This window comes from Corvus moneduloides, chromosome 2, assembly GCF_009650955.1.
Source record: "Corvus moneduloides isolate bCorMon1 chromosome 2, bCorMon1.pri, whole genome shotgun sequence".
Classification (NCBI taxonomy): domain Eukaryota; kingdom Metazoa; phylum Chordata; class Aves; order Passeriformes; family Corvidae; genus Corvus; species Corvus moneduloides.
In genome coordinates this window covers 31287168-31359256 of record NC_045477.1, presented here as the reverse complement: position 1 = coordinate 31359256, position 72089 = coordinate 31287168, and the positions used below count along the sequence as shown (strand labels likewise).

General features: G+C 39.9%; 1 protein-coding gene across 1 annotated transcript; it reads right to left on the bottom strand.

The window, feature by feature from the left end:
- Positions 1 to 12496: 12496 nt before the first annotated feature.
- Positions 12497 to 69412, bottom strand: ACER3 (alkaline ceramidase 3). The gene is made up of 11 exons (XM_032098963.1): positions 69210 to 69412; positions 49540 to 49650; positions 42365 to 42417; positions 38149 to 38201; positions 35890 to 35971; positions 34718 to 34753; positions 26693 to 26751; positions 23338 to 23439; positions 20826 to 20930; positions 19247 to 19292; positions 12497 to 18741 (listed from the first exon to the last, which is right to left on the bottom strand). The coding sequence occupies exons 1-11, from the start codon at positions 69310 to 69312 to the stop codon at positions 18688 to 18690; spliced, it is 804 nt and encodes a 267-aa protein (XP_031954854.1). The 5' UTR covers positions 69313 to 69412; the 3' UTR covers positions 12497 to 18687.
- Positions 69413 to 72089: the final 2677 nt, after the last annotated feature.

The window sequence follows — 72089 nt, the reverse complement described above, 5'->3', positions numbered from 1 at the left end:
AGGCCGTGCCCAGAGCAGCATTGGCCTGGCACAGGCTCCTGTTCCCATCGAGGTGTCACCTGCAGCTGTACGTGGTCACCAACTCCTCTAGCACCAGCCATTTCCTCCAGTTTCTCATTATCTGAAGCCCTCCTGGACTTTCCATATTAAAGTATTTTCCTGTTAGTTTTTAAATTTCATTGCTTATTCAATTCTTCCAATATTTGCGTTAGAATTATGTTAATTCATTTATTAGTTAAATGAATGGGAAAGCCAAAAATCTGTAGTTCCACGAAGGCTTTATTTGGCAGCAAAAGCTGTTTTCTAACATTTTCCTTCTCTTTGCTTGTTTTTCCTCTCTCCCCCACAGATGTCAGGGCTGCCCAAAACCAGGTGTTTCATACATCTCTGTTCTCTCCCCTCATCAAAATCACCCAAGAAAATAACCCTAACCCCTGCTATATTTAGGTCTCAGGCTTGTCCATGTGCGGTGCTGAACCACCACCCCCTCCAGGGAAAACTCCAGCAGCAAAAGGCAAAGACCAAAATAAAAGACAAACCCTCAATCTCTGAAGATTTTTAAGGGGGAAGAGTAGACCCTAAACAGGTCTCCAACCCCAAAATCCTCTTAATAGCCTTAGAACCAGCTGCCAGGCAGACTAGGACAGGGATGGATGGTGCTGCTGCTGCCCCCTGGAAGGGCGAGGAGAGCACAGAGCCTCTTTTGATCTGTGATGTGTTTTAATTGAGAGACACTCCATCAGTGTAAATTAATTAATATGATCATCCATCCTTCCTCTCACCAGTAGAGGTACCTCCTGCCCAGTTAGCCGCTGTGGGTTTGCTTTAATAGTAAGTAATTTCCTACTGAGCTGTTTCACCAGTTTGACCCCAAAGCTGATGAGGGGGAGGATCACACTGCTGGGGACATGGGGACAGAGGGGCACAGGGCAGAGTTTGTCACCCAGAGGGGTGATGGGTGATGCTGTGCAGAGCTGGATGAAAGGATTAAAAAGAGGAAAAATGAAAAACGAGAGAAAATGGACTCACCCTTGAGACAGCTCAACAGCAGGAGCCTGGCTTTTATTTTGTCAGCAGGCTGGAAAGCATTAGGGAGAAGCTGGAAAACATTCGGGAAAAGCTCTTCCACTGTATTTAAGCAGCAAGTGGGTCCCCAGACATTCCTCTTGCCCCACAGGGATGTGGAGCCCCAGCCTGCACTTACGCCAGGCCCAGATCTTCCTGATTAACTTAGTTGCATTTTTGATTTCAGCCTCAGCGGGGGAAGGAAAATTATGTAAATACAATTTATAACGACTCTTCAGTCTCCTCAGTGTGATGCAAATGAGGCCACGGTGACAGGGCTGACTTGAAGGCTGTGCAGGGGAAAGGCAGAAATAGCCATGCTTTAAAACCAGACCCCAAAAATAAGTAGGAATAAGGGAAAAGGCAAAGTGGACGAGGAAAGTTGCAGCCGGTGATCCCTCCAACAAATAGAATATCATTGTTTGTTCTGGGATTTCAAAGCAGATGACTTAGTGAGGTTTTCCTTCCTCCCAGGAATATTTGTTGTTCCTACTCATGCAGGGGGCCCCCAAGGTGAGGTTTAACCCCGGCATGGTTCAAAGCGAGTGTCTGCCTGCCCAAAGCAGTGGGAGTTGAAGAACTGCTCACTCCTGCCATTCCTGCTCCTACAAGGCCAGCTTTCCTCTCCTGAGGGCATGTTTGGGGGAGAAAAGTGGGACAATGACTGCAGGTGGGCAGGTGGTGCCCGTACCCTCACTTTCATGCCGTGGAGCAACCTCCAACAGCCCCATCCCCAAGGCAGGAGCTGCCTGGTGAGAGTTCTAAGCACTGGAGATCCCATCAGGTTGCAATCTTCTGCTCCTCTTTGAAGACATTACAAAATGAGCCTCTGGTTGTCCATCTGCACTTGAATTAAACCTCATTGTTCTGAATTCTGCAAAGTTTTTCACCCCTGAGTTGCAGCCCCTGGAATACCAGTAATGTATTCTCTCCTTTCCCTCTCCACATGATTGCAGCATAATCTCCTACTCCCTTGATTTATTTAAGCAGGCCTTCAGATGCTCCAGTAATGGGAGTCATTTAGGTCCCTCTGCAGATATGTATTTATTTATTGCTGTTCATTTAAACTGCAGAGCCAGTTGGCAGGAGAGACGCAAGACTGGGGTCACAAGGATGTTAAATTATTTGCTGTCAAAAATAGCTGGTCGAGAAAGTTAAATTAAGCAAGGTCACTCAAGGTCATAGTCAATCACCAGTGGGAGGAGATGGGCATTAATTAGCTCTTTTATTTATGGGGATCACTATGACCAAAGGACCAGCAGTTGTAACAAAAAGGCAAACTGTAGCAACGCCTCCTATTTTTGGCAGAAGCAGCTCTTGGATGAGAAGCCAGATTGCTGTCCTTGACCACGATGGAGAAGTTAAGGCTATTGAAAGGCAATGTTGTGATGTTCAGCAAGACCCTGTGGCTCCCCACAAAGCATGGACCAGGGACTTTCACCTTTCAATGTCTGTCTCAGGGCTGAACTCAGAAATGCGCCTTCCACAAAAAACATTTGCCAGAAGCTGGGGAGGTGCTCAGCGGGGGGAGGTCTCAGAGGGAACCTGAGATACTTCGAGATACTTTGGTCACTCATGCAGACAGGCTCTTGCCCGAGATTTTGCCACCTCTCTTGGCAGACAGTTCAGAAGCTGCATTTCCCTTCTGTTAATACTTGTATTTCATTTCCCATTTGAGCATCATCAGCATCTTCTTGTGACTATGAGACCTTGTAATATCCTTTCCCTCCTCGTTTAAGACTCCCTAGAGTCAGGCTTCTCCTCCCTTTCCATTCTCCTCTACTGTGAACCACCGGGGATGTGATTTCATGGTGGACTGGCAGTGCTGGGTTAATGGCTGGGCTCAATGACTTTAGGGGACTTCCCCAACTTAAGTGAGTCTATGATCAGCTTAAGTAGGAAATTCAGTTCATAAACTGGGTAGGAATAACCCAGGGTCACTGGCAGCCAGAAGATCCTCGCTTTGTGGCTTGTTGCACAACCATCCCCAGGAGAGCAGTGTGAACACGGCAGCCAAACATTTAATGGCAGCAATGACATCTCTTCCCAAAAATCCGTATTGTAACCGTTCATCATGAGAAGACCCCTTTTTTCCTAGTTTTTGCATACAATGCAAGGTGGAAACCCTAAGGCCTGATGAAACCCACCCTCTGCCTCACTGAATGCATCAGCCACGGTTCGGGATGCACCCGCTCTGTGATCTGCACCGCGGCTGGCTGGCAAACAGCTCACGCTAATTGAGAGCTCTGCTGGGAAATCCATACCATTAATTAATTGTCTTTATCAGCACTTACTTCTGCACCATCACAAATCAAGCAGCTCTCTAATGGGCTGTCTGTTATTAAGCAACAGGGAAGTCAAGGAGCAAGAAGCTCCTTGATTAGAGGAATGAAATCATGGCATTGGGGTTCTCAGTGAAGGAGAGGGTTCCTGAGATCAGAGTGGGAGCTATGGCCCTGAGAGATGCTGGGACTGGCTTTTCCCTGAAAATCTAGTGAGGTAAATCAGCAGAGGAAAGGTTATCTGTGATTGTATCTATAGAAGGTAACTCAGGTATCACACATCAAGCTCTGGCAGCACGTGGTTGCTTAAGCATTTACTCTTCTCCTGTATCCTGAATCTTCCTTGAATCCTTCTCCTTAGGGGTGACACCAGATGGCACAAGCATGGGAAATGGGGCTGAGGTCTCCAGTCCCATGGCCATGTGAGCAGCCTTTTGCTCAGCACTGCATAATCAGAAGAGAGCTGGACTTACTCAAAAAACCTTTCCTAGCCTGCGTCAATCTGGTTTCCACGCAAATGCTTCATAGAACCATGGAATGGTTGGGTTGGAAGGGACCTTAAAGACCAACTTATAACAAACCCCCTGCCATGGACAGGGACCTCTTTCAATAGACCTGGTTGCTCCAAGCCCCATCCAACCTGGCCTTGAACACACCCAGGGGTGGGTAGCACTTCTGTTACAGAGACAGGCTGAGAGAGTTGGGCTTGTTCAGTCTGGAGAAGAGAGGGCTCCAGGGAGACCTTAGAGCACCTTCCAGTGCCTACAGGGGGTACAAGAGAGCTGTAGAGGGACTTTTGACAAGGACATGGAGTGATAGGACAAGGGGGGATGGCTTCAAACTGACAGGGAAGGTTTAGATTGGGTATTAGCAAGAAATTATTTCCTGTGAGCATGGTGAGGCACTGGCACAGGCTGCCCAGAGAAGCTGTGGCTGCCCCATCCCTGGAAGTGTTCAAGGCCAGGCTGGATGAGGGCCTGGATCAGCCTGGTCTAGTGAAAAGTGTTCCTGTCCATGGCAGGGGGTTTGGAACTAAATGGCCATTAAGGTCCCTGCCAACACAAACCATTCTACAGTTCCTGGCCACAAACCCTACAGGACTTTGGTTGTCATTCAGCCATGACCACCCTCCTGGAGGGGGCCAGGGCTCAGCTGCTTTGGCAGGAGTGCACCTCTGCCTGACAGCAGTGTTATAGAGGTTCAGTCAGTGACCTTGATTTTTACACAGGATTTTCCACAGTGAGAAGCAAGACTGTTTGGAAAACAAGCAGGTTGCCAGTGATCCTATATCCCTAGAGTGGAGAGGAATGAAAGGAGCAAATGGCACTGCTGGCCTCTCAACTGCTCTTCGTTTATGACAGGTCAGAAGCCATCCTAACAAATGGTGACTCCAAACAGTCCTGACAAGCATTTTTAAGGCAATTTGTCTGCTGATCCTATTCTTCACAAAAAAAAAAAAGAAGTTTTTTTCCCTTCTGTCACCATTCCTGCCTTCAACTCCCAGAAGAGAGACATGGAAACTCCTGATTCCAGCAGCTCCTGGGCTGAGCAAGGCAAAGCTGCACATCAAGGCTCTTCCCCAAAATTCTTCTTGCAGATAAGTAGCTTGTTGTGACATCAAAATTTGATCTTGGCTTCTCAAGCCTAAATCAACCTGGGATTGCTTGAATTACTTTGGATTTACATTGGTGTAATGGAGACCTAGTTTGGCTTGATTAAAGCTTCCCTCTCCTACCAGACATGCTCTCTTGTGCAAAAGTGGTGACTTGTTCCTGAGGGACTCACAGAAAGGCAGGCTTTGCTTTTCCTAAGGAAATTTTGAAAAACTCTGCTGTGTTTTGAGTTTCTCCTTGTTTCCCAGTTGCCTAGCAATATTGCTCATTTATAAGGTGTAGATACATCAAAGCACTGCCTGCTTCTTTTGGAAGAAGACTTTGTCCTTCCAAACAGTGATCCTCAGATGTTACTTTTGGACTGCCCATACCTGGGGAAGAGGAGCAGGAAAATGTCAGACCTCACAGGAACACCTTGTCCGAGTCCTTGCAACCACAAATGTAGAGCAAAGCTCCCAGAAGAAGACAAATGTGACTCAGATGATTCCCTGCAAGACAAGACAGTAAGACGAGTAGCCAGTGGATCTGACAGAACAAATTTCCCCAGGGATTTATTAATTTTGTGAAATATATTTCTTACTGAGCTACCTCCAACACACTCCAGGACCCATGGACTGGCCACTCACATCAATTGCACTTAAAGGAAATGGAGGTTTTGGAGGGGCAGAGGATAATTTGCCACAGTGGCCATGTGTTCCAACAGTCCCTTTGTTCCCCTGCACCAGGAGCCATGCACTCATCTTTTCATCACTATCACCCCATGGGAACTGACACCTGTGAATTTCCCCACCACTTCCAAGGCAGATACTTTCATTCTACAACCTTCTCTTCTTCAGCAAGGAACATCTCTAGGACATGTCCTGGAGGCTTGTAGGGTACTTCCTTCTGTGTATTGTTTATCAGCCTAACCTTGACCTAACATGCGTGTGCAACCAACTCTAGCACTTGTGCTGACTCCTGCAGTTGGTGAGGAAACCAACTCCAAAATCTGCTCCCAGGTGTCTCCGATTACAGGGCTCAGGGGAAATTGCTTGGGTGTTAATTGGAGAGGTCACCTCCACACCTCAGCTTCATCCAGGCTGAGCTTCAAACACAAGGCAAGCATAAAACCATCAGCGCAATCAAGATTTATTTGCTGCAGTACAGACAGGCTGGAAAGGTAGAGCCAAGGCTGTGGGGGAAAAACAAGAGTGATGTAATTCTTTGTGAAAACCCCAGTAGCAAGGCACTTTTTAACATCCTCATCTAAGCCCTGAACTGTAACTGTGATGCTGTGTTTGGGAGTTCACAAGAGCCTTGACTTGGGTACTCAACGTTTGCTCAGAAATCATCCTCGCTTCTTGCAGTGTCTGGTGATTGACTTCTGCCACTTCCTCTTCTCCAAGCTTTATGTTTTAGGGGAAAAGTACTGTACTGAAGCCAAAAAGTATGTAGGAGAAGGAGATGTTCCCAAATGTACTTTTTTCAGAGGTCTTTGTCACCAGTAGTTTTTCATTGCTGCCAGTTTGAGAAACGAACTCAAGCGTAATTTTAAAAGCTCTGGATACACTTTTTTAAAATGCACTGGGAAAAGCAGCAATTATCCAGCACTGCTGATGGGATTCGTGGTTACCAGCAGACAGTCCCCTCACACACCAGTAATCTGGATAATTAAACCAATGGCATCTCAAATACCTCTATTCCCCTCTTTTATAAAGTTTTAGAGAACAGGAATGTTTCAGTCTTGAGGAGAACATGACAATAGTATTTGCCCTGAGAAGCTGTGGCTGCCCCATTCCTGGAAGTGTTCAAGGCCTTGTTGGATGGGGCTCTGAGCATCCTGCTCTAGTGGAAGGTGTCCCTGCCCATGGCAGCAGGGCTGGAACTAGATGATCTTGAAGGTCCCTTATGCCCAAACCATTCCATGATTCTAATTTTAGATGCTCTGTATCACCAGTGCAGCCTCAGGCATTGCAGACATGGTGACAAGGCCCCCTAAGTCTTCAGAGGGTTCCTGGAAATGCTTCTACACAACTGCCAAAACTATGACATGTCCAAGGCCTGCCTAAGCGTCAAGGAAACTCTGCTGAATTATCTATGGGGTTTTGTCCCAAACCTTATTTCCTTGGCCCTCCAAATACCTTTCTCCCATATTTTTGCACAACACAACTGCATTAGTCAAGTAAACGAATAATGATACTGTTTCTGAGGAGACCTGTGGTGCTGCCAAGAAGCTGTTGCCTCATTAAATCTGTGTCATATCTACTTTCACTCGCACAAGGAGGCATGTCTTGGCTGCTGGACAGCGGTCAGGAGCTGAGAATTCGGGCTTTTTTTGTGTTTTGGATTCTCAGTGGTTTTTTTAAAAGGAATCGGTGTTGCACCGTCTGCGTGAAGAGCAATGGCAAAGAAACCAGGAACCCTCTGATCTTGCAAAAAAGTAAATATCAATCCATCTTCTGGAGAAAATGATATCCAGTTCACAGTTAGCATTTTCTGCTTTGCAAGGTGGAAGAAAGCAGAGTTACTCCAGTTCTCTCCTGACTCTGCAACTGTATGGCTTATGCAGCAATTACTGATCTCATTAACAAAGCACTGCCAGACCTGGCTGGGGTTTGGAGAGGAGATCTAGGGAAATGATAGGTGTTGCAAGAAGAGGTAGGGCTGATTCACAGCTTGGCTATCTTCCCTCTGAATCAGCAGGAAAATAATTAATATACAGGCTAGCAATCGGGGACAGCAGCCAGCAGTCCTCCTTACAATCTGAAGTCCTCCTTATTTTGCAGTAACTCAAGTCATCTCACTTACTTGCCAGTTGCAAAGAAGAGCCTGTATTAATTGGCAAACAATCATGTGAAGCATTTGGTAAAGAAGAGCAAAGACAAAATTATTAGCTTTACCTTTAATTCTGGTTTCACCTGGGCAAGTGTTTGCAACCTAAATCCCCAGGACTTGCCACAGTGCTTCTAGTGGACCTCAGGTAGTCTGGGCTGTGGAAGGAGATGATTTCTCCTGCATGGGGCTGGTGGGAGGGGTTCGGGATGCCTGACCTGGGTGTTGCATCCTTTGAGAGCCCCTGATCTTGCTCAGTGGTTTCCCTGGGGGATGGCATTGTCTCCCGTGCATATCTCTGTGTTTTAAAAGGGAAAAAGAGAGAAGAAAAAGACCCAGCAGTAGTGATATAGCACAAAAAGACCAATCACCATGTATGAGGCTGGGAAGTCTTACTGCCCAAGGATATAAATCCATCCCAAAGCATGCAGATTACTTCATCCTTTGCATATGGTGTTTTAATGGGTGATGTTACACACAGCCAGTGAAATGTCTTTTCATTGTTAGATGTCTTTGCCAAAAAGAAGGCATTGAAGCCAAAAAGAGATAGAGGAAGGAGTGCTTCAGAAGTTTCTATTTCAACTCTGAAGATTGGAAAAAAATTTTAAAAAGAAAAAAGTCCAATTTAGTGACATCAATAATTTAGAGAAAAAATGAAGATGAAAATCCCCTTCACATTCAGCTTCCTACAAGGTAAAAAGCCCAAAGGAGGGACAAGGCTTGTATCTAACTGAGCTGTTGGGGAATACTTTCCAAGTCTAGCTTTGGAGTGGGCAGGCAGGGGACACTATAGGATCCCTGTGGCCAGAAGTTTCAAAGAGGCTGCGCTGTGCTAGGGCATGGCAGCTGTAGGGATGGAGCATCGTGCCAGCCCTCACTGGCTCATCTTGTCCCCCAAGGGGACACAGGGTAAGTCCCAGGCACAAACACCCCTGAGCTTTTGGTACAGCTCCCACGCCACAGTGTGGCTGTGTGCCAGTTTGTATCTGGGGGTGAGTTAACCAGTGAGGCACTTCAGCCAGGGACACAGAGCTTGTCTCTTCCTCTGGGCACCTCAACTGAAGAGGCATTGCTCCAGTCGTACCCACAGATTAATGTTGTCAGCCTGAGGTCTCTGTCAAGAGAGGTCCCACAGCCTCGTATCTGGGTGAGTGCAAGTGATTGCAGGAATCACATCAGTCACTGCTCACTAGCCAAGCCAAGGAAAAAAAAAACTCCTTTAATGCAAGAGCAGTAGAGTTTTAGTCTTCACACTGACATGAACCGTACCTTCACAGCTCATATAGATGTATGTTCCTTTCCAGGACCCATGTGTGAGACTTAAAACTACTGTCACACCTTAATGAATAAAACGAGACTCCTTCTGCCCTCTCTAATTTGCTGACTTCCAACTTCAAGCTTCAGGAGCTTGAAGCTTCAAGCTACCATCTCTGATATTATCAGACAGTATATATATATATATATATATATATATATATATATATATATATATAACTAAACTATGGCTCTCTAAGCAGAGACAGCTAAGCTGGGCATGGATTCAGGAAGAATAACACCAGGGTTTCATTTGGAATTGGAGGTTGCAACTAGATGTTTACCTCCAGCCTTCCCACATGAGGATGTTTCCATGCCAGATGTAAATCACAACCCTTGCTGGAGGTAATTGCCTCCAGCACTGTGTTTACCACTGTTGACTCTAATTAAGGCAAGGATGGCCAGGTTCTTATTTTGATTTAAACACTGATTTCCCCTAAAGCCTGATCACCATGAGTTTGGCCTGGCGTTTTTGTTCTCATGGTTATACAAACCTGACTGATGTGCCCTGCGATGATTACTGGAGAGGAAGGGAGCTGCTGGGAGGTAACACAGCTCATGGCATGGGAAAGAGGCTTTTTACTCCATCCTGAACATGAACACCACATGATGTGAGCATATGGACAAAGCCACTTAGTATGAGATGTCCTGGGCGTTACTGAAGAGCCACAACCACTCCGGAGGGATGTGCATGAGCGCCTCGGTTGCAAAGCAAATTGATAGTGAACTGTCAAATCCAGGGGGATGCGGCAGAGAGATTTTCAGCAGAAACAAGTCCACAGCGTTAATCAGCCCTCCTGCTTCAATTAATGTCAGCAGCAAGAAAACATCTGGAGTTTGTTTGCTTGTCAGATAACCTGTATAAAAATATCCCTTCTGTAGCAGCTCTGTTCTCATGCTGCGGTTTGTAGGTTCATTGTTGTTTTTCATTTTGTAAGTAGCACTTAATCTTGCTTTCATTCCAGCCGAGGTGGGATGTTAAAAATGAGATGATTAAAGAAAAAATCCCAAACAAATAGAAGAAAAAAATCCTAAAATAAATCAACCCTCAGAGGACTCTAAATGAACAAAACCCTGTTAAACAATAAAACCCTGTGAAGCAATGACTCACAAGTGCCTGGACAGGCTTGCCTGGCTGCCGAGTGGATCTGGTTGTTCTGTTCATCACTTCTCTTACCTGAGAAGTTGGATTTGTCCCCAGGCTTCTACAATACTGCAATATTTTAACAAATGGACTTCATTCTGCTGTTTGGCATTGAGTCAACACACCAGCTATGAGGAAAAAACAGTGCTAAGGCTAGACATCCACATAAATCACTGCAGCTCTGATACTCGGCCAGCCTATAAATATTAGAGGTTTGACATCAGGTTACATCAGCAGAGTAACTTGCTTAATTCCATTTCTGTGGGATCATGCGAGCTGCTGTTCATTAGCATTCACCTATCTGATCTCTATGATGAGGTATCAGAGTCAGCACCCTTGATGTCCCAAGGTGTTTCTGGGTGCTGTGCCATGGGCACAAGGTCCACAGGAGCTGCACACCCCATGCTCCACCTGGTCCCTGTGTTGGCTCTACATCTGTGTCAGGGCCACTAATTACTGCTAATTTCATTAAAGTGGTGTGTGCATCTTGCATGCTAATTATAAAGTCACTCTGAGCGAAGGTGATTAATGAGGTTGGATGTTTTTAGTGGCTATTTGTATTACTATAGCAGCTGGAAAGTGTCATGCACTGAGAGCCTTGGGTGTTGCATGTGAGCAAGGTGAGATACCCAGCTTGGGAGTGACCCACCTTGGAAAGGAGTTTAGGATGCTAAATTAACCATAGCAATTGCAAAACAGGTTTAAAGTAAGTCTGCAAAGTTTCTGCTTGTAGGTTGGGATGTTTGTTCCATCACATGCAGTGCTTCACACAACATTAGTTCTGTCTTGGCAAATGCAGAGTCCCTCACATACAAAAGGTGAATGAGGACATCATCCCCAGCTCTGTTCCTGCTGAGGGTGCAAGGGACCTCTTGAGCTCATCACATTATCCGCTCTTGGGTAACTGAGTTTGAATCCAGATATTTGTCCTTGATCTGTTGATCCTCTCCCATGCCAGCACAACCATGGTCCATGTCCCCATGGGGACCCATCTGAAGAGCCCTCAAAAATGACCCACAGAAGAGACAAACCCATCGCAGCTCCATTAGTGATTGCATTATCTCATCCATCTCCATGAACTTTGGAACAGATATCCAGGCTGGAGAGTCAGCTCCTCTGCTAACTGGCAGCAACTGTCTCCATACAGCACCATGAGCAGCCAAATCTGTGATTAGAGCCACTGGGATTTAAGTGGTGCAAGTTTAGACTTTCACTTCTAGCCTTTGAACAGGTTGAATTAAAAAAAACCCCAAAAAACAAGGGGGGAGTTGAAGTGGGGGAAAGAGAGAAATTAATAAAGCTGCAAGTAAACTGGCAATCTTGAAAGGGAATCATCAAGCTCAAAATTCAATTTTCTGGTTGGGAGGAGGGCTTTTACAGAACCACAATGTTTTTATCCCCAGGGAAATTTCAAAGTATTACTCAGTTCTAGGCCAGCCACAAGCTCAATATGCAAAGCTGGATTTCACCCAGCCCCAGGGTTCTGGCAACACTTGTCTGCAGAGTCTGGATAGGCCTCTGTACACAGCACCACTGAGAGCAGGTGGCACAGCTTGCCCCAGCCATTTACACCACTGGCTCTGAGGTTTGCTGCCCCGTGGCTTGGCCCCTGAATAGTTAACTCCAGGCTGTCCCTGCAGAGGCACAGCTTTGAGAGAGATAAGCAGGAGAAAATGGGGTTTCTGAGCACCTGGGAGAGCAGCCAGAAGTGGGGAAAACACCTGATGGTCATTACCAGACTCTGGCTGCTGGGGTGTGATGAGACTTGCTGGATTAGTGCCTGGTTGTTCACAATTCCTGCCTGGAGAGGTTCTGCCCTGCAGTGATTATCCTCCTCCCTCACTGAAAGGAAGAGGAAAAGGCTGAAGCAAAGAGTGTGCAAACTGCACACTCTGGTCTGCCTGCATGTTCCCCTGACTCCTGCCCTTTTCCTCTCCCACCCATGTCCCATACCTGAGGTCCCCTCTAACCGGTGTGTGCTGGGGAAGGCCTTTGAAGGGAAGAAGGTCCTGCAGTATTTACAGCCAACACTACACCTCCGAGCAAGGCCCAGTGCTCAAAGGGCACAAGGCAGAAAGATCAGGGAACCCTACTGCCATGGAGGCTTTTGGCTTCAGGCAGGCAGCTGCCCCATCCAGGCAGGACACACAAATCCTGCTGTGCTACTTGCACACCACCAGCCAAGACGTACAACCACCCATGTACTGAACAGCATCCAGATGAACTCGCCAGCCCTGTGCGACACAAAAGCCAAGAACCACTTGGGAGAAGTATTTAAAACAAAATTCTTTAATAGTTTGTACTATAAAGACACAAATTAGTGCTTGACTGCAGCATGAATAACAAATGAAACATATTAAATATTTCAAAGCTACTGTGCTTTGGAAAACAAGATATGCTGATACATATAAGCCTAACATTAGTTACCAGCTGGTTTAGTAGGAAGAGTCAGTTCAGCATATCAAAATTGTCAATAAGCGTTTCTCAACGTAGGTGTGTTCTACAAATCAACTGCTACTCATCTGTCACAGTGCTGCTATCCATCTGCAACAATGTACTGAATTTCAGGAAGAGACACCACATGTTAGAAGTCATAGTGTCAATGTTAGAAAGTTTGGTCACGTAATGCACAGGAGATTTCCTGTCCACTCCAGGTGGACAGATGTTGTTTGATCAGACAGTAACATCATCTGTGCATTAAGCCGAGATCAACTGTCAACATGAAACAGTCAACAACAATTTGGAAAATCAAGAGAAAAATTAGTTCCTGTTCAGTCTAAGGACTAACTACTGCTTAAGCTGCTTGAAAACCTCTCTTCCAAAATCCAGGGGGCAGTAGTATACACAAAGTTCTTCCACAGCTTTAATGTAGAAAACATTTTGGTACATGACTTGCTATGAGCCATTTTATTTAACACTGTCTTTGGAGAAAAGTATGTATGTTCCAGAGCTTTGGGGACAGAATGAGGAATCTAAGATTGTGCTTATAGCTATTCCTGTGGACAAATAAACAAAAGACCCTTTATCTTTGCATTTTTAAAAATCTTGACAATCTGCTCTTTAACATCAGGCAGATTCAATTTGTGTGGTATGTGTGCAAAAAAAAAAAAAATTGCAGGCACTGGTTTAGGGTCTCACATGAACTCTGAACTTGGTTCTTCTTAAATGTACAATTACATACTTAGTCAAACCTAAACATTTTCAACATGTAAAATGGGAGATTTCTAAAGTAAGAGGTTCAGGCACCAAACCTGCCTCCCAAATTGCACATATGAATACCCCTATCCCAGCCCTGTTTAGAGCATCTGGCTGGGAGCTCCGATAAGGGGGCTCTGCATAAAGTGCTTGCTTGACTGCTGCGCCCACAAACGGCCTGTCACTGAACTACACAACCCAAAATAAACACCTGCTGCACTGCTAAATCCCTCGGCCAGCTTTCAAAGCCTGGAAAGAGACAACAGCATCAGGAAGGTGGGTAGTCAAGTTCAAGTTTGAGTCAAACAGAGGCAGACATGTACTGGATAACTAGCTGGAAAGCCACTAAAAATAGCACTGTGATTCCTGCAGAATGAGAATTTTCAACAAAAATTGACCCCCCACCTACCAAAGACCTTGTCTTACAGACCTCAGAAGAGAACACAGCCCCAGCTCTCAGAAAAGCCTTGCAACAGCGAGATCAGGCACTTGGCAGCTGTAGGCAGTTGTGCGTGAGGAACTGAACAAAGAAACCCCAAACCAATTTTAAGTTACACAGGATGTTCTCTGTCTTTAGGTTACAGACTCAAATAAAGCTGGCAGAAGACATTCCAGATGGATCAGAAATGCATTCATTCATGTATGAAACAATCTGTGTCATGTTCCATCCTCATAAAACAGCCCCTAAGTCATCTACAATGAACTGAATGTAACAGAAACTACATCACTTCTGTGGTGAAGAGAGCAGAGTCAACATGGGAAGTTAAAAGTATAAATAACAAGACATTCAAGTATCTAAAGTGCAGATACCAGGAGGGTGGTTGACGTAATACTACAGGATTCTGTGCTTAATCTTTTGTTATTCTCTTTTCATGTAAGATTTCTTAATCTCCTTCTGGCTTTGCTCTGCTCATGTGTAGTAAAGACTCCATCATTTATCCTTCTTCATGATAAGGTCTCTCAGTCAAACAGCACTTTGCAGTTAAAGCCTCCCAGTGCCTACTTATAAAGTGCAGATGGGGTTTAAAGTAAACCGAAAGTTTTACCTCAATATGTTAATCTAAATTATGGGGCACAGATCACCCCAAAATGGATGTGTGTTCCTGAATTCTGATGTCTGCTAAAGAAAACAGCAGTGCTGCTCCCTGAGCAGGGCTGTACTGAATTGTTTCACCACCTGCTATTAAATGCTGTAATATATCCACAGAGAGAAACAGGTTTTAAAAAAAAATGGTATTACTGAAATTCTTAAATGCAGATTAAACAAGGTGGTAGTGAACAAGGTGGTGAGAAACACTGGTGGTATTAGGAGGATTTTCTGTTGCTGAGTTTCATGTGGAAGTGTTTGCTGAAAAAGACATTCAGCTGCTTGAAACGAGGTGTTAGAAGCAAATCCACTATGGCCCAAAGAATCAACTGCATTTCAAATCATACGAATCAGCTTTAGCCAAGCAAGACAGCACAAAACAGGATTAAAATAGAATGAAAGTAATTATAAAGCAATATTTTCCATCATGTCCCTCCCAAAAGATTTTGCTACACCTGTCTGAATTGAAGTCCTCCTACTCGAATCTCTCTCTAAAGCAGCCAGACTTACACACAGATGAGTGGCAGACTGAGCACAAGCTGTAAATGACAGACACCAAACAAGTCAGGGGAGTGAAGAGAGGCAGCCACGAATCAGTACAATACTCTTGCCACTCTCAGGGGCTGCACAGTCTAAGTCAGGCTGCTCTGATGTGCACACATTCAGGCAAATATAATTAAGGGCACAGGTATGGTACAATACATGACAGAGGTAGATCAGCAAGTGGCATGACTGCATCTTCCAACTCTGACTGGGGAGAGTTTTCTAAACACTCATGGGCAGCACATCATGCCTGTGCTAACAGAAAAAGCACTAAGATGAAGTCTGGAGATGACTAATACTGCTAGCCAACAACACTGCCTTCAAAACATGGATGAGATTCCTCCTCACATCTTTAGTTCTGGAGAATTCATGTCTTGAGCTGTATCCAAAAAATCTAAATTCCCAGAATAAGGTATGGGTTTGATCTGTACTGTGAGAGTAATTTTGAAGTTTTTCCTCTTATTTTCAAGAAAGAATTTTTCAGCTCACGGACTGCAGAGGTACTTTGCTGCTCATTTGTGTCAAATTGATGTATGGTGGCAGATTTCCTGGTTCTTCACAGATATTAAGGAATAGGAGAATTCATTGCTATCAAGTCTGTCCAATACATCCTGTAGAATTAATACCAAATGACACCTGCTACTCCCATAATTCTCTTTAAAGTAGCTGCTGTCCGAATCCCACTCAAAAAACAGGATCACACATGACTTTCTAAGATGTAGTGCAAGAAAGTTTGGGATATGCTGCTCTAAGGTCTGTAGGAAAAAAAATCAACGTTGTCATACAAATGATACAAATAAAAAGCAATTAACAGACATTAATTAATTAACGTAATTACATTACAGGAGTAAGAATGTATGTCTTTCCAGGCACTAGAAAAGGCAGTCTGAATTTTAGTGACATGCAGTTAAAACCAGCTTGTCATTTTCAATATCACTCACAAGATCAGTAAGGCAGTCAAACCAAAGCACCCATGATTTTAGATTATTTATGCTAAGAAGGATACACAGGTAAATTACATTCTTCAGGGTCTAATATAACCTGTTGAAAGAAAGGCTGCTGGCAGAGGTGTGCACGTTTTTGGTCATTTGGAATGTAGGAAGAAGCCAATTTGCATAATTTTTTTAAAGATAAAAACATCAACAACAAATGATACATGAATGAAAAACTAACAGCAGCATAAAATTAAAATATGAGCTTTTCCAACTTCTTTTTTTAAATCCTGACAATTCAATAAGACTTGAAAACCACCCCCCACCATACACTTCCTTGTTGCAAATGTGCAGAAGAATCAACAAATTTCTTTAAAATATTCCATTGTAGAGATGCCTGATCAATAAGAAAGTGGCTTTTCAAGACACTCTGGTTCTTGCAATTACTAAACTAAACAGAGCCCCCAGATCCTTCAGTAACAATACTAAGGCCACTAAAATACAGTTTTTTTTCATTTTCATAAAAATAATACCATACCTAGCAGATGTCACAAGTCACTGTTGATATGTCTTCCTGCTGCACTGCTTCTCTTACGGGACTCCTTCCCTAACTTATGAACACATGTAAACATACTAAATAAGAAAATGGGATACAGTCTGTGGAAAAATGCTTGAGAAAGCCTGGAGGTGAACAGGCAGGCACTTATTTTCAAGCTACATTTTTGAAACAGTTCTCAAATCTCTTTACAAAAAATATGCCTTCTGGATAATTAAAGACACTTGATCCAGAACAGCTTTTTCCTGCCTCTATGCTAGTTCTTCTAACTTCTTTCAGTCTGAAGAGCGCTCAAATTTCCCAACACAGATGCTGACCTTGTCTATGGAACTGGAGCCTACAGATAGCAAAGCTGTTCTAAAGTTACCCTTCAGGTGTCTTTATAGGGATGTACAGGTTGAAATGTACTGCTATCAGCACGTGCTTAAACCTCACTGAACTCACTCAAGGTTAAGTATCTTTTTCCAGCCCAGAGTTTGGTGTTATTTGATCTCAAGGGTCCAGGGTCGTCGCATAACAAAAGCCACAGTTTTATTTGGAGGTTCATGTCAGTAGGAGAGTTACTGATGGACGTGGAAGATGCAGAGAAACTGCAGACAGAGAAAAAGACATTAAAGGGAGGAGACCATTTTAGCCAGCACTGATTGTTCAATAGTCAGGACTTTGAGACCTGGCAGACAGCTTTACAGCTACATTACCATGCTTTACTGCTGTGAGCATGTTGTAAATCAATACAGAATGGGATTTTGGATCACTCTGAGCATTTCCCTTTTTTTCTTCATGGCAAGAAGGATAAATCCCTCAGAGCATCAAAAGCAGACAAAAATTGCATAGCGTGGCAGCAAGTAGGCACAGACTCTGTTAGTTGCCCCAAAATCGAGAACGTCAAAACCACAGCCTTCACTTGAGGTATATCTTGAAAAACTGTGTTAGTTTAATGTTTTCTTTACATTTACTTATTAACTTCCATCAGCTGGGTAGATAAAAATTGCAGAAAATAGAGGGTTTGTCTCCCCCATTAATCCCCAAAGTCTGGTTTTAAAAGGTGGTCAGCTTTCTCACAGACTAACCATGTGATAGATTAAAAGCAAGCAAAGTGCTGCCACTTATATTTGAGGGTATCGTCAACCTCAGTCTTGTTCTTTATACCTCCTTCAATGTTTCTGAATAAGAAGATGCATCTGAAAGTTAGACCACTATTTAAGACTTGTAAAATAAGAGAAAGATGAATTCAAAGCTAAACTAGAGCATATCTGAGGTGTTCGTCAATCTGTAGTATGAATGGGAAATGGGAAGTTAAAGGCAGGGTTAGAAAAGGACGTACGTAAATAACAATTACAAAAAAATAAAAGAGTGTTTCTTATGTTTCTACAGTCACTCTACAGTTTTGTGATGAATCACTGGTCAAACAAATTAGGAACTGAGTTTCCAGCCACAAACAAGAACATCTATAAGGCTTCACCATTTCAGTGTCTTCTGCTGGTCACACCCTGGAACATCCTCCATGATGAACCTCTCGGTTGGACTAAAGAGAAAATGGAAGCTTGGTACAAAATGAACTAATGGTATCGCAACCATTTTGCTTAAAATATAAATTGCCAAAGGAGGCTGTGGAAAAGCAAGATAGAATAAAGGCTTAAATCAACCATTACATACTTCATTAATTCTATAAAAGTGCAAGGTTAAAGTAGTTTGGGTTAAGCATTCAGTTCACTATAGGCCACACAAACGCTTAGCTTGGCCATCAATGGCCTGGTTTTGTCATTCAGTTACTAATATTAGTTTAGACCACAGAAAGAACAAAAACTGAATGAAAAAACGTGTGCAATCCACTTCAAAAATGGTTAGTTTTCTGTGACCAGCACGAAATATTACCTCAGTATCATCAGCTATACAATATATACATAAAACCCTTGTGTCTTAATCTTTGTTTTAACAACTTAGAATAAAGCTGTACTAAATGCTATTTCCCTAGTGTGCCAGCTCTTCGCTCTGTTCTGGCTGACTGGCCTCACAGCACAGAGAAGTCCTTTAATAGCAATGGTACTTGGATTGATCCATAATTTTGACACTTCAGCCAGAGTAACTGTTGAAATGCTTTATTCAGCCAGGCCAGGTGATCGCGTGCTGCTGCCCAGGGCTCCGTCAAAGCTTCTTGGGTGGCTCCACCAGAAGAACAGGCCATATTCCAAAAACAAACTGTCAAAAGAAAAATAGGAATAGGGGAAAGACTCCTTGGAATATTATGTTTCTTGGAACAGAAACCAAACACTATTAAACACATTCTAATGATAGGATGAAAGGGGAATGGCTTTAAAATGAAAGACAGTAAGTTTCGATTGGATATTATTAAGAAGAAATTCTTTACTTTGAGGGTGGTGAGGCACTGGCACAGGTTGCCCAGAGAAGTTGTGGATGTTCCACCCCTGGAAATGTTCAAGGCCAGGTTGAAGTAACCTGGGCGCTCTGAGTAACCTGGTCTAGGGGAAGGTGTCCCTTCCCATGGCAGGGGGGCTGAAACTAAATAATCATTGAGGTCCCTTCCAACCCAAACCATTCTCTGATTCTATGAAAATTTCAACTGCATTTCTTGGGATGTAAGCAGAATTCAAAGACAGTCCTAACAGGCATAATTATTGAGCCCCACCACAAGATCAAAGCACAAGATATTCAAATGTACATTAATAAACACAAAATAGCTTACCTTCACCTTTGGCCTGTGTTTCAGGAAAAGTGTCCTTGTATATAAACTGAGGAGAAGGAAAAAAGCATGCTTAAAATTTCAGGTCTAAGGCAGCACATAAAATAACCATGTCCTGAACCCAGTTTTATTTTCCAACAAGAAAAGAATTGTTTCTGTGATTGCAGAGCTACCTATTCTGCCTAGATTTAGTAGAAATAGGAGATGTTAGCTTCCAGTAAATACCTCTGTAGCAGACTAATCAGCAAACTAATTTACCCTATCAGCTATGTGGGGAGAAAGAAACCCTGAGAGGTACAAAAAAAAAAAAAATTAAACAGGGACTCGAGCCTGTCATTCTAGAAGGATGAAACTAAATCAGTGTACCACAAAATCTAGCAGATGTTAAAGGGGTAAAAAGCAGCATAGCTTGATTCTATATCTTATTTTTATTCTTAGACACTTTCTCCTCTCAGTAGATCTTTTCCTGTGAATGACCTCACGACTTTTAAGTGGTGATGCCACTTTGTGGCATGTTGGAAAACCCTTGCCTATGCTTGATTCCTGTAAGGAATTTTCTTTAAAATATTACCTCAAGCTCTTCAGGGTAGCACACAAGCTGTGAGCCAAAATGGAGCAACTGTTTTCCACATACCTTGACATATTTAACGTATACATTTATATATATATAAATGTACATCTGTATATATACATTTACAGATGTATAGGTACATATGTGTGCATCTATATACACATAAATGTAACTATAAGCTATCAGATAATCTATTGGAAATGTACTTATTTTCCTTCTATTAGGTATTTTAACATCTGACAAAAAAGGTGAATGCCATGTAAGATGTAGAAAAACGGATATGTAATCAAGCTCCCTGAACTACACAGCATGTATATGTAAAACAGACATTCTCTCAGTTACGGTTAAGTGGTAAAATATTATTTCATTATATGATGAACAAACTGCAGAAATTCTTCACAGATTTCAGCTTACATTCTATCCTCACCCCTGGTTCCACTAGATGGTGGTACAGAGCCAAAATGAGACAAATCTGCTGGATCTAGACTTGCTACCTTACACTCTTTTTTAAGTCTCCTCCTAAACCTTATACCCTACCCCTCTGGGAACAGCTCCACTACAACTACTTCAGCCATCATCCTTCTGCACTACAGCAGGATGCCTGCTGGTTTTCAGGAGCGACAGTGCCTATCAAAAGATCAGTTAAGCTCCTAAATTTAAACATGTTCAAGTACTTCAGGATTGCTGCTCAAGAACAGACAGGTATTAACGGCTTACATTCTGAAATTCACATACTGTCAAATGGTTTTGGTTTAACTGCCACAGGGTTCCCATTTCTGAATTAAATTTTCTTGAAAAACCGTGACTGTTTAAAGATTAGTGGTTACATTTTGAAGAATATAAACTAGTTTTAGAGAGTTTTTAGATCAGTTGCAGAGGAAAGAAAACCTCACACCAGTTTAATAAGTAATTTTCCTGCTCTTCTGGATGATACAATATTCTGAAGTACATCTGAACCTGAGAAAACTCCTAAGATCTCTGTGAACATCCAGTTTAGAAAACATTTCTTACCTTAGCAGGATATGCAGGTAAGAACCCAGGCCTGTGAGAATATGCCACCATGCATGAAACTGTGTCACAGCTCCCACCACAGGAGGCATCTTCTCTCGTAGTGCTCTGAAAGAAAGAAATATCATGCAGTGGGATATTTTTCCCCAGCTAAGCAATCTCAAATCACAATGTTGGATTGCCAGATCACGCATTATTGTTTCCATATCTCAGGCACGTGCTTGATAGGTCAGGCTTTGTGGAATCAGGCTTTCAGCAGGTGAGGAGCAGCAGTTATACTTTACAGTGCCAGTACAGAGACACATCAGCAAACTGACTTTCTTATACATTTAAAGAAAACAGACGTTTCTTCATATGATGAGTGATCAATTACTTCTGGACTCAAATTTCAGGGAATATATTTATGGCATCCTACAGTCCCAAATGAATTCTACCATTCTTCTCCCCCAAACCCTGTGAACTTCTGTCCATAGGATGAAATGCTGAGTTTAAGGTCTGAGAGATGAAATGGGATTTATCAGACATCATCACTTTAAATCTGGCAATCACATCACCTATCCTGCAGGTCCATGGAAGCTTAACTTGCCTTTCTCTGTTGAACTCTAAAACAAGGACAAAATGGGTGTTTAGTGAGGAAGCAATTAAAGCAGAGAGTCTAAAATACTCCACCAACACGCTTTGTATTTTGTAGTTATGGGGTGTGAACTACTAGGGAAGGGGCTAAGGGATGGAGGTAAAGAAATAAAGAGAAGGAGCTACATTGCTCTTATTTCTCCTGCTCACTAGGCTTCTGCAGATAATGCCTGTTTTGGTTGATGGTGGAACAAATGTTTGCATCTGCTGGTCTTTTTTTTTTTTCACTTTCATTTCACTTGTCAAAACAGAAAATGGAAAACAACGACTGCATGTGTTAAGGAAGAAAAATCTGCAGCTCCCGGAATACATCCTTACTGCTTGATATTACAGTGCTTGGTCCAAAGCTGCTCAGCCACAAATATTAGCACAGAGTTTTGATTGAGTCAGCCCAGCAATGACACAGTGGAATACACAGTCAGTCCAGCACAACCTCCAAGCCTTTGGATGGCAGGAAATTTCAAAGCCCAAAATCAGAAGTGTGTGGTTCCTACCAGAGAAACTGTTACAGATTTTTTATTTTGATTTTTTTTAATAAGCTGCAGATTTAATGAAATATGGAACAAAAAACCTTGAATCAAAACTCAGTTTTGAACTTTAAAACCAAACAGAGCAGGTAGGTGGATGATTCACAAGTTAGACCTTCACAGAATAAAGAATTGCAAGGAATTGAAATGTATTTTCTCCAAAGGTTCAAATTATAATACCCCCTGGAGAAATCCAAGGCTCTGTAGATATCTGATTAAAGCTAGTAAACAAGTTTGTTTTTTTTTTTTCCAGCACCATAACCAAACAAGTGTTACAGGAAAGACACTAAAATTTTTTCCCCTTATGAAATGAGGATGGAAAAAAGTGCCTCAGCAGCTGGTGTCAATTTTGGGCCTAGGAACCAGTTCAAAAGCCCCAAGGACCCACAGCAGCTCAGCAGGTTTGGTGAATTGGGGGTAATGACCTCACCAGTGATGTGAGGCAGCTGCAAAAATCAACCCTGGTGCCAATATTTGCAAAGTAACTGTAAACCCAGCCACTTGTGCTGCCAAATAACTACTCCATTCCACCCGTATCAAGCGCTTCTAGGGATGAGGATCATGTATTATATTCATTTAAGAAAAAAGTTTCAAGAATACTCTGTTGGAATTAACTTTCAGTTGGCTTAACCTAGCACAGGGACTACAGAGCAAGACAGGATAGAAAACTTTGGATTTCTTTACAGCACACTGTTACTAGGCTCTGACAAAGCAACCTACCAGGACAATTCTGTACAACACAGACTCCATGGCATTACAGCATTTCAAACAGTCAAAAATGTATTTTTCTGGATGCTGGAATTAACCTTTCCATCTCCTCCAGCTTGTTGAGCAACACATGAATTCCGGCTAGGTGTTGTTTATTGGTAACATGGATATTGTAATAGGTATTTCTTTAACAGTAGTAGCAGTAGTAGTAGCAGTAGTTCTGCATGTCTTCTTTAACAAGCAGAACTACTGCTTTTAATATTTTCCTGGGAAATGTAAGAGCAGAAACCCCAAAAAGCCCAAACCAGCAGGATAAAAACACACTCAGATGAAAACATACTCATTCACTCAAGCGTGAATAGCAGGCTTTAGTCAGCAACAGATCCTCAGAGTTACCTCAGTGACATTATTTCTCCCAATTTAATTGGAAGTTAAAGAGAAATAACAAAATAAATCTATAAATGGTTAAAAAAAGGCCTCTTAAGTGCTGACTCTAGCCATGAGCAATCTGCATAAAACCTCATGGATGCTTTGTAGGCAGCACACCATATATACAATGAGATGGACTTGAATATGCACCACAGAAATAATCCAATCTTTATACTAAAAAGCTATTAAGAGCTATCTAGACAAGTGAAAAGACTCACCTCAATTTATCACAGAAAATGTTGTCCACATTCCAGAGAAAAAATCCCATTAAAAATACAGTTAAAGATGTATAGCCTAGACCTCTAAGCCATGGGTATACCCTAGAGAGAGAGAGAAATAATGCAAAGTTTAGTTCAGAATGCTTTAAGATACAGAAATATACTACATTAAATACGTGAAACATACAAAAATACTGTTATATATAAATAAAATGCTTTATCAATTTGGTTTTCTCCCCAAAAGAAAAAAAATACCAACTTCAAATTTCATCTGTTTAAATATTGTATTTTACTTCTCCTCTCTCAGTCTCTGAGACTGTTCTTTTACTTCTATAATTATAATTGTTTTCCCAAATACTGCACTCTCCGAGCAAAACCAAAAAGTGGGAAAACTAAAGTTGGCTAAAAGGTACTAATTCTTCAGTCCCATGTATATTCTTTCATTGAAAAAACAAACAAACAAGCAAACAAAAGAAGAGGCTCTTTTCCAAGAGACAATATCCCTATACTAGGTGATTTGTATAAATACAGTCTTTCAAAATTACTCTTTTGTGAATGTAGACCACTGTGACCAATAACTAACCAAATGAATGGTATTAAACCCCAGTACTTTTAGTTCTTTTTAGTTGAATGCTACTGGGAATAGAAAAATGTCAATTTAATTTTGGGAGAAAAAAAGTCCTCTTTAAGATATGGAAAACACACTGAAGACTCAGGTGCAAGAAAGTACATCATTAATAAATTTGCTTTCCCTATCTACATTCAGGTTGGAACATGGAATTGTAAACCTCCTACATGGAAGGCTCCTTTCCCACTAATAAGACAAGTTCAAAAGCAAACCCAAATCCAATCCCGAAAGGCTGCCACAACATACTGTTCAGGTTATTTTTAAGCATTATGAATGCACAGTTGAGATTCTGGGTTAAAACACATTCCTGAGCTGCTTTTTCCTCCCCTGTGTGTGTTACAGCACATTTCAGAGCTGTGAGCACTGGGAAACAAAATGTGCAAAACACAACAGGTAGAGCTTCCTCCACAGGGCAAGCTAACCAGATACAAGCTGTACATATTCACAAATTGACTGCCAATATAAACTAGCAAAATTATTATTTGTTTAGTCTAATAAATATGTGGAGCACCATGCAGTACATGGCAGAGACTACACTGTAGCATTCCCCCCTCAAAGCTCCAGAGACATAAGCAAGACCAGGACATGACAGAGCACAAAGCAGTATATTAAACATGCTGGTAATTAGGTAATTATAGCTAGAATAGTTGAGGAACAAATAGGGGTGTTTTGTGAAGGAATCAACTGGCATCACTTATTAATAGGGAACATGCTTTGTGAACAGAGAATAACATTTGCCCAGTTGTAATCTTGGGAAGGAAGCAGACCTAATAAAGAGATGAGAAGCATGGGGGGAACAGGCAGGAAGAGGAACAACTGGTGAGGATAGGATGAGGTAGTAGCCTGGAAGGAATAACATGCTATTCTTTGGGATTTTCACTCTAATCTCAGAGTGACTTCAAGCCCCACACTAAGAGATATGAGTGATAGGAAGTGAAGTAAGAAAAAACAAGCAGAAATCAGGGTCAGTATGTAAGCTGGAACAGACTTGGCCAAGTGCTAGGACTACTGATGGAAATACAGGAATATGTTCTAGCAGTGCAGAGGAAGTAAATCCAAGAGTGCTTGGGGATGAATTTTAGAGAAAAAAAAGGGTACCTTCAGGTTGGCACAGCTTCTCTAGCAGAACTAATTTAAAATTAGTAGTAGTTTAGTTAAAATTTAGAACTAGTTTAAACCTACTTCTCTTCCCATCCCAACTTTCTACCCAGTTTGCATAATAACACCAAAGGGGAAATAAGTTTTTGCAGGGCCCTGTTGCAATGAAGTGATCAAGCTAATTAAGAAAATACACTCCAAGCCCCTAAAACTGAAGCAAAAAGTAGGTGGAACTTCAGATGGAGCAAAACAATGAATCTTTGGGAGTGAAGGTGGTGATGTTACTGGTAAAGACAGAAGACTAAGAAATGCCTCAGAAATAATGAGAATGCATAACTGTGGAACTTGCAGAACTAGAAAAATAGCAGGTCCAAGAGTTTGTCTACACAGACAGAAATTTAATCTAAGTGACTAGAACTGTGATAAATCCTTTAATAAGACCAAAATTAAAATGACTTGAATTTGATTCAATTTATTTCCCCTTGGAGGTAAATTAATGTAGTATCACTTGAGATCTCTAGGCGAGGATTAAAATTTCCAGTTCATGGGTTTGAAAAGTGCCTTTAAATTGATAATTGTTCCTAAAGCTGTAATACACTATCAGTTTTAAGTTCTTCTTGCTTAATAAAAAAAGTCTGTGAACATTTGCACTTGGTCTGTGGGAATTTCTTGGGGAAAGCCAAACCACGGGAACTGAAATAGCAATTGGAAGGTGATTCAATGAATGTACTTGATCCTTGTGGGTCTCTTCCAACTCAGAATATCTGAGTATTCTATGATACTTCAAATTCACATTTTGTTAAATTCTTCCTTCCTGTTCTACCTGAACAGATACATGTAGAACTTGAAACAAAGTTTAACAGAAAGCACAGTAAAAATGATGACAGAAGAAAGAAATAAGTAATTTTCAGAAGCAATCCCCAAACACATGAGAACACCAGTATTCACAGGGAATAGACAGAAATGGGCCCCTGAGAGCTAAAGGTATGTGTTTACTGCAGTACTGATTAAATTCCATTTTCCTTCCTTTAACCTACCAAGTCTGTGCTCTGATGGTTTTAATGCTTCTCAATGTCTCCTAACACTTTTAATGCCTTTTGTTTGTTACAGTTTTTATTTCTATTTCCATAATATTGCACCTAACTTTACCCTATCAAAACTGTAAGAAAAACTACCATGTGTTATTACTTTTTACATTTGAACTTTAATACTTGAGCAGGGAAGAGGAAAGGAAATTACTAAGTGATGGTTCCTTTCTGCAGTCTTACCACTCTCCAGGTATCATCAGTAGAGTTTCAACACTAGCAACAGATTTACCCAGCAATATGAAGACAAACTCCATTTCTGTTTAAATCCCAGGCTAACAGCTGAAGCCACCAGCAGAACACCTGGCAGTAAACACTGATCATAAGTGTAGAAATCTCAGTTTAGTTTAATGGTATCCCAGTGGCTTCAAAAAAGTGCAAGGTGATGAGTCATATTCCCTTTCAACCCAGGGGAGCCCGAGAGCTAACATTATGTACCTAGTTAAAGAAATTCTCCCACTGCCAATTTCTCATGTTAAGCCCACCAAAAAAAGCTGCAAGTGCTATGCTGTAACTTTTAATGCTGAATTAAATGGTTACTTACCATAATACTATATAAACAGATCTTAGAACTATGATGGAAACTAGTGTTCCATACATGACCTGAAAATAAAAAAAGAGATAAAATTCAGCAGTTGGGCTCAAGATATCTTATAAATTACTAGAGGAGTAAAAACATTTTGAAGTCTCTGTTGGTTTTTTTTTGTTTTTAAGTGTCAGGAAAATAGCATTCCTTCTAACTTCATCTCCACAAAACTTTCTGTTAAAGTTTCAAATAAAAGTATGATTATAAACAGTGTCCTTTATACAATTGCAGGAAAGGTCAGTTGTGTAAAACCAATGTTTCACTGTTCTGAATCAGAAAGCAAACACTAGATGGCACTCGGAAAGCATCCTGAAATCAAAACCGGTAACTAACCTCTATTCTCTCTTCTCTCTCTGTGCATTTTAGCCCAGGATAGTGTAAGCATCAGCTAAAACTGTTTCTGAAAGCTGTACTACTTTCACTGATATTTAATTAATATTTTTTCTTGAAAGCAAACACCTGAATAGACAATGCACTATTCCCACACTGAGCATCAGTATGGGGAAAAACTTTCCAGGAAGCATTTCAAACAACTATTACAGATTAAATCCAAACAATCTAATTATATAGTGGGAAGGCTGCACACTCTGAAAAGATCCATGAGCAAAATCTGACTCACCAGAGGCTTGATGAATTTGAATGCAATCACCTGACTTATATAAAAAGTCAAAGTAATAATTTATTTTTTGCCTCGTGATCTTTAAATCACTCTCCTTTTTTTATTCACAAATTTAAAAATCCATGTAACACCACCTCCAAGATATACAGATTAAAGAAGAGGAAAAAATGTGGCCAGTCATGCCTGAGAAGTGATGCAGAAGTCACTGCAGCAGGGAGGACTTTTAAACACTGGTGACATTCAATTACTTTCTATATTTTTTATTCTGAACACTGGTTTCCTCCTGCCAAAAGGCAGTTTGTTCCAAGCAGCTGTGCCTTCCTCTTTTTGCCTCTCTCCAGCAGCCCACAAGCCTTTCAGTATTTTTTTCTTCCTTGTTCACTGACTTAACTTTCTCATCTTGCTTCTAGTTAGCTACTGGCTAATTCTGCCTTTGTTTTACATGAAACAGAAAAATTACAAACCTTTGCTGTCTATTTTTAAAAGTCACTAAACCTCACAGAAAGAAGTGTGCTTACAAACCAGTGTCCTTACCATGTTCTACTGACCTCCTCATACCCCTCCTTCTTTTCAATTGCCTTTGAGACAGGGACTGCCTCTCACTCTGCTGTAACTGGGGCATTCAGATCCTACTATCCTGTAAGCATGTCTAGGCATCTCACATAAAATAGGTTACTGTGATAATGGGAAGTGAAACCTGCCTTCCAAAAGTCCATAAAGGCAAATTTGCAAACTCCTTTTAGCTTTAAGGATGAGGTTAGTAGCACACACCATATTATCAGTGCACATATACAGAACAGGACAGACAACAGAGCCCTTATGTTTGACAACAGGTACAAGCAATCTCCAATGCTGACTGTTCAAAGTCAGTCAGCACAGTAGCTCTTTATTTGCATTCAGCACAAGATTAAAGAACTTCAGTAAATAAACTACTACTACTGTGTGTTCTGCTCTGTAGAGCTAAACAAAGCAAAACTATTTGAAAGGCTAATTGGTTCTGGCTTGTAATTTATACAAAGCTGTTAGTTACTTCCAGTCCCCTTGTTGGGGTACACCACATAAACCAGGAAAAAAAGAAAACCACCAAAACCTGCTAGACACAGCCTGAGTATCAAGTGCTTATCAGTCCCAAGCTAAGGGTAGGAAGGTGAGTGCTCAGGTGTGCTAGGTGCTGCACGCTGGTACAATTCTTCATTGTTGCCATTTTGCCTAAAAAGACCCCACCCACATAAATACGTTATCAGCTTCATTTAAAACAGCCCGTTTCACTTTTCTAATCAAATCCAGCAATTTATTCTAAGAGAGGGATGGTACAGAGGAAGGTAGTCATAGAAAGGCTCCTCTAGAATCCAAATTACAGTTTGATTTGCTGATATCTCTTTCTTTGCTGATCTCCTCCTTCTTAAAATTTTCATTGCTAAAATACTCCTTTGCAGCAGAGATATGGGAAAAACCTATCCATTAAGAGCAATTTCTCTCATACACGTTAGGGGTTGTGGCCACCCTTATGCTTGTACCCAAATTGCTTTTGGATTCGTTGTACAAGGAGTTAAATAGTGTCAGACTATGCCTAGAGAAACAGATCTTACAGCAGCCCAAAGCCCAGGTAAATGCTACCTTTTTCAGCAGCTGCTAAAAGCAGGAAAAAGCAAAAGCTACAAAAAGCTTTCTTTGCAAAGTTTCCAGCTTGGTATTTCCTAGTGAGTTAACGGCTTGCAGAAGAGGACAGTCTTAATGGAGGGAGGAAGGAAAAAAAAATAAAAAGAACCTTGCAGTGACTGAAGAAAAATATGCCCAGAGCTGACACTTCAATTTCTTGCCTTTTCTGCTTCCCCACCCAAACAGGTTGTTAGCAGTAAAACACATTTGTGTTTAAAAGCCTGTGAAAGACTGGAACAACAAACTGTTCTGCTCTGCATGCTCTAATCCTCCTCCCTGAAGGCGAGCACCCAGGAGGTGTTGCTGTGATATACAGACTGTAGCTTCACGTCTCTCCCTCAGCTGTTTCTTACTAGAGGGCTACACACCAAGCTGCACAACTTAGTTCAGATGTCAGGGAGCAGTGCTTACTTTATCTCCTTTACAACCCATGGCTTTACTACTTTCATAATGGTAAAACTTTGCTAGGTATTACCCATCCACCCCAAGAAGGACAAAGTACAGTAATATATAAAAAAAGAAAAATCTGCCTTATTCAAGTTAACTCAAAGTTTTCCATTCTTTTAGCCCCCTTTGTCCTTCTTTTCTTTAACTAACACATCACTTAAGTGACAGATGAGAACCCAAGCAAGTTTTCTGCTATTTTGTCTCACGCTGCCATTAAATTGTAAGCCAAAGAACATCCTTGGACTGCAATTGAAACCAATGGAAACATCAGAATCTCAAACTTCTGTTACCACTAGACCATTCCCTCTTTGTTGTTTCAAATGCAAATAAAGCTGTGCATATTTCAGCTTTGAAGGTATCTTTGCAATTGAGGGAAAAACCCAAAGTCTGATGAATACACAGTGGATTACCTTCTAAGAAAGCCAAATACGAAGAACGTCCTTCTAATTCACAAATGGGAAGTAAGCACTTCAGGGCTCAATGTCTGGCAGCATTTTTGATGTGGAAGCAATCAAGCAAATCATACTTAGAATCACTTACAAAGGGTCAGCAGCAAGGCTGGTACTCCACATTCAGAGGGGGAGCATACAAAACTGATTCTTCATCTACCCTTGTAGTACAGAACGCAGCAATAGCTTGCTATTTCCACTTCTCTGTTTCCTCTGCTCCTTGCTTTCTACTCATCCTTGGCTAATAAAATCAATTTATCAGCCGCAAATATTAGTAGAGCTGTTGGGAACTGCACAGAGAGATTTTGGGCTCGTGGCAACCTGCTTAACTTAACCCCAACCAGCTATCAAAGATACTGACCTTAAGTACTTGAATGTGGAAACTGTATTTGCAATTTGCAACAAAGAAAACAGAGTTCTACATGTTTTTGGATTTCTGGAGAAGAAATCTGAGCTGAGAGGAAAAGGAAGGACAATCCCCAAGATGACACTGAACTACCAAGTAACTCGGCACGATTACAACTGTGTAGTACCATGGGCTGCCTTGACAGCTCCCAAATGAACTCACTCAGATTCACTGGGTTTGGTCCTGTTTAGATGCACATACGTGATAGCAAAGTGACACACAAGTCACTGCTTCTGCAACACTGTCTGCCACAGAAAGCCAAGCTGCCCCTCCAATGACTTGTAGAGCTGAACCTTTGGAGAGTCAGAATAGCCTTCCTCATTCCCTAAGCTACTGTGCAGGTAAGAAGCACCAGCCAGAATGAAAGCTGTACTCGCTTGGAAAGATGTCCCCAAATGAGCTGTGGAAGGGTGAAATGTCACTCAAGTCTGCTTCGTAAGTGCTCATCAGCAGGACAATGACAGAACAGAAAAATCTCTGTGATGAAGACACACCTGAAAACATTTTGAACAGAATACTGAGGAATCTGAACATACAGAAAGTAAGAACACATTCCACTAAAAGGCACAATATATAACCACAAGCTTACAACTAACTGTTGCCTTAGCAGCAGGAGGGATTTTGGAGAGCTAGCTGTAAGACATCGAGTGGGTCCACGCAGATTCCCCAAAACGGTGAATCCTGCAAGTCTGAACAGGTTGTGCTCTACATAACATGTTCTTCATGCAGTTTCAGGCTCCCTTATGTACTCTATACACAGATTTCATTGCGATTTCACTTTCTTCTTTGCACTTGTGTATTTAGAACACCCATATAGAAAAAAAAAAAATTATGGCAAATGAAATACCTTTTCCTGCCATGCTTGCTTTCTCCCACTTACTCAAAGTCCCCTTAGTAGGTAAATCCAATACTTGTATTTTACTTCTATCCAAAAAAAAAAAAGAAAAAAAAAAATCTGTGGTCATGTTGTTATGCTGTGATCAGCAAACACATCCAGGCACTCCTTCCCCTCCCTTTGGTGAACTGTGAGCAGTTTAGAACAAGAATAATCTGTATTTGCCCATCAGTGCATCTCTTCCATTTTGAATCAGTCGTCATCTTGGTCCTCAAGGTCTCCCAGTTATCTCTTCATTTCCTCCCCAGTACTCGCTGAGGCCTCTGAATTTTGTATCATCACAAATACTACCAGCACACTTTTCTTTTTCCTTCTACAGGTTGTTAAAAAGAAAACCAACCAAACAAAACGGTCCCACTACTGATTCCAAGAAAATTCAGGCTTTTCATAATCTCCTTTAGTAATTTTTCACCAGTCACTCCCTTACCCTACACCCTTACCCTACTACCCACTCCCTTACAATTCTCCGACTGATTGCTTTTCCAGCTTGCTTGGTTTCTCATGGGACACCACAACAACATTTTAGAATGCCTATTTTTTACATCACATTTCCTAATGTAGAAAAAACAGCTATTTGATCTAATTTTCATTAAACTTTTAATTGTTTGCTAAAATTTGCTTCAAACTCCCACAGCAGATGACTATGCAAATAAAACAAGTTTTCAGTTCTATTTGACCATTCACATAAATTGGCCCATTATCTGAATGAGGTTTTTGATCACTACAAGTGATCAGATATGGTATGGAGCAAGCAGACAAACCAGGATGGAACACATTGCTTTGTACGTGACAGCTTCCTAGGCCCCATTATATTAGGAAGAGGGCTACTTGTAAGACTTGAGTTGAAAAGTGTAACTTCCAGAGTAACTTCTACTTCCAGGGCTGTCTCTGTATGTCTGTGGATCACTCCACACAAGCAGTCAGTCTTCCCCTGCCCCTTTCCTTGTATAAGCACAAATATACATGTGGTAAACGGATGAACAACTAATCTGATTTAAAATTAATTCCGAGGAGAGTTTTAACCTGTTGAGATCCCCAATCAAATTCACATCAGAAAATAAATTTGTGTGCCAGATGGAAAAGAGAGGAGAGGCCCAGCTGTTTTCTGTGACAATGATGCTGGCTTAAAAACAACCGAACAGCTGGGATGTAGGGTTGTTTAGCACCTTGAAAATTAACACTAATAAATTTGAACATAAACAAGATACTATATGCCTGTAAAGGCCATTAATATATTTCTTTTAATCGATGAGGTGGCAAAAAATACTAGATGAGTTGTTAAGCAAGAATTGGTTTTTCCTTCTAATGATGTGCTGCCTCCAACTGCCCAAAACGTGCATCTCATCCCTCCTATGGTTGAAGCACTAAAATCCTTAAAGATCTCCTTTAATATAGGGAGGCAGAAAAAGAAGTTGGTCTCTGTTGCCACTGTGCCATGAATAACAAACTGAAATCACCTTCGTGCCCTGCTGGCAGCCAGCAATTTGAGCCTAAATTGTGAAGAGAAGTAGCAAGTAATTTGGGGAAAAATGAGACTTGGATCCTAGCTGCTAAATATAATAGGATCCTTTCTCCATTTTCACTGGTCTCCTTCCAGAGGAAAAAACCCACAACCCATACTGAAACAATGAACAATAAAAAGTTATCCTTGTAGTTATTCCTCTTTTTGCTGACAACTTTTAATAATCACAGACAAACACCTAGAGGAATCAAATGCTGCTTTATCTCCTGATACTGCTTTCTAATCTAGTTACAAAGATTGTGATTTAAACTACGACTGCATGAACATATTTAATTTTACTTCAAGTCTAAGTGACCCATTCAGTTTGAAAATGCTTACAGAAATGATTCAACTTTTTTTTTTTAAATGCACTCTAAAATAATGCAGAAGTATTAAGAAAATAACCTTGCTTAGCTGTGCAGTAAGGGAAATATTTCCTAAGGATTTACAATGTAATTGGCAAAGACTGTGAAAAAATGAGTACAGTACTCGAACATTTGGAATTTGGCCATAACTGTACGTTCTCCATAAAAATCAATTTGCAAAGAATTGTTGTAAGAAGTCCAGCACTTTTATGGATCCAAATATTTTCTACATTGATTCCTCATGTATAAATTATAACAGGGAATTCATATTCTGAACCTAAGAGAAAGCAGATGCAAAAAAATAAAGGTCTGGGGTAACAGTTAAAGTTTCCCTATTTCCCTCTTTTCCAAGAAGTCTATAAGACAATATCTATTGTCTTATAGTTTCTGTGACATGGGGCAATACCTATGCCAATGCATCAAACTGCACTATAATGAAGCTGTGATGTATTTATTCCAATAAATGTAGCTCAGGTAAATAGCTGATTAAAGAGATAAGAGTTCATTTTATAAATAGTAAATTTTGCCACTGTTGTTAACAAAACTAATATAAGTCACTTCATTCAAAACTGGTTATGACCAGCTCAGTAAAAGCACCAGAAATTGTCACTTTCATCCCAGCCAGTATATTTCTGCTGGAAATGTCAGTAGGGGAAAAAAAAGAAAGGATTTAATTAATATTACGAAAAAAACCCACCCTGCAAATTTCACTTTTATCTACCGGTAGGGCAACAATTCATGTTCCTAGGGGAGATTATTTGGAGCGGCTGAAAATTTATTCTCTTGATCAGAGCTTCACTAATCCACCAACAGGAGTCACGTATCACTTTTACAACTGCTGATGCAGCAGGCACATTTTGACAAGCAGTGGCACTACCAATTTCAGAAATTAAGGCTTTAAAGCTCTGTCCTGCAAGGAGCTCAGTGCTTTTTGCTTGGCAATTTTTCAGCTGTTATCCCTAATCAAAAAATCATAAATGAGGGAAAACTACCCATGGCATACAGAAATGAGCATCATTTCTAACCTCCTGTGAAGAGGTAAGTGGTACAAGTCCTATCCCCACAGGCAGGGGATGCACATTAATAGTCCTGGGCTGCTACAAAAGGAACCTGTACTAAATATGCCTTTAAGCCTGTGCAAAGCAGCCTGCTACCTAACCCTAGAGAGTATTCTGTGCTTAAATTCACCTTGAATTTCCACAAAATAAAGCTGAGTAGTTAAAAAAACCCAATAAACTAATGTGTTAAAGCAGAGAGAACATGGTAAGTCAATCAAGCCATCTTATGATGTAAGGTCATAGTTTCAAAGCAGCTGCTAATGGAAAATGGCAGAAAAAGACTCATTTAGGTCTTCCTGTCTCACACACCTTAGGGTCACCTCATTACAACTGCCACTGATGAAAACCATGGGAAATATTAGGTCAAAAGCTAAAACACAACACACATTGAAGCATTCTAGTTTTTCAGGTCACTAAGTAAGAGGATGGTGACACGACAGGCACCAATACTGCTTAAAGAAAAAGCAAAAGGCAAATTGCGCTTCCCTTCCATCTTTCTTCCAGCAGTAAAATACTGTAACACTTTCCACTAAAAAAGCATAGTTAAAAACCAAAATTTGCTGTTCCAACAGAGCAAGATTTACCTGATGGAATACAGGCTCTTTCAAATTTAGGTAAACCTGGAAAGATTAAAAAAGAGAAATAATTTGCAACAGAACCATCATAACATTATTCATCTAAATATTGCCAAGTCTTGTTCTGCTAGAATCAAACCATGAGTGCCTACTCATGCATGTTTAAAGTTGATTAAATATTTGAATTTTCCTCTGGCAAATCCTGAGGTTTTAACTGTGGAATTATTTTAAACTTAGAAGCACAAATAGAAACATTAACATCTAACATAAGACTTCTAATTTGATAGAGTTGAATACATACAAAAACAATTAAGATGCTGAAGTTACCAGATGTTCTTGGTACGCATTGCAAAAAAGAAAACATACTCAACTTTGATTTGCTATTATTAATGCTTTTGACAATAATTTAACATTTCAATTCATTTCACAAAAAGCTACTAGTTCTTCCAGTCCTTCCATTAAAACAGTTAATTTATGTTCTTGAAGAGGGAAGGGCACTAGACATTAGACATAATGTGCTACAAGTGTAAAAAATTTTAGGAGAAACAAAAGAGGCAAGGATTTTCGCAGCTGAAGATGACTTAAAATAATACTTTAATTTTTTAAGAAATGGTTATCAATAAAAATTACAAAGGAAATTCCATCTGTGGTTGACAGCCAGCACAAAACTAAATTTATTCATAAAGGAAGAACACTCCATTAACGAAGGGAGTCAAGTTAGCTGTGACACAAAAAAATTAGAAGCATTTTAACTAACAGTTAAGTTCTCTTCTTATTCTGCCTGTTTTAAAACACCAGTCTGCATCCTGGACTGGGTATCACAGTTCACTTTTTTGTAGTCAAACAGGATGATTCTATTTCTATAGATGAATTAAAGTGAAAGAAGGTGAGGAATACAGCTCATCCAAGGTCTCATAGCAAGTCAATGGCGACTGTTTTTCTCACTTTACTATTCTAGCAACTGGATTATTACTTTTCTTCTTCATTTATTCTATACAGGAGTTTAGATAGAAAGGTTTCAGGTTTCTCTGGCCAGCAACATAATTTCCCCAACAAAAGAATAATTTGTCTTTCTTGACTGGAAGTGACAGAGATTTAGTATTGCCTCTATAACATTTCTCCACCGTCAGAAAAACTGCCAACCTAAGGGTGAAAATGCCATATTAGAAAAAGTTACTTACTATGCTGACTACGACGCTGTATGTTATTAACAAGAAAAGCAGTGGATAATTGACTGTATTCTTGTACTTGAAACATTCGTACCTGGAAGAGAGGATAAAGGAGAGAGATAACATTCATCACTTACCATATAATGAATGCAATTTCCAAGGTATATTATTAAAAAAATTGTGAGAAAATTGATCTAAATTAGTTTTAGGCCCCTCAAGAAGTTCTAACTCCTCCAATAAAGATGCATTATTTTAGGAGAAAAACTCATACTTTTACCAATAAATGTTTTTAAAAAAACCATCTAAGGCAAAAAAACCCCCCAACACTGATAAGCTCAAGCATATGCCAAGAAGCAACCCACTCTTAGAAAAGAGTTTGTGAAGCAGAAGTGTTTTCAGAAGGTGCTCACAGGGTGATAATGGATGGCAAATTAGAAATTGGTTTCAAATGCAACACAGCTGTCAAAAAACATTACTGGCAAATGGCAGGGTAGGAAAAGGACTGCCTTACAAAACAGTGAACTCATATCTGTTAAGAATGTAGATTGTTTATGGTTTCACTACAGCTGCAGTGCAGTAAATTTGCTAGATTGGGTACTGGTAGAAGTGGAAGGTAAAACCACCTGACTGGTAGAAGTGGAAGGTAAAACCACCTGACTGCACCTGACTATGTAAAACAACCAATTAAAATTACCTTCACAATCTTTATGCTACACCTCAGTCTCAGCTGTGATGGAAATACACACACATCCCATACTGTATCTCCACCAGAAAAAAGGTCCAAAAAAACCCAACAAAAATGAATTTTGAGAAGCCCATTATCATCAGGGCTGGAGGAAGTTGTCTATATAATTCCAAGTTACATCTGTCTAGTTCCTTTGTTTATAAACTTTGAGAAACAGACACCATCATGAATGGATAAAAGGAAATAAAATACAAACACATCTGGGAAACAAAAAGTCTAAAGGCAGCACAATGTGCTACATTGCAAAATGGCTTGGTGAAGTAATTACATAGCTTGAGAACCAGCAGGATTGAATGATGTATAAGGGAATGTCCTGTGCACAACCACCTGCAACCTACCCTCAAGCAAACCAAAACAACTATTAAAGGCCTCCTAAACTACATATTAGCTCATTTTTTTGAACATTTTAATTGCTACCAGACATACATACACAGAATCTTATTAGAGCTATAAATGCAGTAACAGACTTCAGTGCTTTTGAAGATAATAGAGTAACCATTGCACAAAAAAAAAATCAGATAGATTTTTATAGCCACTTCTCATCCTTTCTTCCAGTCACATTCAAATCAGACAAAATAAATGCAAAGGCAATTGCAAGGAGATAGGGAGCTACAATAGAAATATTTCTGTTAAAAGAGGCATTATGATTCTGGTCCCGAATTTGTACAAATCACACTAATGTATGAGTCACATACTGAGGGCAATTTCCACAGATAGGGGTTTAGTCCTACAGCATTCCATCTCCATTGCAAGCTACGAGTAATCTTCACCAAGACAGCACAATTTTCAACAGCTGAATATTTGATAAGTTCAAAAGCAGAAAGACTTTTTTTTCCCCTTTTTTTGTCTGCAACAAGTTGATTTATCATTTGGATTTGCCAAGTGACACAACAAGTCATGTTAAATCCAGACCTTGCAGCAACAGCCAAGAAAAAGCCAACTTCGGGTATCGTTACAGTTGTCAAATGCTACACTGCTCCCAAAATTAAATGGGAGAAAACATCCTGGCATCGCATTAAGCTGTCACGCATGTTCCAAGACACTCTCCCCAAAATACGCATTCAACTCTTCATAAAATCTTTTCCCTTTAATTTTCCAGATGAGTGAAAAGCAGGTTTAGCCAGAAACCTGAAATTTGCATTTGAAGCCAGACTACATCATAGAAATCCAGTTCCAAAAAATTATAATGTTGCTAATTTTGTAGGCATTACTGAAGTTGATTTTATTATGGCTGCTGTTTTTATATAAGTAGCACTGAGTTCTGCTTGTATACTACACTAAATCTTTAATGAGTGGGGTTTTTTCCCTATTAAAAAAAACCAAACTGGTAAAATGTATCAAAATTAGCAAAAACTAGGACTAAAGCCAGCCTGGTACTCTAACATCATAATGCTGTATAAAACCAGATCTCACTGAAAGGAGTAGAAGCTTTCTCTCTATATGCACTAAATTTGGCTTCAGAGACTCTACATTTCAGAAGTTAACATTTCATAAATATTCAAGAAAAAAAATTAACAAATACTTACAGGCAGTAGACAAACACACAACAACTGTATATCATTGGCAGTTCATCCAACAGCTATAAAAAGCAAAGACATCAAAACATGAAAGCTACTTTTAACTCACAAGCTTGTCTAAGTTAATTAAGGAGAGGTAAGTCTTAAGTAAACAGGAGTTTTCAAGTCATTTGGATATCCATCTTCTTGACTGTACTCTCACACCCTGTTCAGCTACCAAAAGCTACTGCATTGAAAAGCTTATTACTCTGAATCTTTTGAAGATTAGGCTTCATAAAACCCCATGCCTTCAAAGAACCTTGACATTTTTGCTGCTCATACCTCTTAAAATATTTGTAAGAATTAGTTCTGTAAATCCAGGCTGAAGAAGACCATCCCATCTACAGCCTTACAGTCAGTAGCATCTTCTGACTTGACAGAGAAACCAAAACATAATTTTTCCATAGCATAAGATACAATTTTAGCCTATTAGGATGGGCAATATGCTTGCATGTTTACTTCCTAATTTTAGAAATTTTTTACATTGTTTTAATTCAGAGACAGGGATTTTTGTTTGTTTGATGTGGGGTTCTTGCGGGCTGTTTTGTTGATTTTTTTCCCCCCAGAAATTACAGCTGCATATAATGTTTTATTGTCTTAAATAATTTTTATACTTTGGGAGAAGGCTGGTGTGTTACAGCTAAAACAGTTATTTCTTCAGGAACTTGCCACCTTAATAGAATGGAATTAAAATTGTAATCATAAGAGAGTTGATTTCTCAATAGCAGGTACACTCAAAATTGCCATTTATCATTAGAAGGAAAGAGAATCATAGCATCATTTTCTTGTAAAACTTCTCATCAAAGAACTTTCATGAATTTCTGCTTATAAATATACAGTTAAACTTACCTTCTCTTAAGAAGGACTGAAAATCATGGAAATGAAAAAGCATACAAACGGATCAATGAACATCCACAGCCTCTGATTTCCAATATGTTAAGCAAACATTAATAGTTAGGGCTTTTAGAACTTTTAGAGCTTGACTTCTAAGAAAAACAAGAACTAGATGCAAAAAAGATTTTGACCTTTTTCCATTATCACTCCAAGTTTTTGATGGCCATGCCTGTAAAGAAATGGCTTTCCTACTACTGCTATAGGGTACCTAACAAGTTCATAACCATGCTATTCTGAACAATGAGACTTGTTAAGAGCAGTAAGCAGCTTACTCAAACCCTTTTATACAGCCAGCCTGATTCTGCTCGATTTGGGGTAATTTTCTAATGGCACAGTCAAAAACTGCATTGTAGCTTTGAAATTTCCTATTGAAGAAAAAAAAAAAAAAAGGATCTAATTCTTTACAGAAGGAGAGAGATGTATTATCCTGAGTGTGAAGTACCAGCTTGTTGTTATTTTGGTCATAGAAAGTTCAGGAAATGTTTCACAGTAGTGCTAAACAGCTCTGCTGACCAGCTGCCACTGATAGGGCAGGCATTGCTTCTTCCCCCACACTGTCTCTGCTTCTCTCCAATGAGGTGATCAGACTGGTCTGACCCATGGGGAGGCAGGTCGATGCTGAGCCAGCCCACAACCAACCTGGCAGTGTGAGGTGTAAATCCCAGGACCTGTTCATTGCAGGGTCAGGGACCACAATAGGCAGCACAAAGACAGTGTCAGGAACACTGATAGCAGCTGAAGCTAACCGGCATGTTAGGTGGCACTTTGTCATCACATCAGTTTATCTTTGCTGTTGTGTCTTAGAGGGCACAAAATAGAAGCAATAGCTGAATTCAGCTTTATAGTAATAGTATTTTATAAGTTCAGTGATGTGCTTTTCCAAGTCTGATAGGAGTTAAGCTACATGATTAATTCACATGGATGTTAAAGAGTGTGAGTCATTTAACACCTCATGAAAGAAAAAGGCGGGGGAAAAACAAGAAATACAATACAGGAAAATTTTTAAAATTTGGACAGGTGATTACACTCAAGTTCATATGCTGGCAGCATCTCAGGGACATTACAGTAGCAACAAAGAGCCTCTCGAAAGATCTTAGCTAGAATTTGCATGCAGAAGACAATGACTTTTGTACCCAAAGGAAGTAATGTTTCTAGAAGTACTGTTAAAGGCATGCCTGGACAATGAAGAACCATGGAAAGAAGGGAACTCAGGGAGCTGATTTCACTGGCCAAATGAGTCTTCTGGACTCTTGAGGAATGCACAATCAAGCAGATTCCCATAAAAATACAAGAAAAAGAGGTGATCTCTTCAGAAGTATTCTGAAAAACTGCTTTCAAGAACAGAATCTTTCATGTTTTTCTTAATTAAGCAAACTGAATTGATCATTTACAGTACTAAGACCACAAAACAAATGTAAAAAAAAAAGTCTCCTTGAACAGCTATCAGTGCTGATTTTTAACCATAACAAGAGATAAAGTGAATGAGAAAAGTTTATTTACTGGTTGAACTGCTTCCTCCATGGTGATCAGCAAGCAAGCAATTGGAATAATTATGGACTACTTGTGGATTTCACTTGGCTGCCAAAATAAACTTACTTTCTCTGCCTCACACAAAGCCTTTTACATCAGTCGACAGGATGATGCAAGATCCTGCTTCCCTCTCATCTGCTTCTGTCCCCACTTTATTTACCACAGTTCATAGGCCCCTTAGTTGTTCTGATGCAACACCAGAACTATTGGGCAAGTAGCAGCAAAGTGACTTGGATTAAAGTAAAGCCTTTACACACACACATACACACAAAACTGCCAACAACAACCAAAAAAAATAATCCCAACCAAACCCAAAAAACAATCCCCCCCCCCCCCCCCCCCAAACAAAACAAACAAAAACCCACAACCTCCCTCTTCATAAAAAGTTTAAAGTCTGGATAATTTTAATGATCATGGTTTCAGGGTACCCTCGCTCACATCTGCATCAGTGTGAGAAAGAGGATTTGCAATACCACAGTACAAACAAGCAGCTGAGGGAAGACATATGAAAAAGGTGGAAATTCAAGGCAGTTTCACCACAGAAGTGAATACAGGTAAATGGCACCCTAATTTGGGAAAGAGTAGTGAAATGGCTCTACAAACCACCTTTTTCATGCCAAGAAAAGCACCAAATATTCTTACACGGTGACAACGGTGTGCTCTCTGGAAGCTGACAGTGCCACCACATGGCAGAGAGATACAAACCAGAGCATTATGGAGGTAAACATCAATCAGTCAGCAATAGGTAGGTCCCATTGTGATCAGCAGAAACGCAGGACTTAATTTAGCTGCCACAGCATAGTTGCCTAATGCTACCTGAGATGCTCTATCACCTCCAATACACCCATCCAAGACTGGCAGATGTAACAGGAGTCTAAGAAACCTGCACCTCTGTGGGATGGAAGCTAGAGGCTTGAGAGAACACCCACACGGTGGAAAATAACACTAAACATCTCTGTTTAGACAAATGAATCTTTTTTGAGCAAGGATTGCCAATGGCAATGTCTGGAGAATGATTCAGCCCAGCCAACTGCCCCTCTCCACTCCACTGATTTAACTGTATTTCCATTGACTGTGGTGGGAACACAGACTTCCAGCACAGACTTTTAAATGCAGGTTTCTTAATTTTGAACAGAATCCCACTTCACCCTGACTTTAATTCAAAGATGCACTTCCTTCATCTTTGCAGACCTAAAAGAGGACGACAGGACAAGACTTCCAGTGTCCCTTTAGAAAACAGGAAATACCAGGACAATCCCTGTGCCCTGGGACTTGTCATAGAATGCTGTCTACTCAAAAATAAGAGAGAAGATGATGCAACTACTGCTACTCAGAAGATACTGATTTCAGTACTAATGCTACAGCTAGATATACAGAAACATAAAGATGAGAAAAGTTACAATAAATAGCAGTAACTCATTTATACTGCTTGCTATTGTGCCAAAGCTGTGGGAATTTTAAAATAACATCTCGTGTAAAAGATTACATGATTTCCCAAAGGATAAAGTTTCCTCTACCAACATAAGCAATTGATTATAGCTCTTACTTTAGATGCAAGTATATATTTCGTACATAATCAGGGGAAAATACCTATTGAAACAAGACCTGCATTACTGCCTTGTTGAGAGCAGGAGTCATGTACAATGATACTTAAGGTAGATTAACTCATTTTATACAAGTTCCACCTAGCCAAGAAATGGCAGTATGACTGTACAGCGAGATACACACAGAAAATGACTCACAGCTACTTATCAGTACTCACCTGCATTTCATACTTCAGGGTCATGTGGAAGCACCAAGATCCCAATCCTACAGCTGAAAACAAATCAAAACTATCATCAACATAATAGTACACACGTAAAATTTTCAGGTACATTAACTTAAATGCATGAAATGCATGCTTAGCAGTGAAAAAGAAATTAGAGTATCAGCATTCCACTGCAGGGACATACCCCCAATTTTCCACAGCTTTCTACTTTTTATATTAGTCACCAATGAAATCCCTGAATTTACGGGGCTTTGGGTGTGAGTGTCCTCTCTATCTCCTCTCAATACTGTGTCCTATGAACTGGGTGTAATCTCAAAGAGGAGAGGAGCAGAGGGAGCCCAGAATGAACGGAATATTATAGATCAATTTACCTTTTTCTTTTTATTTTTTAAAATTTTAAGTAAATTAAGATTTCTCTGTTCCAGTCCTTCTATAAGGCAAAGCATCATTCAAGTAACTAGTACTCCTGGAAGCCTCTCAATGTTTCTGCTTATTGCCCAGTTTTAAAACATGTATTTTACCAAAGCTTTGTCTCCATAAAACATGAGGCTAATAACACCAAGGGCTTGGGTTTGATCCCCACAGGGGCCATTCATTTAGGAGCCAGACTTGATGATTCTTGTGGCTCCCTTCTAACTGAGACTATTCTGTGATTCAAAAGCAGAAGTGAATTGCTATTACAACTCAGAACTAGAAATTCAAGGTACATAAACCAACCCCACATAGTATGGACTCGTTTAATGAAATGAGATCACCATATCTGGGCCTTCTACACAGAAAGATGAGCTTTTAAGAAATGATTTGTATTTATTTGAAATACTTTCTTTACACATTTTGAATTTACTTCTGAAATTACTTTATTAGACGTATGCTTTGCCTATACACAGTTTTTTCAGTCAGGCATGAATAATGCTTCTTGGAAGTTAGATTTCACTGTTTAGAGCAAAGCTAGTATAGTATTTAATGCATCATTCATTACTTTGAAATATTATCAGTAAAACACTCTCATTAAGCACCAGCTCAGTTTTATTTTGCAAGAACAAGTACAGTAATGTGATGTCTTGTCTTCCTTCAAGAAATTATGTTTTACCTCAGACTCCAGTTTCAGAGAAAGCCAAGTAATTTGCACTCAAGCCTTGATCACTGACTAGCGCTACCATGTTTTACGGCAGGAGCATCACCTTGTCTACACACACCAGTCAAGTTTCACTGATGCATAAACAAGAACTCTATCTCTGTGCACTCTGTAAATGATTCCCAAGACAGTCGAGACACGTCTGGAGATGCTTCCTTAGATGTTATTAATTAGAACTGTGATTATTACTCTTACCCAGTGAAATTAAATACCTAAGCATGTAACTTTACTGAAACGCAAAACTGTAATACAGCGACATTTCAAAATGTATTACCAAACACTTCACTGTCGTTAATTCTCTGGGACAATTAAGCACAGCTCCCTACCAGAAAATAAACAACCACATGCACTTCTGTAAACTCTAATTACATTGGTTTGCCTCTGAAAAATCAATCTTTCCAAACAATAAGCAACAACTGCTTTTGCCTTCATTGAGATTCTAATGGGAAATTCTCATAGCCATTTTTCTATGTATACAGAATATATGACAACAACTGTTCATTCTGGAGAAAAAAAACTCATTAAGATCATCATTAAAACAGCGTCATTCATTATCCTGGCTGTCACAGAATACAAACTCTTACAATTTGTAACAAATATAATTTTCAAGTATGGGCAAAATCATTGCATAAGAAATTTAAACAGATTTTAAATTAACAAAATATGGTTTTGGGGTTTTCTTCTTTGTTTGTCTTTGTTAATGTTATTTGGGTTAATAAATCTCAACAATCAGCAACTGAACTCCTTCCCTTCCTCCTATATGATGAGAAGCAATTATTTCTAGATTAGTTTTTCCTCTCCAGGCTTTGAAAAAAATCAAGAATGCTGCAGATATTAGGGTTTCAAGTCATTAATCCTATGACTACAGTTAATTTCTATGGTTAAAATGAATAAACCCCCTCTTTTCTTCTGTGTAATAATCACATTGGAGTTTCTCTGATTATGAAATTTCGCTATGCATTGCAGAACAATGTTTTATCTATAGTATCTATCTATCTAAAATAGATACCTGGAAGAAGAAAAGCTTACAGGACAGATCATATGGTTCAGGTTCCAGACATTTCTAAAAAATATTTACTTCACAAAAACCATCTGCAATGATACATTCTGCCAGCTTTGTACTTTTCAAAATAAGAGTGATCATGATCACTGCAATGACACAAGTTTTAAAGAGAAGCAACTTTCCCGTACAGCCACTGACACACTGAACAATAAATTTGCTCCTTATCTTCTAAGCAGGGGTTACAGTTCATATTTTAGGTGTTTCCTTTTGCAAAGAAGATGAACTCACTAAAAGCTGCATATTGATTGGGAAGTTTTAACACCATCTGAAGCAGTAAGTACCATTTCCTCTCTAACTACTGTAACTCACTTTTCAGAAATACCACAAGTCATTTGACATTTTTACATCAATGAACCTCCCAAGTTACAGGGGATATATATAAATTATGTACTAAGCACGGAACACACATTAAATCACAATATTATGAGATCAGACTGGCACTTCACAAGACCAGAATTGCAAAGTCAGGGTTGCTGCTACACGTAGACCAACAGGGTCTTTTTCTGTCCTGCAGCAAACACCCTGTGTGGTTACTGCCAGTGGATAAAACAGTGGTGTTAAGATGATGTAAAACCAATACATCTACAAACTTTATTTCATACATGTACTGTCAAAAAACTTAAGGGCAATACCTATGGCTAGAAATAATGAGACATTTCTACCTATGGCTAGAAATAATCTAATATTATACAAAAGATCCAGTTCTATAGATGAACTCTATAAACCTTCAGGATGTGAATCCTAGAGGGATTTTTTTCAATAGTTTAGGAAGCATCAGAAGCATCACAATCAGTGATAACTCAGTTTGATGTAACTATCCATCAGCAATGAAAAGTATCATTATGAGCCTAAATCCTTCACAGAAAAAGCAGTTTATTAGGATTCTGCAGAAATAGTAACTGTACAGGCACTGTTTGAAAATATCCTGAAGGAAGGATGCTCCAGATGCAAACACCTTTATTTAAGTATCTACACATGAAATAGGCGTCAAAGCTTCCACTAAGAGAATGTCATTATTAAGAGTAATTCAGCTGGCCAAACAGGTATTTTAGAAAAAGTCAAATGATTCTCCTGGCTTTACTGACGGCACTGGCAGACAGAACCCTCTGCACAGCTAGACACATATGTTTAAGTGTTCAAATTTGGAGCTGAGTTCCATTTTTTTTTTTTACAGTGATAGAACTAAATTAAACAACAACATATTGCATCATTAAAAGTTAAAGAAAGAAACAAGATGAAAAAGTAGAATTAAATTAACTATTTTTAATGGCTTGTGTTGTAATGGTTTCCCTCCACAGCATAAGAGACAGGAGACACCCTGGTTACACCAGAGCTACAGCTCTACAGTTAAACTCCAGCTTGGCTGGTACTATTCCCAGACACTGCAATACAAGTGTCTGCACTAGTGAGTTGTTGGAACAGTCTGTGGTATGAATCTGGCCTGTTCCAATGAGCACTTTCCCCAAGCAGCTTCCAGGCACAGCCTAGCAGCCGGAAGAGCCTGGGGCCTGCGCTCAGCAGGGAATTTGTATGCGGTCACCTTGTTTTGGAGGCTAAGATGAACAGACATGAGCTGTTCCATGCTGCTTGGCTTCAGCACTCAGGAATGTTCCCAACCACAGCTGATTTACCAACATTGACACAGCCCTGGGAGCTCCTCTACAGGTGTTAGGTAAGAGTAAGGGAATTAACTTTGACTGAACTGTTTTCACTGACACATGGTTTCACTGAAATTAAGTTTAGTAAGTTGCTTAAGAGTTCCTATGGCTATGCCTAATTTAGAAAAAATTTTGTACTTTTTTTTCCCTCCACTTTGGCACTGCTTGAATGACTCAGCCCTATTAAACAGGCCAAAGAAATACAAATCGGAACAATCCTTCCAAATATCAAGTGAAGTATCTACCAAACATTACTCCATTGAGTGCTTTCTTATTTCCTTAGGTTCAGAAGTTACACTTTATATATGTGTGTATATATATATATATACACACACACACACATTTTTTTAAAAATCAAGACCCTTCTAGAATATGAGCCCTTTCAGAATCACAGTTCCCCAGGATGCATGAGGAACTGGCATCTGGTAGAACCTGATACAATACCCCAGCATCATAAGGAACTACTCAAAACCAACTGCTTATTCCTTGAGGTACTAACAGTCTGATGTTCCACCTACTTCAGGTGATGCAACATACTGAAATAATGGCTTAAGATTATTCTTCATAATTTACACATTGATTAAATGGTTCTCTACAGCTTAAAAATAATATCCAATTCCCACTGAGTTAATTGAGAACATGCACTTTATGTTGAAAGGCAGCAGAAAAAAGGGCTGAGAACAGCGTGCTGTATCTCAAAGGCCTTGTTGAAAAGTGTAACTCATTCTTGGCATCAGTATGAGCAAGAAATTTATTTGAACAATTATTTAGAAATACCCCTTCTTGTCCTGCCAAGATCTTTGCATGTATGTGAAACAAACAGTGCTTCCATAATTCAAAATGCATTTGCTTCAAAAAGGAAGTAATTGTCAACCAAAGAAATTGTGGGTATAAAACTCAAGCACTGAACATGGCATGGTAGAACACAAAGGAACTGACAATCAGTTAAATGTCTGGAAGCATGCAAAAGAAACAGCTGACTTGGATCAAAATAATGTCTAGAAACAACACCTCTTATGTTCTCAAATGCTAACAGATTTAATTTTAACATTGGCTTTGACAGCTGTCTTTTAGTATCTTGTAAAATCTCAGTAACTATTCAAAATTGTTAAAACCTAACTAAAGTGCCCTCCCTTCCACCTCCATCTTCACAGCAGAATTGTTAATTTCTACTTTGACAAAACAACCCTCAGTTAGAGGCTCTGCTACGTGGTCTTTAATGAAGCATGCTGCCTCAAGAGAAATCACAACTTCGTGTTACACTCACTATCTTTTCACAGATGAAGTCTACACTTGTTTGTTACAAATTAAATAAATAGCGTGAAACCTATTACTAAATAAAATTCATGCAATGGAAAGAATTCTGTCTGGTACTTTCTTAAAAAAGAATTTTCTGTACACTTACTCTATCTCCACTTCAATATGCTTCTTGTTCAGTCACATGCACAGAAAGAATGCCAATGTTCCTGGCACATTTCAACCATATTTAAAATTCTTCTTATGTTCTCATTCACTGCTTTTATTCTGTAGTAGAGCAAATGTTAAGAGGTTTTTGATTCCAAATCATCCTGTTCCTGTTTTTCACTGAGAAGCTATAAAGTCTTCTACATTCCTTTACATCTTTCAGCTGCTGTAAAACAGGGTTATGAATACTGAAGCAGACACAAAGCAGAAGGGAAATGCTTTTGGAAGAAACCTTTAATGTTAGGTTCCAACATATGAGATAAAATTCAAGCCATGCAAGCATTTATCACTTCAGACAGGAATCAAAGCCAACTCAGTCACAGATGAGCAGGGCCTGGATGGAACTCAGGACTGCCTTCCAGCACTGCTGTTTAAATGCAGGCTGAACACCCCTTCAGCAACACCACAAAGAAGAAAAACTGAAGTCTAAGGTATTTACTGTGATCAAAGACAGATAACTTTTTAAAAAAAAAAATATTTCAAACATTAAATGGGACATGAGAAATGCCCATTGTGTGTGACAGCCTGATATTCTGGTCAGATAGTGGCACGCTTTGTCTATCATAATGTGTCACTGACAGAGGTAGCCATAAATCATGGTGAAAACAGTCTCAAACTGAGTTTTAATTTAAGGGGTTTCTTTTCATAGTTTAAAAAGAGTGGCAGTATAGGACACTTTGATTCAAGAACACCCAAAGTCAACTTCAGCAAACATTTACACACCATTTCCTACCACGTCTTTTTAAAAGTAAACCCTGACCTTTAAGAATTCTCTCTGTTTCATACTGAGACAAAAATTAGTAATTACTTGAAACCACAGAAAGCCTACAAGTGGCTAATTAGAAAGTGTTCAGACAACGTGCAAAGCAGTGCATTGCTGCTGCCTGTCTTTCACATAGATGAGCAAAGCTGATATAACTGAAAACTTGTGAAGTTGCACCTTGTATATGTTACAGTTTAACTGACATCAAGGATATATTTAGCATATGGATATGTGTTTTTCAACAATGTCTGCCTAAATACATAATATGCCAATCTTAAAAGTAACATTTACCAATCCCTTACCACTCCAAAGACTGGGAAAAATCTCCATAGGTAAGAGCTATAGCAAACACAGAAATCCCATGAAACACAGAAATTCAATGAAATCTAGTTTTGACACCCAACTGCCAAATCTAAACAATCTTCAAACATCTTTTCTCATAAGGAGCAAGACTTCTAGTCACACAAGACTTCTAGTCACACTAACATTTCAAAGGAAGTTGGTTCTTTTCCGAATTTTGTTATTTTAGAATGGACAGACTTCCATTGAGTTGATACAAACATGAATATCATGTTGCTCTTCCATTCTTGCAAAACTTCCCAGATATGATGGCAGTTAGGCTGTTGCATGATATATGCCAAAGAGGAACTGAAAACAAATTCAAAGCCATGAAAGAATGCCTTTCCAGTTCCCTCTACATCTTGGCCACTTCCTATATTACTCTTCCATGCAAATGCCACAAAAACATTAATGTAGTGTGAAACAGTTTATAAGTAGAACACACAAGACACCTTCTGTAAATCATTAGAAAAGTACAGAGCAAACTAAGATGCACTGAGCAGGACCCAAAGCCAGAAAAGGATCACTTTAAAATCTGATAGAGTTATTTAGTTGAATGCTAATTTCATGTCCCTGCAACAAATACAAATTTTCTGCAAACATTAAGAAGTATAGCAAACTGAGGTCTACTTTTCACACACACTGTACTCAGATTTAACGACTTGGTTTATTAATATCTAGATATAGTTTTCATTGCATATCTGAGCTCTCTTTATAATGAAAGAGCAAATTAAGTTTTACACATACCTGTAAGACACAAATAGGCAGCTAAATACCGTTTTTCAAGGCCATCTTTATAGGTCTGAATCGCACCATAGATTGGAGGTAGAATGAAAATCAGGTTACTCACTGTGTTCCCTGGAAGACAGAAACACAAAGGAGAGATTTAGAATTGGGTACTATGCGCTTTAACTAAATCCAACAAAATTACATTCACTCATTAGAGACAGGTCCAACAGTTTTCATCAGAAAGCTACTTGCCAGGACACCACTGCTCTCCATCCCTGGTCTAGTGGAAGGGGTCCCTGTCCATGGCAAGGGGCTTAGAACTAGATGGTCTTGAAGGTCCCTTCCAATCCAAACCTTTCCAGGACTCATCCTACATTCTACCCCATGCAAAGAAATTACACGTCTTGCAGACACGAGAGAAAGCACTAAAAGCCAATAGCCCAGCTCTTGTATACTGATTTAGATTTGGTTTTTCTTTTCCAAACTGTGCTGACCTAAGCAAAAGTGCAATGAAATCCTGCAAAGTTTAAATGAAACAAAAGGAAATGGTGCATCTCTCAAGAGAAGGGATGCAGATTCAGCTTTTTAGCTTAACCACAAATCATAATTTTGAGAATAGAGGTTATGTTATGGGAATTAAATGCCATACGATTTGGGAAAATTAACTAATCCGTTAAAAAAGGCTTATATAAGATAAACGACACATTTTCACATACCATCAGTTAAATATATATAAAACTGAAATCTAATTTGCAAATATCCCAATGAAATATACAATTTATGAGGCTATGAAGATACCAGAAAAACCCCTATTTCTGTATTTTTTATTCAGCAGAAAATCCCAGAAGCATTTCACATTGTAGAACAAAGAACAAGAGTGAGCAGGTCCTGTCTGAGTCACACCCCTAATTCAAGCAGCTATTTTTCAGGAGTCCTACTTGCGAAGATGCATCCTAAAGAAAAGCAAAACCTACCAAGCTATGTTCATATAACCCTAAGGTATTGCAGCACCTCTAAAAACAAAAATCCATACTTCACAGTTTTCAAGAAAATTCAGACGCAAATGGAAAAAAGGTTACTTCAGAACAAATGGAGCAGAAGGGTACCTCGTTACCTGGAACAAGGTAGCTCTTCTATATTCTCACAAAGTAGATACAAATCTCACCCTGAGACAGTCTTCTCAACCAGATAAAAATCGCATCTGATTTATACCAGAACTTCTTTAAATCACTTCCTTATTGATTTAACATCATATCCTGCCCAACCATGAATTTCACCAAGTTATAACAGTCAAATCGGATGTGTCAGAGATCTCGCTCTTCTAGTCAGCTCTGTAGTGAGTTCCTCCATGTAAAGGAAGCCCAGCTGAAATCAAAAAACCTTCTGCAAGGATATACAAGTTTATACCACTATAAAAGGCCTTTTTTATGTTTAAATTCTTTGTGGAATCATTACCCTTTTACCACATACTCACAGTGTTGCAATGGGTAGTGATTCACTTTTAGCAGAGACCAGGTTTGCAAGACATTCACTAAAATGCTGTTTTGTGACATACTGACCATTGCCATGTCTTCCTGTAAATCATGCAAACATGTCATTGAGCCTTGAAAAGTAGAATAAAGGTTACATAGTCTGGATAGCAAAACTTCTGCTTTCTAGAACAGTCCTCAATTATGCCCATTTTCAAGAGAAGTCAGTAGACATTATATAAATATCACTGTTCAAGGTCACTTAGTTATGAAACTGTCAAAAACCTGGCAAAAATTCAAATATGAAAATGCCAAACAAAAGAAATACCATGATGTTTATCCGCAATTGGGAAGGCACATGACTGTAGAAGAGAGTTGCAGTAGGATAACAAACTTCAGATGGGTGTAAGAATGCAGAAAACAGATTCTTCTGTAGGAAAGGGAAGGGAAGGTTTCAACACTTCCTGTAAAGCTATAATTACATTAAATTATTGAAAATTTACGAGCATTTAATCTGGGACCATCTTGCTGAGAGAGGAAATACCATAGACCTAATCTAGCTGTACATTCCTGCCACTCCTTCTCTGCACTTTTTGGCCCATATCACTCAGAACATTTGCAGCATGGATTAGGCAAGCCTATCTGCAAACAAACTTACTGAAAGTTGTGTATATTTTTTTAAAAGGGGAAATGGGGTCAGGGGAACAATAAAGCCCTCTGGCATGCTGCTAGCAAAATTACTTTTTTCAAGAATGAAAACTGCAAGGCCTCTTGCAAACCCAGGGTCCTCAGGAATGCATATTTCATAAAAGTCTAGCTAGTCTTTTCAGGATTATCCTCACAGAGAACAGCTTATAAATTCATTAAAAGGGATATTTACTAATTCCATCAAAAAATGGCAGTGGGATACGCACAGAGATTAGCAAAGGATACCAAGAAGGAAGAAAAACGTGACACAATGCAGACACATAACTCTAAAGTTAATTAACAAACAAGGAAGTGAAACAAGCTTTGAAGGAAATAGATATGGAAGTTGAAAAGGGTAAAACAGTTCAAACTGTCAAAAAAAAAAAAAATCTGATCTTTTTTCACTACATTTCCTTTTTTTAAAATGGGGGAAACATAGTGCAGCAGAACTCCATGGGAAAACCAGAGACTGGGGAAATTGCAACTAAGATATGAGGCAGAAGATATGCAAAATAATTAAAGAAGAAATTATTGGTTATGCCTACAAGAAATAGAGTACATCAGAAATTTGATGAATGCACATGGATGGACCTGGGCTTAACTCTGTACAGCATTCTTATATTTCAGTACTGGATTCCTTGAATACTGGTCCAGGGAGTGATCTCATTTGTTCTAATTTGATCCAAAGACTGCTTCTCAACATTTTGTCTTCAACATGTCTGTCAACAGAAGGGCAAACCACATTATCTGAGGGAGAAATGAATGAACTTACAGAGTGAAATTACAAGAACAGGATTAAATATGACGGCCAAGAATACACCTTTCAGTGTGAATACGAATCCTTATTCCATATGCAGAATGAATCTATTTGAAGAATAGAAAAAAATGCAGAAAAATGAATTTAAACTGCATGGTAACGGACCATAAACCATCACTGTATGCACTGTATGCACCCTAAATTTATTTCCAATAGAGTCAGGGAAAATAGTTATGTCTTCATGCAAGTCAACAGTAGAATACACTGTTCTCTAGTTACTGGTAAAAGAGAAAGCTTATCAGGTGCAGAGAAGCTCTACTCAGATGGGAGTGATGAATGGGAGCCTACAATTTCAGAAGGCTGAAGGGACAAAAATTGCTCAGCTCACTGAACAAAACAACGGCTGGATGGAATAAAACTGTGCTCTGTAAAGACATCATGGGTCAATGCCAAAGACAAAAGGGAGCTGTTTGAGCTGAAGGATAATACTGACAAAGACTGCATCGATATAAACTAACCCTAAATAAATGCAGGCTAGAATAAAGAGGAAAGCTTCCCATTAAAGAGGAAATATTTACAACTGCTTCCCAACAGAAATGAGCAGCACGATGAACCTGCTGTCAGGATGCAGCTCAGGAAGCTCCACAATGAGGTTACATGATGAAGTACCGTATCTGAGTACTAAACCAGACCACATCCACAAAGATCATACATGGTACTAGGTAGAGGGCTAAATTAATGTCTAATCATGAGAATGTGACTGACTGCACAAATTTTCATATAAGTCTTTCAAGACTGTTTTAATGCAAACCATTGTTTCAAAGTAATGTTTTATTCATTGAGAGAATGCCATAAGGTAGCGGAACAAAATCAAATTTATGCAAAACATCTCTTCAACAAGCTTCTGTCTGTAGGAAGAACAGTATGAGTGTTAAACCACATCTGCTTCCCGTTCTACAAATCCAGCAGCGAAACCTGACAAGTCTTTTTATAATGCATGTATATTCACAGTCACCTTCATGCCCTAAAATATATGTGTATTATCATTAACACACAAAGATCTGTACAAAGACTGACCACAAATACAAAGAAAAATAACTTAAAAGGAGAAATAGTTTCTACAGGCAAATGCAGGCACAATATACAGCTTACTGTTGTACAGACATTGTACACACAGTTGGGAAGGACACAAACTTGAAGTACCTTTCATAAAATTTCCATTTTTCCAAATATGTAGTTAATTCCACACTAGAAAGTAATTGCTATAATAAGTTTGGATGCAGAGTTAAAAGAGAAAAAAAAGCAAAGTTGGAAGTAAGTTGTAAAAGAACATGGTCATAAAGGGATAATGAACAGGATGCAAAAAGATAAGGGAAACACTGGGAGTTAGAACAAACATGCTGTTTTTGGTGAGGGAGGAAAAGTGCTATCATAAAAAAGAAGCAAAAATTATCATGTTCAACTTTTGACAAGGTGATCAGTGTAATTTACCCAGTGTTAAGAGATGCTTTCTCCTATGTTTGTACACAGAATGACTGCAAGATCTACCAACCACAAGGATCTTCTCAAATTTTAAAATGTTCTTGCTCTCTTCGTCAAACAAATGACTTTTCACTCTCTAATGGTTTCTACAAGACTCAAAACCAATAGAAATAGATGCTACCCTCAGAGAGGAAAGAAGAAAACACTTGCAGTTTAAAAAGTTGACTATACATAAAGAGCTCATTTAATATCAGGACACAACATTCATCACAGTAAGATTTTTCAGCAGTAAGATTTTTCATTACAATAAGATTTTTGCATCCCACTGTGAAACAGGAGAAAGGTTATTTTTTTTGGAAAATAGTGGCCACTTTCCTAAGTTGTAACAGAGTCAAAGTAGGCCTTTAAGTAAAACACAAGCAAACAAACAAGGTTTTGAGGCTGAAAACACCCATTTAATTGTCTAGATATCATGGTGCTCTTCACAGTCAATTCCTGGATCATGTAGCTTTATCTTTTTCCATCACTGCAGGAAGAAATTAAAAATAATTAAAAAAAACAAAGCCTGCCAGATGGCATCATGTAGAACTTGATTCATCCTTCTAGCTGCTTTCAGATGTAAGGTATTCTATTTCATGGTTTTTGTTTCTGGAATCATCTCACACACTTCTGGTGCAAACTACAGTTCATTATTAGAGAGTTTACTAAGTTTAAAGAAATTGCAAAGGAATGCAATTCAGGCACATTTGAGAGCATAGCCATCTACCATTAGGTAGGCTCTCTTTTAAAGAAAAAGAGTTTTCCTTTTTTTGAAAGGATCTCTGTGGATATGAGACCAAAGATGAACACACCGAGAGAATTAACATGAAAGCGAAAGGAAGGTGAGTCCTGGGGCCTAGCAGCAACAGATAAGGTGAAACAATGAAAGATAAAAAAGATATTTGGAAATTAGTTATTAACTGGAGGAGTAGGTAGTCTAACAGCTTAAAGACTGAGGAGGATCTAGAGTAATTCCTTATATGAACAAGAAACTCATTTAAATCTAATACGGGAGTTCTTGCTAAGATCCATGTATTTCATAGCTCACCTACCACAGCATTCAAAGTGTCAACAGGGGAATGAATTTGAATAAAACCCAACAAGTTTCCCTACAGCACATGCTACATATTATCAGTCAATAATAACCAAACCAGAGACAGAGGTTTGTATCACTGATGTTTGAAAATAAGAGCATTTCATGATTGTTCAGAAGAATCAACTACACAGAGGCACCTGGTTTGGCCACTAACTCCAATCTCGCGCTGTTTTCGCTTACGGCTTATCACCAGAAGAGCAGAGCAGCAGTTAGATTTTCACTTCCACCAGCCAGTTTTAATATCTTCCACCTCAAAGTCTACAATAACTGCACTTCGGAGTGTCAGGAAATGAAAGCTCCTGTTTCCATTTGATATTTCAGAAGGACCTCAAGGGGAGAAAACCAAGTCATCCCAACACGAATTTTGCCAATGTGTAATTACTGGACTCCCTACTTGCTAATGTGCATGAAGGATCAATATAAACTTCCCGTCACTCAGTGAAATACAACACACTGTTACTGCAGGCTGGAACACAGGATCAACACAGACTTTAAAAATAAATTATAAAAGAAAAATTAAAAAATGGGAGTGTGGGGTGTTTGTTTTTAAGCTACAAGATCCATTTCTTACCTTGTATTATTCTCCTTTCCAAATACTAAGCTAGTCTTGATTTTGTTTATTGGGACGTTAATTGAAGTTAAAACATCAGCAATTCAGCTGCAACTTGTACTGGCCACCACACTTGTAATAACAAAATGGGAAAAATACTGAAGGAAACAAATACTGAAGGAACTACTGAACTGTATAAACTGTGCATGAAAGCCTCCTGAAGAACTATAAAAATGAGTACACATAAATAACAACTCAAATCAATAGATCTTTACTGAGACTACTAGATCTTTCTAGGTATTTAAAATAATACCAGAAATCTATAGAGCAAGTTCACATAGATCATAGGAATCATAAAAGACAGATAAAACAGCACAGAAAAATGTAATGAAGTACATTACAAAGGAATGCTGCATTAATATAGTTCTGTACAGAAGTTGTCATACTATTATGAGAAAAACTGTAAGGCACAAATGAGAGGGAGGGAGTGGATACAACAACTAGGAGTACTACAAAGGAAAAGAAAGATCTCAAAAGGGTAAGAACAGCTACCTAGATCTCAGCCAGGCAGAAGCTACAAGAAAGCAATGTAGAATCCAAAGGATTTACATGGGGGAAGGATAGAAAAGAAATATTATTTGCATTACTAAAGAAGAGCATTCTGATGAGCAATAACAGGCTGAACCAAGGGAAAGGGACATTTCAGTAGGACATCTAGAAATCAAACATTGGCAGCAGCAACATCTCCCAAAAGAAACCATGAATCCTGGAAGAGTTTCAAACAGAATGGACAACACACTGTAAGATATGCAAAGAAAACAATCCACTGTGGGTGAAGAAAGGTGGCAAACGAGGCGGGAACACAGGCTCCTTCCCAAGGCCAGCACCAACTGGGATGCATACCACTGGTGTGAGCACACTGTGTTCCAGCTGCACGTGTCTCAGCCCCAGCAGCAGCAGAGCTGCTTCCAGTGCGTCCGAGTGCTGGGACAAGGCCAAAAAAACTGAAGCAACATTGCTGCTGCAGAGCTGGTGGCCAACTGGGAGGTATAAGTGTTTAAAGTCAGCATGTGGGGCAGTGCTTCTAGATCTTCTAGACTGCTTCTCCCTTGCTGGGCCTCCATTTCCAGGATATGTAAGTTGATATCCTTCTGAAGAGGTAAACCATTTCAGTGATATATTGGATTAGGGAGGGGTAACGAGGCAATTTCAGAAAAAAAAATGAATTATTAACAATACAATTCGATTTTTATTTCCAGTGCACATTTATAAGTGGGTCTCACACGCTGTATCAAGTGATATGTTCTGATTTATGGTTTTACACACTTCATATTCCAACCACAGAATTCTTTCCCTTGGCATTCATCACACTAGTCCAGCTAATATTTTTAGACGATTTTAGTCTGATTACACTACTTCATGTTACATTTGTGTTCTTCAAAACAATCAAAAGGTATTAGAAGAGAAAGCTCTTGACACTGCTGACTAACAAAACACACAGAAGTAAGCTCAGTTCAAACCTGTGAAGTGTAGGTGTATTTTCTTTTGCACCACCCTCTTTGGTATGCACACCCTACAAAAGCCCTTACTATAAACTGCTTCTGAATTGCCCCAGGTTACAATTAAGCTATCCTTTTCCTTACCCTCATCTCTGCAATCTGCTTTGCTACTGTATAGTAAAGACATTCGAAAACTACCACCTAACGGAAGACTATACTAACACTGACCTTGCTTCTTATGTAAATTCTACGAAAAATGAGTAAGTGAAAGCTAATACTACACAAATTCACATTTTGAAGCTCCACTTGTTTCTTCATAAGAAACCAATACCCTTGAGGATACCCTTGCAATCCCAGAAACACAACATTTGTGTTTATAGTGCAAATTTAAATTTAGATGGTAAAACATTTATTGCTGGGCCAAAGAAATTTTTGCTCATTCCACTCAAATCTAAAACACATTGGTCACCTATTTAGTCTCCTTTACTGCAGGGTCTAAGCAACCCCAGTCTTCGGTCTCAATATCCGTGCAAGACAGGCTGGATAAAGGTGCCTGAGTCACAAAGAAATCTGCATAAAACTGAAGTCAGGACTTTCAAACACCAAAGTGTTCCTCTAGCCACATGACCATCCTCAGGTGCCACAATAAAAATGAATGAGTTCAACACACCACTTCTCATAAGTAAAGCTTCAAAGTAGAAACTACAGGCACAGTAAGAACTGGGTACTTTCCAGAAACAGTGTTTTTGTTACCAATTCTCATGTTTAGCAAAATGAACTTCTCCTTCTTCTGGAATTCTTGAAGGCTATCACAAATGAAGAAGAAGTGTGTAAAGACACAGAACTTGTACTGATTTTTTTTTTTTTTTTTGAGGAAGGGTGACTGCTGATTTTTTCAGAGGGATCTGTCTCAAAACCTTTCATGAGTGAAGTCTGAGATCAGCATGAACTGCTCTTCCCCAGAGGAGCATTAAAAGGGCAGATTAAAAATGTGGAGGACCAGCTGCGAAGTTTAACAAATAATTATGAAAGCAATTGCAATGAAAATATTCTGAGGTGATAGGCCAGAACAGAGATAGCTACAACACCTAAATTTAAAAGACAAGTACTGTCTCTCCTTTGAAGCCTATTAGCTTGCTGTAACACTATGTTTATCACACCAATGCCAGTCACAAGTGCAGGGCACTGTGGATCATTAATAAATGGTTTTTGCATTTTGAACGTACCATTACATTAAAAATAACAGTATTTAAAAATGTAATAATAAAGATGCTAGAATCTATTCATGCCCATTGATTTGAGACTGCAGGAAGCAGCTTGGACAAATATGATAGCACACACCATCTTTACAGGACATTTTATTCCTAATCCAAGAAATTCACAATTAACTGGACTACAAGGAATAAACTTGCATTACAGCCAGCTGATATGCCATCCTGTCATATTTTAATATTGCTTTCCTAGGGTATGGGAAACCACATGGAAAAGAAATCATAATTTCCCTAATAAACATGAATCTAAGATGATAGCAAGCACACCAATTGCTTTGAAGTACACCTGGAAGGATTCTGAAAGCAAATTTAAAGTAAAAACAGTTGACACAGGCAGATAATTTGAAATACCAATCTAGAAAGCTCACTAAAAGCAAGTGCTTACATCTGGAAAATGCAATCAAAGTCTAAAGAGATTAGGCTGAGATGATGTAAAGTTAGAATATTACATGCAATAAGCTTGTTGCTGAAGGGCAGATTTGGTTCTCTTATTATCCTTTACTGGAAAACAAAATAAAACGTATTTTAAATGTTATTTTAAGGCAGGTTGATGATGTCAGACTGGAAGGAAATAACAGACATGGAGAAGATTACTGTTCAGCCCCTGCTTAAACTAAGCAGTGACCAATACGATATTACACTGATCATCCATTCAATTTTCACCATTCTTAACTCCTTCCAGCCATTCTTCTCTGTGCTGGTGTCAGCATCCTGGCTTCCTGTTCAGTGTCTGCACCAACTCCTCTAAGTCTAAGGGTCTGTCCAGAGCAGAAAGCACAGCTTTTAGCAGCTGATAGCTTTGAGCTACCAAGTACATCCAACCCAGCATCCATCAGTCCTCACTATAAACGGAAAAACCAGCTTGAGGCACGGAAGCTGTGGGTATCAGCCCAGAGGCTCTGGCAGGACTCTTCCAGGCACTAAGCAGTGACAGAGGAGAGCTGAGCCTTAGAGGAGCCCAATATGCTCACTGGATGGTGAACAGCAGAGAATAATGTGTGCCAGTGCTCCTGTCCAGGTATTTGTAGCTTTAGCTTGAGTAGCCTATCTTCAAAATCCAAATCCTCTCACTTTCTTCCCTTTCTTACTGTCAATATAGATTTCCTCTGGGTGTCCAGAACAATTAAAGCCTCTCCTACTAAGGACTCACACCATTCTTTTGCCCTACTTGGATAGCAGGAAATTAACAGTGAGATACAACGTGACAAATGTAGGAGAACACATGAGGATAATGAAGCTGGTCAGCAACTACAGCCTGATTCAGACATACAGCAACCACTCAAATCTGATTAGTGACATTCACCCTCTTATTAGCAGTACTAATACAAACTAAATTCCTTCTGCAACTCATATATTTTTTTCTTTTCTTTTTTTTTTTTTTTCAGGGCTGCTTTACATGAATAATCCTAAGGCTACCTGGAACATGTGATGACAAGCAACTGATCCCAGAAATGACCTGGAGCCATCATCTTCACTCCTAAATATCTAACTTTATCTCTTTTACATAGGTACTTCATTTCCTCTTAAGTCTTCACAACCTTTTCCAGTTAATATAACAACCTCCAGCAAGAACTTTCAACAGTACCTAATTAATTCAATAATGCAAGACCCAAAGGTTGTCACTCCTAGTGTACAACTTCTAATTCCAACTGTATTCTTTAGTCACTGTCCAATTCTCATTTCAAGATAACCCTCTTGTTCTTGCTTGAAAAATGGAAAGAAAAAAATTGGCAGTCATCTATCATCCACAAACCTTGGCAAAAGCTATTTATCTGGAGGGAAAATGACGCTTCTTCTCACAAAGACCATAAGATCAAAGTCCGTATCTTAAGTATCTCACAGTCTTAGCCAAATTAAGGAAGAGATATGAAATACACTGAAGGTTCAAGCTTTAAAGACTATCTTTTTGTTATAAATATAAATTAATATAGTACCTACAATAACAGTTTATAAGGTGCATAACAGGAATTCGGGCAGAAGTCTGTTTTACTGAATAAGATACAAAGTAGTTGAAAACCATATACAAATTAACCATGTTCCCAACACAAATGGTGGCCTAAATGCTGGCAGAGGAAATGCTTGAGACAAGTGTAGAAAAAAAAATAATACAGAAGTCAAGTGGAAATCAGCATGGAAGAACTTGGAAGGAAGTGCATTTAAGAAATGGAAATTGCTTTACAATGTTTCTCGGCAGCCCAGAACAGAGGGGAAGAAAGGACATGAAAAATTAAACCGGGATAGACTCAAGAATTTCAGCACTGCACTGATGTTAGGCATTGTTCAGGAGAACATATTAAGAGGAGCCTTGCAGGATTATAAAACTTGGGCCTTGAAAGATTTAACAGCCACCAAAACTCCGAGTGAAAAGCAACTGTGGTATCACAGACCACAAAGGCATAGCAGTTTGTTTAAGTGAACAAAAACAACATCTGCTGTATGATTTCACTGCTACAGAGCACTTCTCTGCTGCTTTCCAAGGCATCGACACAATTCAATTGAACTGATTCTTAGAGAGACACTGCACCCACCAGCAGCACAAACCAGCAATGATCCTCTGGTTTTTGCTCTGCTGCATCTAAAGAAAGCCCTGAACTTCCACACTGCTGCTGCTAGCGGCAGCTTATGGAGATGACATTAAACTGGTATGAACAGGAGTGCATTGCCAAACTTTTTTCTACGTTTTTGCTACTAAATTGAAAAAAATAAAGCAAAAAGTTTTGTTTCTCTGATTTTCCAGGCAGTTTACTCATACACTGGTCAGCACATTGTGTACAGTTTGTTCTTTGTGCTTATACAGGTAATTTTCACAACTACGAAAAGGACTTGGAAAAAAAAGAAAAGAAAGACAAAGACATCAGTTTCCATTCATGAACAAAATATTAGCTGGAACAACTCTGAGTTTATATATTTGTGGGTTTTTTCTTAAGTCTGTAAGGTTTAAAATCTAAAAAAAATAATGAAGTCTGTATCCTGTGGAAGGAATGCAGGAATATCAGTAGAAATACACCCTGCAGCGTGCAATAACCCCCAGAGCAGCTTGGCTGCTGCAATCTGGGGCCAGCACCAGACTTGGAAGTCTCTGACAGGAGAGCAGCACTGCAAATTCCCTCCAAGAACAATCAAATCTGTAATGAGAACCACACAAATGTGAAAAGGTTTGCTGTGCAAGAAATGGGTAAGAAGAAACTTGTAGAAGAAAAATACACCCACTTTACCTAGAAGAAATACAAACTCCTCTCTGTGACAACAAAATCAGTTCATCAGTTCTGTTGGTCATTTTAGCTCCTTGTTGCAGATGACCCATTTGATTTCAGAGCAAGCCAGATCTGCAGATCCTCTTTCTCAGAGACATACAAGTAATTTTTCAATTATCCCTGAGTTTCCTCAATGAAGCTTAAAATACCCATTTGAAGGGATCACAGCATGCTTTCCAGTCAGGAAGCAGGTCTTTGCCTGAACAAACAAATGGTATTGACCAGGGAAGATGAAGAGATCTGTCATTTGTTCATCAGGTTAACACAGAAATACTCTGTCCCAAGATTGAAAGTGTCCAGACTAATTTTAATGCTCAGTGCTCTAAAGGACTTCTTTGAGCTAATATTGCACCTGTTTCCCAGACGCTGGTTCTTGTTCAAATTAAAATCCTTACCCAACTGGAATCAGCAATTACTAAAAATCCAGCTTACAGAGTAGTAGCATTTTGAGCTTACTGTAAATAATGAGCTCATTAAAGCACTGTATAAATCAAGAGCTTCTAGGGTCATGTCTTATGACCATTAAGTTGATACCTGGAAATCCTACTAGTTGGAATACATATAAAATTCATACAAAGCCTACAGATGTTCAGCTCATCCCTAACACAATGTCTTTTCCTAATTCTGCTTGTCTGGTTTTCTGCCTGAAGAAGTCCAAATCTTGCCTTCTCAAATGTAAAAGTCAGGTCTCAAACTAACATCCTGAACCTTGCCTAGTTTAATCACTCTTGTCCCCTTCTCCAGTTCCTTTGGTTAGAGAGGAGAATCTGAGCATTATCTGCACTTGGCTAAGGGAAAATACCTTCCTGTTGACAAAGCCAGCCAGAGATCTTTTAAGAGACACACACTCTGCACGTATCATTTCAGGGTCACTCCAAGGACACTGCATTCAAAAAACATGTCAAAAGGAACCAAGGAATAATGTAAAACCAAATAAAAGAAACAAAAGCCCCAGGACACAGCTGGGAAACAGACATTCTGCTGGACACTAATCTCAATTTTGAAATAAAGTTTGGAATTTCCTTCAGGAAAGCTCTGCAATATGCAGGGCAGGTTGAGTCACCAGTTGGTGGAAAGGCAAAGAACTGAAGAGGAATCTTGTAAGGCTGAGGAAGGGGCACAAAGGATGCAATCTCTCCACTGAGATTGACAGAGAGAACAACTTCTTGCCTCTCGAACTCCAGACACACTGAAGTATGTACTCTGCCAGAAGATGATGGACCTGACTGTAAAGGAGATAATGATCCTGCAGATGCTGACTGCACTGATTATTTAGAAATACCAGTTTTTCAGTCACTGATCACAGTGCACATGCAGCACACTTCTTCAAGGAAATTAATTTTTCGAAACAGAAAAAAGTAACATGGTTAGACACTCCATTGTTTTGAGCTAGCACAAAAACTCTGAATATTTTATAGTTGCAGTTTCAAGTACAAAGGAGGGTCTGTGCCCGAAACCTTAAATCTAAACAGTATGCAGCAAAATCACTGAGCCTCTACCCTGAGCTTGCCTATATGGGTATATTCAGATCAATTAATGGTAAATGATTGACACTAAAGCAGTGTTGCTCTGGGGTTTTTTTTATTGCAACCTTCTCTAGAATTTCTCTGTTCCTGACACGTTCTTTTGCTCTTTGTAGTACTTCCCCACGCAATAACCAAGCACCTTTAATTCATGCAGCAGCTCAGTTTCTCTGCTAATGGACGGAAGAATGTCTGTAATTAATGAGGCAGGTGCAAAGAGCCCCCCAGCTAGAAGGCAGTCTAAGGTAGGTAGCTTAGCCCTGATAACGACTTGCAAGTGGGTTCTCCTCCTTCTAGTATTATAATGTCATTTTTTGATACGTATTTTGAATTAAAAGAACTCTTTGTATTTTCTCAACCTTTCACGAGCCACAAACCTTTCCATGATCCTCTTGAGGTAGTCAGAGAAACAGCTGAGTGTGTGAGCACTCACACGTGTTGCAAGATAAAACAACCATACACTGCTGGGCTGTTGGGACTGGAGACAATTCCCAGAATTCCTCTGAACATTTTTGCAGTGCATATTAAATCATTCTTCTTTTTTTTTTTTTAAAAAATCTTTCCCACTTATCTGTGAAAGGCACCAGCAAATATAGAAAATGCATTACATAAATAGCAGTTTCACATACACAACACAACAAACGCCAGACTAAAGACTTTTTGTCTTTCAATTATGACAAAAGTTTTTAATCTGTGACTAAAAGCTCATTAAAAGTAGCTTAAAAGTCAGCAGTGTTCCTTTAAAATAATTTATTTTACATTAATTTTCCTATTTGTAGCTACTATATTCTGCAAATTCCTATCATGCAGTTCATAAACCTGTCTGCCTCAGTTTGCACATAAAAAAATTAAATTGTACAAATGTCACCGCTCTGTTACCATTTGGAGTGGCAGATGCCTAACTGCCAGCTGCACAAGTACTGAATATGAAGCACTAATTACAGAGTAATCAAATGCTTTGTTAAACCATATTTAAGAATTTTATTGTCACTTAATAACTACACACATATTAGCAGATAAACACACACGTGCTCCATTAGCACAGCATCTGCCAAGTTTTAAGCATATCCACAACATGATGGATAAATGAGAACTGATGATTGGAGAAATCAACTTCCCAAGAGCCTTCGGCCCCATCCTTCAATGAAGGCTGGGAAAACTGAAAATTAAGCTGTCATGAGATAAAAGGTAGAGTTGCATCATGGATGAAAGATAAAAAGCAAGGAAGAATTAAAAATAATATATAAATGATTAGTGGTGGCGAAGTGCATCAAAACAGTGCGACAAGACTATCTTAAGGCTTAAGCCAAGAATGTACATTTACAGCCTAGGAAAGGAAATAAATTAATGCAGCAGTATTTGCCACTGATTCAAAATCAAATAGAAAGAAAGAAAAAAACATGACAGCAGAGACCATCTGGCTTACGATTTTGCTTCTGCTATACTATTCTTTGGAGAAAGAAACCCCTCTTTCAACTTCTTTTTGTCTGCAGCACAAAAAGCAAGCTAGAAGCATTCATCCTAAAATGCACTGCACAGCTGAGCACTGTTCTGCACACTCCACTTGACTTTACACTCACCATCAATTAGTTTAATGTCTCCTTTACCTTTTTGCCTGCAGTGTCCCTTCAGTTGAGGGAGCTCCCTCAAGAAGCCAGATAAATTTCCAGAGGAAACTTGTGATGTGGTTTCCTCCAATCAGGTCATTAAATTTACACACTCAAATCCCTTTCAGTCATAAATTAAGTCTACGGGCCTGTGACATTGTCTTCGGCTAATCCACTCTTTAGAACTCATCTGTGTCATGTCATCTTTAAATCATTCCCTCTCAGCCAGGCAGTTGAGATGATCACACCAAATTAAACTTGATGATGCTTCCTTCATCTGCCACTTAATCACTGAAAGACCAGGCAGAATTCTTGAAGGCAGACAGTTGGCTTTATTTTAGTTTTTTTAGTCTCACATAGACAGTACCTAGCCCAACAGTCTCTAGCTGCTTTCCAAAGCCTCTGGCAAAAAAAGGCAAAATGCAAAAGGACACCCAAGAGGAACAAGTGACAATCCATATGTGGCAGTACAAATGCAACATTAATGACATTATTCTAAGGTGAAGTAAATTTTGCAAGTTTTTAAGTTCTAAAGTAATTATCCCCATGGAAAACAGAGATCTGTGCAGCTTTGGCAGCTGTCTTCTCCGAGTAATGCCTAAAAAGAAACAACAGTATTTTTGTGTCACTTCATAATGTAGAGAATGCTTGGATGGCACTCTATGTCATCCAAGATGTGAGATAATGAGATATCTCACACTGAACAACACAAGTAACACTAACCTTTTTTCAATCTCTTGTCTGAAGCAAAAATCAGACGGCTTTAAGGAAGAGGAATAAAAATAGTTAGAAACATGGGCAGATTCTCATGACTTGGGTGGGTTTTTTTTCTAGATAAGAGTCCCATAAGGAAAGCCCAGTTACAAGGAGTCGCTTACCAGATCTCTAATGAAAACCAAAACTAATGGATTTAACTCTGGAAATTATAATAATAACAATAAAAAAATATCTTCTTCTATGAAGATATCAGAACATGCTGAGACAAGACCAGAAGCCAAGAAAGAAACAATTTCACCAACTCCTTGAGAAGCCTGAAGCAATGTTCTAGATGCTTGCTACTGTAAATGCCAGCATAAGGATATATTATCTCTAAACCAGTCATGTTGTAGATGATGCATATTACTCGTGGACAATGATAACTCAAAGCAACATAACTGGAAACATGACTCAAATTTGATCCAAACTGGAACACAGCATTCTGTTGATAACGACAACAAATTCGCCCCCATGATTCTCCTGACTGAGAATTGTAAGCCCTCATGTACCACACAGGGCTCCTCTGAATTTAAAGTATTTGTTTACATTGGTACTACTGTACATGCTTTCAGGAAAGGGAATATGCGAAGATTAATTATATTCACTCATCATATTCTACAAGAGAAACTCTTCTTACAGGGATGACTGAATGCAAGAAGGGTAAAGCTTCTGTCATAGACATTCACATCAAAACAGACCCCCAAAACTCAATGCTACGTGGGCTAAACTGGCCTGAAACATCAACCCTGCCAAAATAAGGAGTAAACTGTAACATTTGAGTGCTAAGTGTTAAAAACCAGAACTTATATTTGACCATTTTCTATTTGCTTGTGTGGGAGGATGGTTGGTTTATCCTTTACTATTTTTCTTAATCAAGTGTACAAAAGTCTGAGTAATTCAGCATTCAAGCACTGGGATCTGGAAAGGTTTAGTTTTAAAGAAGGAAAAAAAAAAAAGCATGTCTACTACTTGCTCTCCAGCACACAGGTATCACTCCAGAACTCCTGAGAAACCCTGAAAAAGGAATTACTATACCATACAATAGGTTTGATCAGTGAGGGCTATAAGACTCATTTTAAGGTTTAACATAGTTAAGCTCGCAAAACAATTCTTTTCAACTGGTTTTCCATTTAAATTGGTTTAATATTCTACAGAAGGATGTAGAGCAGTTAGTCATCCACCTCCACAGGGGAGAAAAACTGGCTAGGTGCAGACTTAGAAAGGCAAGAAAAAGCATTTTTCATTACAAAAAAAAAGAATTTTTGAATACAGGTCATTGTATTTGGGATACATCAAGAGAATGCAAGTATGAAGTGCTACACCACCACCTTGCCTCACTTCCACATCTCTCACTACATATAACTGATAAGCTGTCATAATTTACACTAGTTTTTTAAGGAGTGAACGGCAAGGAACTACATGTGGGCTTTTGGAACACAATGTAGCAATTTTGTACTAAAAGTAGCATATTAAAACCAAACTGCTAAATGCCAAGAAAATGTAATTTGCACAACAAGCTTTCTATTTGGCTCTTCAGCCTGAAACCTATTTGGTTTGGATTTGCCAGTATTCTTCAATCTTTGGGCCTCCAAAGTTTCTTATAAATTACTAATAACAAACATTTAATGCAAAAATTTTTACATACAATCAGCTTTACCTGAGTGGTACCAAACTGATTTTTCACTCTTCTGTAAGGCAAAACTTCAAATAATATTCCCACAACACTTAATGCCTCAGACCCTGAAAGCAGTGTTACAGAACTACTGCTGAAGAAAATCTAATCCATCTTGGCATCTGGACTGAAATTAGCTGCTGTTAAGCTAACCCTAAACCACAGCAGACTTACTGACTGTTTTGCATTTTAAACTTAGACCATTTTAAATGCTCCATCTTACAGCACAGCCCTTATATACAGTTTTTTCCGTGCAACTGACCGACCAACAAACCGTGGTCCCAAGCACCAAAACCATAAGGAGGAACCAGACTTTGTATAATTTCTCCCTTTTTCTTCATAACTCAAGCCTTTCTGCCTCCCATTACACTCATCCTCATCTTCCTTCTGAATAATCTAAAAGTAGATGGGAAGTATCAGTTAACAAGGCCAACAATGCAGGGATTATTTAAAAAATTTACATGCTAGTCAAATTTATTTTTACAGTAGTGAAGCAACAGAGCTTCCTCTTCCTTATGCGAATTATCTCCCAAAATTATGGCTGACAACAATGAAAACACAAAAATACACACTCTGGAAAAGTCTCATTCTATTTAAACTTCTAAGTGTGTCCCTTTTTTAAGAGTATTTAATTTTGTTTCCTTTTCAGCCAGCCTGCCTCTTCTCAGCCATAAATCTACACACCAACTTCCTTTTTCCTCTGAGCTTCTAAGCTGCTTATGTGCCGTTGTTCTTTTCAGGTCCTGCTCTCCTTCCTATTCCTACACTCTGAAGCCTCTTTCTCAATTACTCACTTTGGATCCTCACCCAGGTCACTGTGTGCACCCACGAGTCACAGCTTGGCATGGACACCCAGAACCCTCCATCTTCTGCATGCCAAGCTCTTCTAAACTGCTGCTGAAGCATCCCAGCTATGTGAAAAGCCTCCGCACATTGCCCACTTCAAGCACTTCAGGGTAGGTGAGCCTGGTCACTTTAGCACTATTCTCCCAGGGCCCTAACACTTCAAAGGCAGGCACCTACCTTATATGTGTGAAAGTTTTTCGTAGTACAGGGCGTCTGCCAGGCAGCAGCACATAATTATAGCTACTACACCCTTTAAAGTCGCTGCCCAGAATGCAAAAAATACTTTGTTTTTCAACAAAACCTCAGTGACATAGGGCTTGATCCTTTATCACCTGCTACAGACTCCCTTCTCAAGCACCTGATGGATGACTCTGTAGCTGAAGCCCCTTCTTTCTTTCCCTAAAACATGCTAAATCCTGACTGTTTCTGAGCAACAGTTTCGAGGTCAAACCAATGGCCTGCTCTGAGCTATCCTAAAAGACAACCAAGGGCAACAGAGCGACCCTTCCAGCCTCTCTTAACTCCCACCACCTGCTGCAGAGCAACCTGATTGATGATGGTCATCACGAGGCACTAAAGACCACTTGGGGGAAGGTGTTCTCGCTGGATAAAGACGTGTCTTGCATAGGAAGATACCTTTTCTCTCCCTGAGCAGTTTCACTTGGTTTGGCTGTCCAGGCTGGGCAGATGGTCCCACCTCAAGGGGAGCAGAGCAGCAGACCCGTGCGGCTTCACGGCGCGGCACCCCGAGCACGACTCCAGAGAATACCCCTCTCTTCACCCATGCCTGTGGTGCCACACAACCACCCCAGCTCCCGTGATAACCCCGGGACCCACCTCATCTCAGCCACCCCCCCGCTCCAGGCCGGCCATCCCTATGGACACAGGCCGAAGGGACACGCTTGGGATGGGGGCTCAAACAACACGCTGGGGAGAGAGGGGCTACACCACCCCGTCCTTACGACATGGATTTGCGGGGGAAGGCGGTAGGAAACACCCATTTCCACCCACCAGGGTTGGCTGAGGGGCAGCGGCACCGTCACCCCGCAAGAAAGTGGCCAGGGAGGATGGGGGATTCCCTCGCCCCGGGGAGAGAGAGCGAAGGGCTGCGGAAAGGGAGAAGGAAGCGGCGGTAGGACCCGGGGCCGGGGCAGGAGCCGCGGCCGGAGCGGCCACTCACAGAACTCGGCGATGTAGTAGGAGACGGCGTAGTTCTCCTCGCACCACTCCAGGGTGGAGGTCGGCGGGCCCCAGTAACCCTCCCGGTCAGCGGCTGGAGCCATTGCAGCGCCCGCTCCAGGCTAGAGCGGACCCAGGGCACGGGGAAGAGGAGGGAGAAGGGCGCCGGGCCCGGAGCGCAGCGGCGGCCGGGGCGGGAGAGCGGGCGGGGCCGGCGCTGGGCCCGCCCGCTGGGGGAGGAGCCGCGGTCGCCATGGGGACGGGCTGCGGCCTGCCGCCTGCCGGACGGGGGAAAGGGCGTGGAGAAACGCGTTGGGGTGAGAAACGTGGATACGGGGAAAGTCTGTGGGGAAACACCGGCGCGGGACACGCTTGGCTCTCAGGGAACCTGCGCGATGCCCCGTGGGGATGAGGCGGGAGTGCGACATCACGGCGCTCTCCTCACCCACTTTTCAAGCCGGTCTGGGGGCAATGAGGAGGTTTCCTCCTCCAGCTTTCCACTCCTGTTTTCCTTATAGACTTCATGGAGGGTTTGTAAGGTGAGCGAGGCAGCGTGCTGCCTTCCTGTTGTTAAAACACAGCTTCACAACATCGTAGAATAGTTTGGGTTGGAAGGGACCTTAAGGACCCTCTATTTCAGCCTCCTGCTACAGAGAGGGACACCTTCCATTAGACCACGTTGTTCAAAGTGCCATCCAACCTGACCTTGAACACTTCCAGGGATGGGGCATCCACAGCTCCTCTGGGCAACCTGTGCCAGTGCATCACCATCCTCACACTGAAGAATTTCTTCCTGAAGGCAATGAAGGGGCAAGTAATCCTCATAGGCGTGGGCTGGGAGAAGGAAGGAGTTTTTTTATAGCACTGCCTACTCAACGGGGGTTTTCCTCTCATCTGATGCCTTATTTAGTTTCCTCAGTGCTTACTACGCGTACTATACTTACACCCATAATATGCAAAGTGCTTCTCAAGCAGAGTTGGTATCCAGAGGCAAGTACAATCTAAAACTGGAAAGGCTTGAGACACAAGGGAAAAAAATAAAGTGCACCAGTAAAGGCCTAATAATACTGTGTGTGTTTTATGTTTCAGAAGGTGATCCCAAGACTTTAGGAGAAGCTTCGGGCAGACCCTGGGGGCTGTACACAGTGCTTACACCCTGCTGGCCAGCAGAATTTATTATACCTACACATAAACACACAGACTTCTTTTTCCACATCTTATTTCTTCTCACCTTTCCTTCTGTAAGCTAAGAAATGCTAATCTAAACACAGGCCTTTTCTACTGTAAACAGTGCTGTTTCAGAGTGTATACATCTATCTTGAAGACTATCTTGTCTTCTGAAGTTCAGTTTGTATATAATTGCTTCCAGCATCAGGTAGAGCTGTATTTAACATATATCACTATTTTTCATCCTGCTACAAAGCACTAAAATAAAATTTATTTTAGTGATGGCAGTGACAATGCACTGTAATTGTCAAAAAATCTTTAAAACCCCTGTGGATTTTTATATGCAGACCTGTCTTCCTATATTTTTCAGATCTAGATTACGTCCACAGATTTAGACTTTCAAGATTGAGGTGGAAGAGTACCAGACTGATGAAGATGCACAAAACTGGCTGTGAACAATGAGGAGGATTTTGGCCTGCTTGATGCACTTTAGCTTTTCAGACTTTCAAAGGTTCAGTTTATATAATAAGGAAGTAGGGCTCTGATCTAACTTTTGTTCTAATTAGGAACCATTTTAAGATTAGAAGTTCTTGATAGAAAAATAATTAAAATTTGAAATTGTGGTTGTTCAGAAACTAAAGAGAGAACTATGAAATATTTTAAATATTCACTAATAGTTAAATATTAAATATTTGCTCACCAGGAGCAAAAATGGCAACAATGTGGAAAAATGTAGACAATTTTTGTAATACTGAATTACAGTTGGCTTTAAAGAAATAATTTAAAATATTGATGCTTGTTTCTTTTCTCATCATGTGCATGCTGGCCATGAGAAGATTTGCCACCACACTAGAAAAAAAAGTCAGACATGAAACTGGCTTTAAAACTGGGCAAGATAAATTAATGAAAATTGTATGTGGTTGATACCAATAATGTAGATTGTCATCCATTCTGATTTCCACAGAAATACAAGAAAAATGTATAGCTAGGCCTTAATTTCAATAACTAGGGAATTTTTATTTATTTGGCACGTTTCTGGAGTATTCTCCATCACAATATGCATTTACTTCTGACTTACTCTGTGGCTTGGTTCTCTGCTGTTGAACTCTGACAAACCTTTCAGTCACTGCACTCAGAAGGATAATATTGAAGAGGCAGCCCCAAACTATTATAATGCATACTTTTTTTCCCCTGAAAATGTTTTGTAGACTTCAACTTGTCTTCCACAAAACCAACCTTGACTGCTTCACCTGTTACAAAAATACATATTAAAATCAGTACTTTTCCTCTGTAACCTTGAGCTATGCCTTGTTCTGTCCATTACTGCACAGGATATAAGGTGACATCCTGAAGTTCTTTCCTTCTAAATGTGGTCTATCTGATTAAAGGATCAAACCTACCTCTGCCCAGGTGTTGGATTTTCTTTGTCTGATCTGCACAACTTATGGAGGGAATGTCTTGTTTCTGAAATAATGAAAACCAAACATAGAGCCCCTGAAATGCTTATTTTCAGTATTACTAAAAATGCTCTTGCCATGCCCATGGAGTAGTTTCCTGTGGCCTCAGGTTGCCTGTGGCAAAGGATCCTCTTTCCATACAGTTTAATGTTGCCCTGAAACCTCATGGCTTAACTGATCAGTGGGTAATTGCATCATGTCAGTTTACACCACTAGAGGGATATGTCCTGTCACTTTAGTGTGTGGATCCACTAGTA

What these genes read in the sequence shown, in the direction of transcription:
- ACER3 (XM_032098963.1), bottom strand. Translation starts at nt 69,312, where the DNA reads ATGGCTCCAGCCGCTGACCGGGAGGGTTACTGGGGCCCGCCGACCTCC. An exon ending in TGTGTGTTTGTCTACTGCCT is followed by an intron (nt 35,972 to 38,148) that starts GTAAGTATTTGT and finishes CCTCTCTTCCAG; the next exon opens with GTACGAATGTTTCAAGTACA. An exon ending in AAGAGCCTGTATTCCATCAG is followed by an intron (nt 26,752 to 34,717) that starts GTAAATCTTGCT and finishes TTTTATTTTCAG; the next exon opens with GTCATGTATGGAACACTAGT.